This window comes from Alnus glutinosa, chromosome 6 (assembly GCF_958979055.1).
Source record: "Alnus glutinosa chromosome 6, dhAlnGlut1.1, whole genome shotgun sequence".
Taxonomy (NCBI): Eukaryota; Viridiplantae; Streptophyta; class Magnoliopsida; order Fagales; family Betulaceae; genus Alnus; species Alnus glutinosa.
Window position 1 is genome coordinate 29,027,602 of NC_084891.1, and position 71,269 is coordinate 29,098,870.

The window sequence follows — 71,269 nt, forward strand, 5'->3', positions numbered from 1 at the left end:
TAAATGTCTTAAGCAATCCCATTGATTCTTTGTCCATTCATGCGTCCGGACTATGCACTACCATAGCAAATTCATCTATTATCTGAGGACATGCAATGACAATTCTTCCCAGCATACTATATTACTGTTTGTGTAATTAAATCTAGAAACTGTCTCAGTACATTCAGTTTTCAATCTTTTGGCTAATTAATCTGAGTGTTTATATGTGCATTCATAAAGTTCTATTTTCTTGTAGGTGTGGAGAAATCTGGTAGAAATGCTGAAGGGGATTCATGGTGGGAAACATGGCAGGAAACTCTTCATCAAGATGAATGGAGGTCTTTATCATTATCTTCCTGTCCGTATAAAAAAAGTTTGCAAACTGAAAAATGTAGTCACTTTCCTGTTTGTGCCACTTTAATTGATATGACAAGTCAATAATTTTGGATTCTGGCATTGTAGCAATTTAGCAAGGATAGAGAGGAGCGCACAGAAACAAGCAAAATCTGGCACTGAAAATGCTGGATGGTATGAGAAGTGGTAAGCTAATGTATTTCAATGCACAATAATGGCATTTTGTGTGCATTGGTTATGCTTTTGAGCAACAATGAAGTGTTGTATATCCATAATATATTGATGATACATCCAATCTGAATACAGGTGGGAGAAATACGATGCTAAAGGCTGGACTGAGAAAGGGGCACATAAATATGGTAGACTGAATGAACAGTCCTGGTGGGAGAAGTGGGGAGAGCATTATGATGGAAGAGGATCTGTTCTCAAATGGTTTCTTTAATCATCCTTTGATTTTACTTTGAACTTAAATGTGCTTTGAGCAAATGGCTTCTTCTCTGGATGCTAGTGTATTTCGTATGTTCATTAGTTTGACTGTGCAAGTCAAAATTCAGATTTTGCCTGTGATCACGACATATGAGATATTTTTTTTTTTTGCTTTATTTATGATACTGAGTAACACATGAAAAAAAGAAAGAAAGAAAATTTGTTACGAGGTTCCAGAATTTCATATTTCAAAAAAAAAAATGTGGCATAGTTGATCGTGATAGATGTGGAGGCACCGTACATTTGTATAAAAATAATTTTCTCCCATTCAGTAATATATGAACTACGGGTATAAATGATATGAAGACCTTGTTTTGTGTAGAAATTTTAAGGGAGGATAATTGAAGATTGAAGTAGTATTTTCCATTGCTTTATTTGAAACTATGTGTTGGGAAGAATTGACAAATTACACAAAATTTTGGCTTTTTCTTTGTCTGGACATGTGTTTAATACATTTAGAGCCTCCTAGTTGACTCTCCCTCTCTCTCGTAAACCTCATCAGGACGGATAAATGGGCTGAGACTGAACTTGGCACCAAATGGGGAGACAAGTGGGAAGAGAAGTTCTTTGTTGGCATAGGTTCACGGCAAGGGGAGACATGGCATGCATCTCCCAGTGGTGACCGTATGTCTAATCCTTGTATTCTTTAGTGATAGTGTTTATTTTACATATAATATCTGCCTGGTAAAAATTTATCATTAAATGTTTTGGGCCATCCAACATATATATCCTTAGAAATTATTTTGGATTTTATTTTGAAGTAGAGTAATGTTACTTTTCACACCCATTTCACACCGGCTGATTTGACATGTTTTAAGTGGCTTCTCATGTCAGTCATTTAAAAAAAAATCGAAAGAAAAGCCATTTAAATCACACCATGTCAGCCGGTGTGAAGAGTAGTATTAGTCTTTGAAGTAACCAATATCCTTTTCTTTTGATTCCTTGAGATTTGTACAGGTTTCCTTTTTTGCTTGCAGTTTATATTATATAATATTTATTCCCAGTAACTTCTTAGGACCCACCAGAGGTACCCTGGAAATATCTTTGACAAAAAATGTCTAGTGGAAGGATTTTGACATATCTTTAGGCTTTCTGAAACTAAAACCCTTGCACTTTCTGGGAGAAAGACATGGGTGCTTAAATTTGAGTATTATTGATGAATTAACTGTTCACGCGAAGAAATATTTTGATAAAAAAAATTTAGTTCTACACGGAAATGCTCTCTAGGCACCATCTCTCCTGTGTGACTGTGCCAGTTTTCATGCCGATGCCTACACCAGAATACCTTTATTTATAGATGAAGAGAGCCAACTTGCAGAGTTATGTGTTGACATCCAACTTGGAGATGTGATAGGGTATTTATATTATTACTTATCAAAAAAAAATATAATACATATTGTTGACATTATTTTTGTTATTAAAATTTTGTGCAAAGTTTGACGGTTTTTTGATATAAAGGACTCATGAGTTGCATTGCTAGTCATTTATCTTAATGAGCCGGGCGTCATTGCTCATTTCTGTCTCTCTTTTCTATAGTTACGTCAATGAAATTCAAGTTATGAATTCTATTATTTTCTTCGTTTCTGTGGTGAATGTTTATGAACATGATTTGATAATATGCTCAACTGGTTGACCACCCTTAGAAAACATGACAAACTAAATGTCAGGATTCTTTCATGGTTTGAAGGCGGCCTCAATTACTGTTGCCTAGGATTTGTAAACAAGTCTTTTTCATGTCCAGTGATTGAGGTGTTCATGTTTGGTTTTACTTGTATAACTTAGGATTGTATGGTGTACATAAGAATTCATCATTTTTTCCCTCTTTTTCAGGTTGGTCGAGAACATGGGGGGAAGAACACTTTGGAAATGGGTATGGAGACATCTCACTCTTAAACCGCTTTATGAATGCAGCAAAGCTTCTCTCATGATAGCTAGCAGTTTTGCAATGATTTGTCTCTTTTTCTTTTTTTGAATATAACCGGCTTTAAATTATTCTCAAATTTAAATGCATCTGAATGTAATTGTTAAATCTTAGTTCTTTTACCTTTCATGCATTAGTGAAGTTGCATTTTAGAGTTGTAGGAAGTCCTTTGTCCATGGTTGTTTTCTGCGTGCCGTATTTGATACTAATACGGCTTTTTCCTGTGCCAGCAAAGTGCATAAATACGGGAAGAGCACAACAGGTGAAAGCTGGGATATTGTTGTGGACGAGGAAACCTATTATGAGTAAGAAGAATACTACTCTTCTTAACCATCAAAGTTGGCTGTTTATTCATTAGTGTAACGTTGAATAGAAATGCTATATACCACTCATTTATCCCACTTTGCTGATGCGACACTAACAAGCAGTTCTTAGATCGGCTATTGTTAAAAAAAATTATACATATATTTAAGGATTAATATTGCCACAAGCAAAATTGGATAAAAGTGAAATAAAAGTGTGGTTTCTAGTATGAGTCATGCTAGAAAACATACTTGACATGGCAGAGTAAATTAACTCATTATTTTTAACTAGAACTTATTCAAAGGTTGATTAGCAGTCTCGCATCAGCAGGGTGAGATAATGGTAGGATAAAAGTGTAATTTTTAGAGTAATGCTGCAAACTATACCTCCATCCCATTGAATTGATGTGGCAATACCCATTAGTCTTTAGATCATCTCTTGTTAAAATAAAGAACTGATAAGCACTACCACAGCAATCCAGTGGAATAAGGGTGTAGTATGTAGCATTACTCTTAATCTTATAGTAAGTTAAATGCGTGTAGTTGACAGAATATGGAGGATCTTAGTAGAAAAAAATGGCTTTATAATTTAAATTTGATGAACTCCAACTTTTGATGAAGGGCTGAACCACATTATAGTTGGGCGGATGTCGTGGGTGACTCGAGCCAGTTGCTTTCAATTAACCCTCGGGAGAGGCCACCTGGTATTTACCCAAATATAGACTTTGGGTCATCTCCACCACCTCCACCTGATGACTCATCAGAAGAATTGCCTCCTTCACAATGAAGAGCCGAATTTTGGGCTCAGACTTTAGGTAGGTGGTTAGATCGATTCCAGTCCATTTATATTGGCTGAAACTCTTGTAACAGAATATTGTGAGTTACACTTTTCAATTAATTCATTCTTTTGATTGTTATTGCTTCCGTGTCTTCCATTTCAGACCCTGATTACATTTTGGATATTATTTACTTTGTGATCAAGTCTTGGTAACAATAATACGTTGTGTTAAAAGTATCTGGCCACTGCTATGCTCCTTGAGCAGTCTCCCAAGACCCAAGTCTTCTTACTTGGTATTCTTACTCTCTTTCGCATTTTACTTTTAAGGACAGTTTTTCTCTTAATTGAATTGGAAAAATTCTTCTAATTTGGAATAGGATCTTCTTTATTTCACTTGAAATGGAGGGAAGTCATGATTTTATGTTGTATTAATGGTATAGATGATGCCATGTGATAATATGTTGGCACAACTATTTAAATCATTTATACTGTTAAAATACAATATCATTAAATTTGACAATGAAATGGCTCCGTGATATTTGTTCCTTGAATTCAGTTTATTAAACTAACATGTCTTTAAAGCCTGTAGTTTTCACATGATATATATTTTAACTTTACAGGCTGGGTTGGAGGAAACTAACAGCAACCGTCTGCAACCAATGACTTAAGCAAATGAGAACATGTTTAGTTAAATCATTTGTGGTAAATATAATATCGATTTGAACACTAGTTGAAAAAGGTTACTGCAAGAACATCAACATACACAAAACTAAATCATACGGTTGTCAAGTATATTGAACTGTAAACCATGATAATCTCATCCAAAAATACTCAAAACGTTATTTTTCAGTTAGTTTACAGCCGCCATCTATCACTATTGCTATCTTCTGACATGATTCTAACATAAATCAGTTGATTGCAAGAAATCAACAGCCTAGCAGGAGAGATGAAATTTCCGTCACCTAAAAAGATGTAAGACCAACATAGGAAAAAAGAAGAAAAAAAAGGCGTAAAATTACATCAGCTGTTTCTTTTTGGGTGCGAAAGACATGCGTAAACAACGATTTCTTGGTAAAAGCAAAGAGCAGTTCAATATTTGGGTCTTGGTTCCAGCACCCATTCGCCCGTCTCTCACATCTTCCTCATACCCCTACTTGCTGAGCTTAACTGCATATACACTGAAAGGTCACATACGTCTCCATATTCAACACTTGAGATCCATTCAACCCCACGACTTTCAATGTAGGGCGTTACTGAAGGTAAAATTTTATATAACAGCTCCTTGTCATGAACCCAACATTGTGGCGCTGTTCACAAAGGTGGGCTACCACTTTTCTCTTTTGCAATGGTTCTATATACAGGAAGACCCTACATTGATGCAAATTGTTGAAGAGGATGCAAGGAGGGCAGCAAAAATTTATGGAAGAATCGGTTACGAACAGCTTTGTTAGTCTGAAAGCATCTCTTCCAACTCGGGATCATCAGAGATTGCTCCATCATAATCCAAACCAGTTCCATTGAAGAGACCTCTCTCGAAGAGCTCATTCTGATCTTCACCATAGTCCTCAGACCATTCTGGCTCTTCGTCAACATTTTGATCATCAATTACAACATCTTTTCTAGTGGCATCATAACCCTTGCCAAATTTTCTAGGTCCTGAATCTTTCTTTGCCTTGGCCTCAGAAGCTTCACATATGCAAGTAGATGGGTTCTCGTGAAACTCACCCCTGCCTGGCCTCACTTCATTTGGCTCCCCCATGAAACCTCTCTGAAAAGTACGAACCCTAGAGGCAAATGCTTCCCAAGTCATGTTGCTTCTGCTTAAGAATAACCGATATAGTTTTTTGGCATTTGGACGAATGGTAGGTTTGTGTCCAAAATATCTCCTGCGAGAACGAAACACTTGCAAGTTAGCAGGTACATGAAACAAGAAATTAAACAGAAGGCCCCCGCTGGGGGCTTTTGGGGGGGGGGGGGGGGGGGGGGGTGTTGGGAGGATAAAAAGATATAAGCCATACCTTCGTCCAGCTAATATTTTAGCCATATTACCATTGTTGTTCGTAACAAATACATCACTTTCATCACAAACTATGAAGTCAAGTGCAGCCATGCGAGAAGAAAACGAAGAAAATGGTTCCAACTCCTCCTTTGTGGCTATAGTCTCTTTTGAATAGAAATTTGGGAACAGTGCTTTCAGGGGTGCTAATGTCTCTTCCCCTCCATATACTTCCCCAGACGCCACATAAATATGGACATCACTGCCATATCCCAGTGCTCTCAGCATCAGACCTACTTCTTCTGGTGTGAGTGGGCATTTTCCATGCCTCCTTTCCTTATCAGGATTGCTAATCTGCAAGTTAATCCAAAAAGTCTCAGACATGCCTCAAACTCTGGATCAGTGTAAAATCCATGTAGTAGGAGCATAACTCAAAGGAACCCCTTCAAAGCAGATGCGTGTGTGTGTGTGTATATATATTAACTGGTCTGAAACATGTGTGGGGAACTGTCATCTTTGTACCATCTTTTATCTTTAAAACACAGGCATAAGCAAGCACACATTTTCCTATGTTGGAAAGGCTGCTATCATATGCATAAGGCCTCAATCAAATTTTCAGGTTTTTCATTGTGTTTCTAAAACATGGAGGATTAGGTTTAGATTGGAGAAATTCTAGAGTAGAATAATTGACCCTCACATGTAAAGTTTTCCACCTCCTTCGTATTCCAGCCAGATCTTTCCTTTCCTTTTCTCCACCACCATAATAGCATCCCGAGAATGCAAGCATATCAGGTTCAAACCTGTAACAAGAAAGATTTGGTCGCATAAAAAACTCTTATAATGTAAAACAGATTGCTTGCCCATTATAATGCAAATTATGCAATGAAATTTGTTCTCCACAAAAAACAGACAAGGCCAATACGACCAATCCATAAACTAGGTGATAACCTGATTCTAGAATTCCACATCACTCCATATCATCACAATTCAAATCATACACTCATATGCCTATGGTGTTTTTATAATCCAATTTTAAAGGAAATTGAGGAGTAAACCTTAAAGTACATATTCGTCAATATTTTGCATATTTGTGCACATGTTTGTGTTACAATATGAATATATCTGCATGCAAACATATGTAGACGCACCTTTGTGTGTGAGTGTGTGTGTGTGCAAATGACAATCTACTTAATCAAGTGGTGACCATCAATGTGAAAGTTAGAACAAAGCTTCAAACCACGCTTGAACAATGGGGCTTAATAAAAATGATGCAAGAAATATATGAGAACAAGGCAAGATAACATTGATTTCAACAAATAGGCAAAGGTAAATCATTTCTCTAATTAAACCATTAGTGATTCAAAGATCAACTAGACTACCTCAGGTGCAATGCAATATAGTGCTTGCTTTTCCTCCTCATTCGATGGACCAATTTTTTACCCATATCAAGAATTGGATCAGTAAATCTTAAGGCATGGTAGTTAACTCTACATCTCAACTTTTGCAAATCTGTGTCCAACTTGTTCGCTAGTCTGTAATCAAACTTGGTAAGCTGAACAGCCTGTCACAGAATAAAGAACAGTGAGTGTCCTTTCCTGGAATAGTCAGATACATATTCAAGGTAGAATATAAGAGTCCACACCACACAAAAAGCAACAGTGGGAAAATGTCAAAGCAAGGATGTTTTCTGAGCATGTCCAAATTTATATGTATGTAAACACAACTTAAATGGTCTAATCGCAAAAGAAAACTTCACAAATTAAGAAATAAAACATTTCAATAATTGTGTAAATCAAAGAGATTAAGATGCAGTTTGATACATGCATATATGTGAAAAAAATATTACCAAGGCTGTTATTATTCTTTTTTAACCCTTTTTTTTTCTTTGGGTAAGGCATGCGGTATTTTACACATATATTCCTTAAAAAGAAAAATGGTATCCTTTTCATTTACTAAAACCCACAAAAAAAAAATGTCAATCCAAAAAAGTTGGAACCTCTAATTTAAACGGGCTAGTGAATTTTTGGATCCAGGGAGGGGGGAAAGATGAGGCTATCTGGTATCTCGAATTTCTATTAAGAAAAGCTTTGGTTAAGAATCGAATCAATTTTAAATAATAGATAAGCAAAAATACTTTGGGGTGTTATGCTCATGCATGTGATATTCAATGCTTTCCAAGTAATAAATATCAATCACATTGACCAATAACATTCAAAATTAAGAAAAACAAAAGTATAATTCTTCAAAAGAGGATAATAGACAAAATTAAGAAAAGCAAAAGCATAATTCTACAATTCAAAAGAGGATTTTCTAACAGAAAGGAGGGGGATAAAAATAAAGGCAATCAGAAGTGCTAGAGAAATGAAAACTTACATGCCTTTTCAAGAGAACAGGTAATACACGATTTTTATAACATCTTTCACTACACTTCCTTGGAACACGCATGGTGTACGGAGTCAACGTTTTCCCTCCCTTCCTTGGGGGATTCTTTATAATTTTAACGTCTTTTGACAGAAATGATATAAACCAATCAACATCAAAGATCTCTGAAAAGGTACTGCACAGACAATGTGACAAATTTGTTATCTTACTATGTAAGGATTTTTCGAGAATAAATGTTTACTCTTATTTATAATGTGGACAGCTAGATGTAATTACAAAATCCAAATTGCAAATAGAAGTAGCAGAGCAGATATAATCATTCCATTACTAACCTAGAATCTTTCCAGAAAGACTTTTGGTCCAGCTTTGGAACAACAAGAGTAGCATTTAATATACGGGCAGCAACAACGGCATCTGTAATCTGTCAAATGGTAGGTCTACTAAGCTTGGTAACAACAATAATCAAATTATTCAACTCGTAATCAAGAAGTGGCACAGAAACAAAACATTGGCTTGTTCGTTCTAATCACAACCTATATCATCACAAAGTATTTGATTTTTGACTAAGCAAACCAACCTGCTTCACTATAATCTTTTTTTTTTCCCCCGATAAGTGAATTTCAATCTCATTAGAAAAGTGTATAGGGCGCAAGCCTAGTACACATGAAGTATACAAGAGAAACCCATATTAAGGAGGAAAAAAAGAAAAAGAAAAGGAAAAAGTCCAAAAAATCAGAAAACTAGAAAAGAAAAACAAACGAATAAATTAAAACAAGAATGCTAATGACTAAAGTAAAACATTTGTGGCAATATAATTTGCACCAAGATGAGGCACAAAAAAAAAAAAGTCAGAAAGGCATAACCCAACATCGATTGCTTGATTTAACACCATCCAAAACACCTACTCTACATATTCAAATTGCATCTTGAAAAGGCAAATATTAGGTACTTTGGGACTGTTGTTTCAGCAGAAGCTCCACTGCCAATTAGGAATTTAGGGCTAGTGGAAGCACAACACATAGACAATAAAACAGAAACATCCACACAACACAACAAGATTCAACGTGGTTAGCCAATTCCATGCACAGGCTCAAATAAATGTCACAAACACAAATGAACTCAATTCCCTTTACACCCAACTCAAACTCTCAGTCTAAATTTGCAAATGTGACACTCTCACAATCTCAAAACCCCAATACGGTGCATTCACACTCAAACAATAAACAAACCCTTAACTCATATTCAATTAACACATACAAGCATCTTTCAGCCCCCAAATCTACCAAACTAGTTTTTCGAAGAAACCCACTTGGCATTATTTTAAGAGGCTTATTCTAAGCTCATCATTCCCCCACATGGGAAAGACCACCTTGGGCCGAAATCATTGAATCCCAAGTATAATTCATTACTCTTTTCTTAGCGAACTGGGATTACCACCCTTACATAGAAACTATTGCACACCCTTATGTCCCTACTTTTCAATGTAGAATTCATTGACTCCACCAATATTTATTTAATCGGATTTTTTTAGTTTCTCATATATCTATGTATCTCTCAAGTGTATAAAGTGACCCTTGCACTACTAATGCTTTAATATGATAAGACAGGGCAGAGGCATCTGTAGTGTTAAGAGAACCTCACTGGTAACAGGCAGTTGAAATCAGGTTTTCTAAAAATAGCTTGAGACCTGGTATTGGTGTCTCCATCAGCTGTGGCTGGAGCAGCAAAACATGTGAGGCACTCCCCTACTTCTTCAGTAAAACAGTAAATAGTATGCTATAGCCTATAGGCCTCTTCTGTATATATGTATCACAAATCTTCATTCATATAAGTCTGTTAAGTTTAAGCATTATTTGTTTGCTAAACAGCAAGTAATCTTTCGATAATTTCATTTTATTTTCCTGTGCTATTTAAGGCTCGCATGCTTGCTTACAGCAATAAATAACTCAAATAAATCTACATATGTTCAACTTTGCTGAGTACTAGTAAGTTTTCAGTTTTCATAGAAGTCTTTTTCCCTGCAAACATTCATTCCAACAGACAAAAATCATTACAAAATTTTTTGTTCAACTACTATAAAAGATACAAGTCCAGAAAATTACCCCAGTTCTTTGTTGATTCAAGCCTCCACTAGTTGCTATGGCCAAGTATCGATTGAGATGCGTTACAGCTTCAGCTTCTGAAATTTTTTAAAAAAGTAGTTTTATATCAAAATATCATAGTAGTAAATTGGCATTCTCCAAGACTCAATCGAAAAATAAAAATTACAAACAATACTAACTACTTAATAGCATGTTATGATTATATTAATCAGGTCAAAAACCCTAGCTATTAAAACCAAGAGAAGATTCCCAAATTGCACGAATTTTAACACATACAAAAATAAAAAAATAAAACAACCAAGTTATACGCACTTTGAAACTTGTTGCTGGCATTGCTACATCCATAGTAGAACTTGGAATTCCTGGAATTCCAGAGATCGCGACCCGATCTCCCCCCACCTCTCTAGTCCTCGAAATTCAAGAAACCACAGTGAGTAATGAACAAAGAGATCCAGGAAAACCTAAAAACAAAAATCTAAGAAAACAAGTCTCTCTCATAATCCAAAAACCCTAACCGGAACACGAAACGCCGAAACTCCAACCGCATCGTCCTCCCCAACCTTAAGCTGCACACAAATTCCTCACAAAATCAATCACAGGTTATTAATGTAGAAATGCAAATATAGAGAAAAATGCGCGCGCGCGCGCGCGCGCGTGTGTGAGAGAGAGAGAGAGAGAGAGTACGGGATGGCGGTGGCGGAGGTGATCGGAGTCGACGGGGGAAGGAGCGAGAAACGAGAGGAAAGCGAAGAGGATGAGAAGAGCGCCGGAGACGGCAGATATTAACGGCAAAATTCGCCGGAGCCAGTGGTAATAGTGGTGGCGCCGTCTCTGGACAGCCATTCTCTCCCGTGCTCACTGTTGCTTGTGATTGCTGAGGTGGAGCTCCGCGCTCAGCACCGCACTTTCTTTGCGCTGCGCTATAAATTGTAAAGGATCCTGATCGACTCTGATCCGATCAAAATGTGATTGTGAGATAGAGAGAGAGAGAGAGAGAGAGAGGAGTATCTCTCATTCTCTGTGCCGCGGCCCCAACAGTGCCCCTCCAGGCACTGGCATTTTTTGAAACCAAAGAAAGACACGGCGATAACGACAAAGAGTGGTTTCCGAAATGGGTAGCTTAGCTGTGACTGTGAGATGGACGTGTAGCTTTTGGGCAGAGAATTATGAGATGCCACGCACGGGCACGGCCCCGAAATAAATACATAGAAAAGTCACCTCCAAGCATTACCCAATCAATATATGTGTTGTGAGACACTACTGACTCTGCAGTGCTCCTCGTTCTTCCGAAGCTTTTCTGCCATGTGCGAAGCACGGAGTGTTTTTGGCTTTAATTGGATTATGTTCGTTTAATCTCAGCTCGGCTAAGAGGTTATTGGTAAATTTTATATAGGAGCTAAGCACTTAGATTATTAAGATAACTTTTGTAATATATGAATCAATTTGATATAACTTTAAACTATAAGGATTAATTCAGTAATTTAGTCAACAAACTTTTAAATTTGATTAGCCAGTAATTAACAATCTTATCAACATTCTATTAGACTCACAAAGACAAGTTAGATCCCTTACTTGCAATTCCAGCAACTTTATAGAGGGGTTGTAGCTCTCAGCATATAAACCTCACTTGTTATACTGTTTGAGACAGATAAACCCCAATTTCAACTTTATAGGACTGTACATAACATTATTCTTTTAAAAAAAGTATACGAATTAAAAAAAGCATGAACAAATAAATAGAGCCTATTAATGATATCCTACTTTCGTGTTCGTGGAAGTTGAGATAGCTAGTCATATAATTTTCAGTAGACAACCCTGGAAAAGTAACGAAAAAGTTTATCTTTTTTATGATAATTTGATAAAGTTATCCTTGTGTATTACTCAAGTAATAATGTTCATGTGCCACCTATGTACGCAAGGTATAGGTGGATGTGATCGTCATAAGTATCATTTTATTAATCACATGTTTTTTTTTTAAAAAAAAAAAAAATGTTCCACTAATTCTAAATTTTCACCATTTTGTCAAATCGATCAGAATATTACTTGTAAGAATCACATTATTATCAAATAAATATTTATATTATAATTTCATTAATTTTTTAATGGTGATGAGTGTCATATGACTACCAAGTCATTTTCATGTTCGAAAAAAAATTTAAAAAAAATACGTGTTTAGATTAATTAGTCACCTAACTTACATCGTACATATGTCAAGCTGAATGCTCTACGTCATCGATATGTCAGCTAAAACTTTTTTCCGAATTAACAAATGAAACTCAATTAAGGCCCCACGATGCTTTTTTCTTATAAATCAAGATATTGATATTGGCTTAGAGAAAAAGTAAAGTAAACAAATAAATATTAATATTAGACTTGTCAATTGATATTGTTGATAAAATAACCTTCCCGAGAGGGGGGTTCCGACCGAGCGGGAGGTGTCGGATACATCGCTGCCGATGAGACCTCCTTTTTAGGATGGTGAGGTCCCGACTGGGGGAGTCCGAGCAGGAGGTGTCGGGTGCTCCGTTAACCGACAAGTGGTAATAATGACGATACCGATAAAGGAGAGCGATTAGGTGGCTGAATCCCCGAAGATCTGGGATTTCCCGAAGTCTCATGCTTCGTCATTAAAGAGTCCACCTGCCCATCACTGACAAGAGTGTACTTAGGACCTGTTCACAAACAGGAAGTCACTGTTTCCTAAAAACCGGGATATTCCTACCTAACCTTGAGGGCAGCTGCCTATAAATAGCAAAATCCAGGTATTAAGTTTGGTTGGATACAAGTTCTGAACTCTCCCTCTCACTCTTGCTCTCTCACTAAAAATATACTTCATCTAATTTGGGCGTCGGAGGAGGACCGCTGGGGAAACCCACCGCGTGTCCTTTGTCTTTGCAGGTCAGTCGATCAAGTCCACCTGCGGCAGCTCCTGCTTCACCGGCTGGAATTAGCATCAACAGATATGAACTTGAAAGTATAATATAAGAATTAAAGTTTTTCTTTGAGTAAATGTGATAGACGGCCACAAAATATTAAGTTATTAAAATTTATCTAAAAACAACTGCAAGTATTCCCCGGCAAATATAAGGATTTTTATGTAATTTGGCAAAGAAAACTATGTTTAGTTCTGTTACTTATTCAATCCATATCTATTTGAAAATTTTTCTAGTCAAAATTCAAACTAATGCTGCCAGAAAATTGTATATGCATGTAAGTTATTTAAAAGGAAAAGTTTATCATACTTCTTTCAAATTATCATCGAATTGACAATGTCCTCTCAAACGTTCAATTGGGACAATGTTTTTCCAAACTATCAAAATATTAAAAATATACCTTCCAAGCTAACAAAAAGGCAAAAATGACCTTACACTTTATTCAATAAAACAGAAATACTCCTATAAAATAAAATAAAAAACTTTAAAAAAAGGAAAATCTTTTATTATTTTTTTAAACGAAATTTTTTAATTTTTTAAAAAGAAGAAGATTAATTTTAAAAAAAAAAATGAAAAACTTTTTAATTGTTCTTTTAATTTTTAATTTTGTCCACCATTGGTTTTTATGTATTTATTTATTTTTTTTCCTTTTGTTAGTTTTAGTGTTTTTTTTTAATTATTATTATTAATTTTATTTTACTAAGGGTATTTTCGTCATGGAGAACATTGACAATTTTTTATAGTTTGGGAGAGACATTGTTAATTGAGTGGCAGTTTGAAGGGGGTATGCAGACATTACCATTGCTTAAAAAAAGTGAAAATTTTTGTTCGCATGTCGAGTTCGAGTTGTATCGAGACATGAATATAAAATTATATACGTTAATCTTAATTAGACCTATTTAATTAAACGAGTCAAACTTTTTAACTCTAACCCATTAATTTCTTGTTGGGTTTATAGATTGTCTCAAAAGTCATGAGTCCTCCTTTAAACTAAGGAAAAATAGCATCATTGGTCTCTGTACTTAGCTTAAATTACAAATCACTTTCTCTAGTCTCAAAATCAATTCAAATATCCTTGTAATTGACTCAATTTACAAATCGCTCACTGTAATTAAATTCCGTTAAAAAATTTGACAGATTCCATTTAGGCGCCACGTGTCGATCATAATAAAAAAAAATAAAAAAATAAAAAATATACATAAATAAAACTTAAAAAAAAAAAATATATAGAAAAAGGGTGGCTGCCGGTTGGGCAGCCACCCCCAAAGGCATCTCAAAGGCCACCCCCCAACCCTAAGGGGAGGCGGTGTGCCACCCTATAGGTGGTCGGGGGTGGCCTGCGAAAGGCATCTAGGGGTGGCATGCACCCCCATGGGTTGGCTGCCACCTATTCTTTTCATTTTTTTTTTAAGTATTTTTTTTTAATATTTTTTATATTATGATCGACATATGTCGATATTTTATTGGCGTTGATGTGGCATATAACGGAATCTGTATAATGTTTTAACTAAATTTGATTATAGGGAGAGATTTGTAGATTAAGCCAACCATAAAGATCTCTAAATTAATTATGATACCAGAGACATCAATTTGTAATTTAAGTCTACTACATGGACCAATATTATAATTTTCTCTTAAATTAATTCAAACTAATGTGGGGTTTGAAAAGATTTTTTTAATGCTTTCACGAGAAAATATACAATCCATTGTTCATATTTAGGGTCCGTATGGGTTTGCGAATTCAAAAGGTGCGATTTAAAATAACGATTTTAAAATGTGCGATTTGAAAAAAGTGATTTTTAAAAACGCAGTTAAGCGTTTGGCAAAATCGCTATTTAGCATTTAAAATCGCAAATTTACCTTTTAAAATTATGCGTTTTCAAAAAAGTACCATCTTATATGGGATTTGAAAAAGCAGATTTTCTGCGTTTTCAAATCGCAATTTTTAAAAATGCAGTTCTCAAACGATCTATGTTATGCGATTTGGTTTAAAATCGCATTTATTGTCTTCAAAATCGTATATATGGTAAAAGAGAAGAATTGATTAAAATCTTTTATTAAATCATATATATGGTAAGATATTATTACCATATATATTTTAAAATTCAAAATTTTGCTACGTTAGTATTTATTACTCATAAAATTTGGCAAATATCAAAGTTATTAAATATTGACATGATAAAATATTATAGAAAGAAGAATAAAAAGGGAGGGGGCGGGGAAAGAAAAAAAAAAAAAGAAAAAAAGAGGAAAAATATTGGTGGCGGGTGATCAATTAATCAGACGGCTCAGAATCTTCTAAATCCGCACTTCCTGGAATACTGTACCTCTACGCGGTGCGGTTCTCAGTGACACGTGCAAAACCCTCATCTTTGGGCAGTGACAATTCCCGCACGAGAAAACCCTGTGCTTTCATCGACTTGACTTCACTCTCTCACACACACTTTCCCTGTCTCCGTGCTCTTTGTTAATGGCGACGATATAGAAGAATTAGGGTTTGAGTGAAATCTATCTGATTGCTCAAAATGTATTCGTTAATGGTGAAGCCCTCCTTTGTGCCTCAAGTTTCTCGTTCTTCTTCTTCTTTGTTGTCTGCGTCGTATTGCTCGACTCGTTCTTGTTCTTCGCTTAGCTTCCCGATAAGGACCAAGTACAGAGGAACGAAACGACTCGCTTTGAGAATTCACGCTTATGATTCTTCCAAGGACGACGCTTCCAATGCCTCGGGCGATTCCAAGCCTCCCAACGGCACTCTGGTCTCTCCATCCCCCTCTCTTGTTTGACATACATTTATACGTTCATTTATGGGTGGATTGTTTGTTTGTTTGTTTTTTAGTCTTTCTCAAAACTTCTTGTGAACATTTCTTTGAATGGGAAAGTTTCTGTTAATTTTAATAGCTTGGATTATGTTGGTCATTATGGTGATTACTAGTGAACGATTTTGTGTGGAAGAAATTGTAAGGAGGGTATGATGAAAAAATGGGTTACAATTGCGAAATTGGGGTTTAGTTACATTGATTGCAAGGCTGTGCATGTATATAAATATAATTTACGTGTATAGATAAGTAAATGACGTTAACCCAAAATTGCAATTTTTTTCAGTACTAGATCTAACTGAGCAAAAGAAGTTATGGGCTGTGCATATTATCATAGAGAGTGCCTCTAGAGAGGCTATGGGATGCTAGGAGTACGTGGAGTTGGAACTAGTGGATCATTGCCCTTTGTAGCTCGAGGTCACCGTTGGATTGTTGATTCCCGTCGTTATTGGCTTAGGCAATATATTTTTGAGAACCCATTTTATGGTGGTTCAAAATCGGGGCTAAATCGTGATGTCTTACAGTGCGAGACACTGAACCTGGAAGTGCTTAACACTAGGCTTCAAAATGCTATGCCTGAGTTTTATAATGTAGTGTAGGGAAATATAACTGACTCCAATACTTTTAATTTGCTTTCTGCAGTTATAGTTGACTGTATGCTTGTGTCCCTTTCTGAAATCTACAGCCAAAGACCAGGAGAGAAATTCTATTGGAGTATGTCAAAAATGTGCAGCCAGAATTTATGGAGTTGTTTGTGAAGAAAGCACCTCAACAGGTATCTTACCCATCCTTTGATGGTATATAATGCTGCTGCAGTGTTACTTGGAGGTTTTTATTTTCCATGGCCATGTGTTCCCAGTGGAAATGAATTATCTTTCATGCTCACCTTTCAGGTAGTTGATGCAATGCGTCAAACGGTGACAAATATGATTGGAACACTTCCACCACAATTTTTTGCAGTGACAGTCTCCACAGTACGTGTAATTATGTTTGGATATGTAAACCACTGCAAGCATTTCATAATATTGTGGACGGAAAATTCAGTTATAATTTTTAAGCTGGTTTGATTACTTCAGGAGTGTATTTTAGCAATATAATCCCAATACAGGCACTTCACATTTTCAATGTAACTTTTTATTGAGCATTTTCCGTTAGATCACTTGGTTTTTCTTTCAGGTTGCTGAAAACATTGCACAGCTAATGTACAGTGTCATGATGACTGGATATATGTTTAAGAATGCACAATACCGTTTGGAACTACAACAAAGCTTGGAGCAGGTTGCTCTTCCTGACGTGCAAGATAAAAAGGCAATTTCTTTTCCTCCTTTGTCTTGAGGAAACAAATTTGTAGTATTGCTGCTTTTGAAGAGGAACATCAAAATTGTTAGACAATTTGATCGCAAGTTCATTTTACTCTTTTATGGGGATTGTGAGAACCAAGGGAACGCTATGGGTTTGAACCTTGAAATCATGCGCTTCACTTTGCAGCACTCCACCATGACAGGATGCAATTCACCCATAGGACAGTGATAGAATGGTATAAAACAATACCATCCATCTGAGGCTTTAGTATGATGCACATAGTGTTAACAATAGACTCCCATGTGATCAGTCATATCTATGCGGAAGTGCTAGTAGACATTATTATAGGTCAGTTTATGAACTCCCCTGAATCCAGTTATTGGTTATATACTTTCTGTTTGTTCTCCACGGGGTTAAGTTGATACTGTTACGTATTGAGGAGACTACTTTTCCTAAATCATTAACCATGCACGGAATTCACCTCTTTGAATCTATCCCTCTTAATTTTTCCAGGTTTTAAACAGAAATATGCCTTTTCTTAATTGTTATTATTAGTGATTTATGCTGATAAAATTTATTAAACTGGTGCAAAACCCTGTTATGCGGGTGGGCTAGTTGTTTTTATGTGGAAGTATAGAATTCTTATTTTTCCTTTTACTAAATAATGCTCTAGGTTTCTTTTGAACAAGTACTAAGTTATATAGCTCTTGAGGTTCCATATGTTAACTCTACAAACTAATTTTTCCAGCTGACGTGTTTTTTATACAAGAGGGGCCTTATAATTGTTGATGGTCATATTGAATGAGAAGAGTGTGTTTGTAAAAGTCATACTACCTTAACCAAATCTGACGCCTGGAGAGATACATGCATTCAACCCACAACTCCAGTCCTCATAACATGACATCATGTGAGCTCTCATTTACACAATAAGTGGTTTTTCAGTTGCCCAGCTGTTTGAACATTGAGCATGGCTGGCCTTACAGCCAGCCCTTAAGTACTATTTGGTATTAGAGTGAGTTACTTCTGTAAGAATTGAGGACTGAACTACTCATTCTAACCAAAATCATCACATATATAAGGGGTTGTGCTGCGTTTTTGACATTCTAGTGATTCTTGTGGGAGATGCCTTGCTCTTATGGTTTATTATCTCCTGTAATAAAAATTTCTTTTGCTTTCATAGAGCGGGGTTTATTGAGTTTGTCTATTACTGCCTGAAATCTCATTGATGAGTTATATATAGTTGGCGAGTGTTCTAGATCTATATGTATGATTTATTTATGAAATATTATTATCATACATTTTATATCTGGCAACATGTTACATATATTTCCTCACATGTTAAATAGAACCTAGCTTCAGCTTTAGTTGGTACGTTATTTGACCTGATCCTACGGCTGTTACAGGATGTGCCAGATTATGCACCTGGTACACAGAAGAATGTGTCAGGTGAAGTTATTAGGTGGAATAATGTTTCTGGTCCTGAACGAATTGATGCAAAAAAGTACATAGAGTTACTTGAAGCTGAGATTGAGGAACTGAATCATCAAGTTGGTAGAAAATCAAATGGGCAAAATGAATTGTTGGAATATCTAAAATCTCTTGAGCCCCAAAATCTGAAGGTGAGAAAAACTGCTGCCCTCTTTTACGTAATATTACTGTTTATAATGTGTCACTGATCCTCCTTCGAACCTCTATTTACATGGCTTCAACATTTTGCAGGATTTGACAAGCAGTGCCGGAGAGGATGTTGTGCTTGCGATGAATACATTCATAAAGCGCCTTTTGGCTGTCTCAGATCCCAGCCAAATGAAGGTCTGGCTTTTATATTGTACTCCATGGCTGTTCTTTACCCGTCTATTTGATACAATATTTACACCTAGCTCGAACTTTAGCTCTCTGTTTGTTACAGTCTTTACAGCAAGGTTTAAATTCCAGTTGATCCCTCTTGTAAGCAATAAATTTGCCGAACTTCTCCAAGCTAGTGGTGTTGTGTTACAGCAAATTGGTAAAATTGGTTGAATATTTTTAATTAAGCTAGGTTCCCAGAACTGCTGAAAAAATCTTGCTTAATGGACTACTTTCTTTTACTCATCCTAACACTACTTTTAGTGTGATATTGTTTAGTTTTGAGAAGAGGATAGTTTGTTAAGTACTTGATCAGAAAATATATTGCAAAAGCACCTATTGACTGGTGACATCTATAAATTTTTTCCAGACAATTGCTAAGATTTTCTTAGAAATCAGGTAGTATTAATATTTGTGACTCTTACTTCTTGAATTGAGCATTTCAGTGATTCATGGTCTATGCAACAGTGGTACCTAGTTGCCAATGTAATATAAAGTCAAGATTAATTGGGTTTATCTCCATCATGAATTCAAAACTATTATTTATATTCATGATTTTTTTGGTCATATATATCTTTTGGCTTATTCAATTAGTCGTTTGATATAAGCATATAATTTTAAGTTCATTTTACTTTAATAGGCCTTCAAAGCAGAAGTATCTTACAAATATCTTGCATCCAATTTTCTGATTCTTGTGGGCGATGAACAGCTTTTTTTTTTTTTTTTTTCTTTTCATCATTTGAGATACTGACTGACATTCTTGAAATCTGTATTCATCATAACAGACAAATGTAACGGAGACGAGTGCGCCCGAACTTGCCAAGCTTCTTTATTGGCTGATGGTTGTTGGTTACAGCATTCGCAACATTGAAGTCCGTTTTGACATGGAACGAGTCCTTGGGACTCCCCCAAAGCTTGTGGAATTACCTCCAGGAGAAAATGTTTAAAGCACTGCAGTTTGAACTGCAGAGAACAGAAGTTATGGTGCTCTTGGAGCAGTGTTCTTTATACTGGAATACTATGTGAAAGAAGGGTCTTTTTAAAGTTTGGACAAAGCTGAAGGCTCAATCCATAGGTGATTCATGGTTGGGAAGGCAAAATTTTCACATGCCACCGTTGCCTCTCTCCAGTAGTCGAAATTATTGTTAATAGTGTCAAAGCTAAGGTATTATTTTTGGACACATTAGTTAATTTTTCTTCTGTATTTTGTCTCAAAGACGTGCAAATGCTCACAATAAATGATTTTATTTACCATCAAAAGAGCATGGAATTCTTGGATTGTTATAAGGATGATATTGTAGCTGTTTGCCGGGCTATATCTACCGGGAGATTTTAGGCCATGTTTATTGACTTTATTTTCTGTCTTTGTTTTTTTGTTACATTAACAAACAACAAAAGGCCGAAAAGACTCTTCAAAACACGAAAACTATTTTAATTTTTATATCACATTGGCACACATACTCGGAATCCTAGCCCCAGCCTGATCTCAAGGCAGAAAGCGGTTTCAAAATTGCCAAGAGTCAAATCTAGTCGGCTCGATTTAGCCCGGCACTTTAGTACTTGAACAAAAAAAAAAAAAAAAAAAGGGCCCGGCACTTTAGAACATCAGTCGGTCATTGGATTAAAAAGGGATACACTAAACCAAAAGGTTCCCTAGTCTTTTTGGTTCTTCTTTCATTGGATTGAACCGATATTTACAAAAATCAAACCAAACTTTTAAATAAAATAAATAAATTCTTAATAAACATTTCAAAATTTTACACCGTAAGAGAGCTCTCAAACGGGTTATTTCATTATCGCAGTTGTCAAATATACATTTTAAACTTTTTTATCTTGCAAGTCATAACTTTAGAAGAAAAAAAAGATACAAGAAAGATTAATGCTAGAAATTGCATTTTTCTCTCCCAACTATTCTTTAATGCATACAAGTCAATACAATCTTTGTATTATTATTTTTTAAACGACTAACCTAAGAATTGATTGAGTCTAACACATCAGCATTGTAAGATATTTGCAAGATAAAAATGAACTTTTTAGCAATACTACATAAAATGATATTGCGCCCCACCCGAAAAATGAGGCATTTACTGAGAATTTTACGATACAAACCCGCCAATGGACAAGAGAGTTCATATCAAATTGCCCTATTTTGCAGGGCTTAAAACACATCTCAGACATCTTATGGAGCTCTTCGAAAGTAAGCTGATGTGCGTTCAACAAGTTGCCAAGAGGCCTGTGAGTATCACCCACTGTGCAGTATGGCTTCAAACCTTGAGCCTGTCACTGATAAACCAAGCAGCTTTATCCTCTGCCAACTATCAAGACAATTGCATTGCCACTACCATATGACAAAATTAAGACCAGCTCACTTAGTTGATTCAAGAACATCTCATTCTGATGTTAATCAGGTAGCTCCTTTTCTGGTCTCATAATTTGTTACGAGTCTTCTAGCCCATGGACTTTGATCTGGTGACCAAGAAATTGAGAACCCAGCTATGGCACACCATCTTAAATTCATAAGTGCAACAGAAACGTTCTCAGAATCCTTGAACAATTGCAGTATCTGTGACTCTGCTTCTGAGTCTTCAGAAAGGATGAAATCGTCCTCAAATTCTGTATTTTCATGTTGAGTGCCATCTTCTCCACTCAACATACGGATACTCAAAACCTGCAATGCTTCCATAGCTGTGCTGTGAAAACCATGGTCCACATATGCAGAAAACACATGATGGCAGGTTGATGGATCGGGCTGGATATTCTCTTGGCGCATCCTCTCAACAATGAACTCAATTACATCAATCCTTCCCTGCCGCATGAAAGAAGAAAAACTGACGTTAACAATGTTTCTGACAACAAATAAAAATTCAACTGACCTGACATGCCCAAGAAATGATAGTCCGACTACATTTACCGTGATTTTATATAGGTCCAACATAAGGTACTAAGTTGTGAGTTTAATAGCAAGGTTGGAGATGTAGCCTAGCTATCACGGGTTTTGTAAAATGGCGACTCTTCAATTTATACTTCAGTTTGAAATGAAGCAAATATTGGTGGCCTATTTCAACATCCATTGGAAATTAATTGGCCCTTATATCTGCGAATTTTATATGAAAGCACAAATCCATCATTGCATGTATACCCATAGTACCATTGAGAATGGCACCAAATAAGTAGGTATGGCAATACAGGGTCTAGAGAGGCTAAATTTGGAAAATTGGATAAAGATGCATAAGATTTGGCATGAAGGAAAAAATTTGATGCAAATACCCTTCCATACACACCTTAGGTATTAACACTGATGTGGAACTTGAGGTTATAAAAATAGGAAGGGCTTGACACCAAATAAGTAGGTATGTTCACAAGAACATGGATGCATGCAAACTCGCAAGTGTAAATCATTGATGTTTACAGATCAGATACGATCAATTAAGATGAAAAAAGAGCAACCATCCAAAACTTCTTAGAAGAAAGTGTCACTAGGTCCACAAAGCAATACAAAACTTTCTTTTCTTATATATGAATGACAAGCAAAGCACGTATGAAATGTAAGCATTTTGCAACATAAAATTAGTTTTTACTGAAGACATGCAAAGACATACTTCAGTTCCAACGCCTAAAATGAAGAGAGATGGGAAGGGATAAAAGGACACATGAGATACAGTACCCTTACACATGCTTTTTGAAGAATGGTGTTAAATAAGAGTACATCAAGTTCAAGCCCCTCTGAGCATGCTTGATCCAAAAGATTCAACGCTCCATCAAAATTCTCATCTTCCAACAGAATCTGAAACAAATTAAGCTCAGCATTGAGTATATTGATGGTTCCAAAGCAACCACATATTGTGTTACCAATACCAAACCCGATGATCATTGAAAATCATTTAAGAGAAAAATCATCAAGCTTTTTTTTTTTTTTTTTTGGAACGTTTGATATGCGGAATAGACCCTTGAACCGGAATGGAAATTTCTATGGAATAGCCAAGCTTTTGTTTGGTTGCACGCTATTCCTCTAAAAAATGAGAGAAAAAAATATTCCTCCAGGAATAGACTGTGTTTTCCAAAGAATCTACATTATTATTTTTTTTTACAAAAACTTTTGAATGAATTTTATGGGTAGCCAGCCACCCTAACAGAACACCGTGGCTGGTCGGCCACCCATATAATTTTCAGTTTTTTTTTTTTTTTTAAATTTTTTTTTTAAAAATCTTGGATATTTTAAGAATTTTGGTTCAATTCTGGTGAGAGCATATGTTTTTTTGATAAGTAATAAGCTAATCTCATTAAAAGCGTTCTAGTGAGAGCATTATTATATGTGTTGTCACCAAACAAAAGAATAGGAATGGTCATTCCATTCCAACCTCTTATATTCCAGTAATACTCATTCATATTCCTAAAGGCATGTCTAGTCTTTCTTTAATCAAAATATCATTGCCAGCAGAAAATTTCTATCTTTTAAGATGGAAAGTTCAAATTTTCAATTTTACCTTTTAGATCAAGTAAATTATTGTTGTCTTTTTCGTTTCTGCGACAAAGGAAACATATTAAAAACCTAGACTGATGTTGACGCAGAAAAGAGAAAGACCAAATAAGGTTTGTTAGACGAACAGAATGATGTGGAGGACATTCAACATATTTTTGCCTAATCACCATATAGTGGAAATCATTTCAGATCATATAATTTAAGCTGGGGTTACTATCTACAATGGCAATTGGGCTCTGAAGGGATCCAGAATTACAATCATGACATAATGCCAAACGATTTGAATTAGACCGTAAAAGTTTCCAAGTTCTGTAATGACTAAAACGAGAAGTGTGCATAATTGGTAATTTGGTATGTTTTTTATAAGTATAATTGGTAATTTGGTATGTTAACATGCAACAGTACCATTGAATATGCTTCAGCTTGAAATGAAGTGCATTCATAATTTGTAGACTAACTAATTCGGTGTGAAGAATCAAATATTGATGTAGCACTTGTGGACAAAGATTTCGGAGCATAGAAAGCAGAAATAAGTTAAGACTACTTTGTAGTCAGCAGTACTTTGCACACATTACTCTTTCATGCTACATAGATATGAAGGGAGAAGTTTTTTTAGATGCATAATTCAGACTACATTCTGCAGGGACCAGAGAGTACAAAGATATACCTTTATGAGAGCCGTGTAAGTCAATGTCTGTGGATAAAACCCATCACGCACCATCATGGAAACCAGTGAGCAAGCAGATTTGAAACATCTTAAAATGCTACAACAATCGATCATTATATTATAAGTTGCAGCATCTGGGGGGCAGCCGTATGACTTCATATTTTTGAATATTTCTACTGCCGTGTGACTCTGCATGTCAACCAGAAATATAATACAGAAACACATAATAAATTAAACCCATGCCTCAAGGAAATAGAAACTAAATAATTACAGTGTGTGTGGGAGGTACTTACTTCCTTAGCCTCAACAAGTGAATGCAACACAGCATTATAAATAGGTGTTCCAAGATAAGTTTTATTTCGGCAGAAAAGGTTTTCTGCCACTTGTAAATACTGGATCAGCTCTCGTATCATTCCCTCTGCTCCAAGGGCTTTCAACTGAAGAGAAGAAAAATGGAATGAATGCCATAGCTTAAGTCCTAAGCAATGAAAAATAATGTCTACCATAATAGCTTCACGTCAGATGATTTTAGTGAAAAAAATAAGGAGCACTGCTGGTGGCACTCTGTTGATGGTAAGAGGCTGATGAAAGCAAAAAGGCAAGAGAACTGTATCATTTCCGTTGAAGCTAAATGAAAAACTATCTACCAGTAACCATGGGCCAGTGCATTTTCCCCCCAAAGTATAGCTTCAGACAGATTCAATTTATCAAGAAAACACCAGGACAAAAAAGTTCTCGACTTTTTATTTAATAAAGTTTTTCATTCCCAATCCAGGTCAATACAAATCAAAGAGTACATCCTAAATTGGAGGAAAAAACTCTAAATTGTGCCCTGCCACCATTTACATACGAGTAGTGCACACAAGTTCACTTACTTATCTCATTAAACAGATGGGTAAAAATTGTTGTAGGAGAATACACTAATTGAATTATCCAAAGTGAAAATCCAATTTTTACTTCTGACGGTCAACTCTGTTTCGGTCAGTTTCCAATTAAAAAGTACAAATAATGAGGCTAGTAGTTACCAAGTTCTTCATTGACAAATGACTGTGCTGAACACCATTTTTCGCCATGTCCATTTCAATAGCATTTATTCTCTTAGCAGCATCTACCTGCGACAGCATATTGCCCTCTTCGTATGGGGCATTCACGTTACCAAATAATGAAAACAACAGCTCATATGTCCTGATATCTGGCAGAATCTTCAAACGTTTCATTTTAGCCAATATCTGCACTGCACGTTCAGGTTGGTCCTGCAGATTTAATGCAACAAAATTTTGGATTGATGGGGAGAACAATAAAAACCAAACAGTATCTACTATCTAATGCTAGTGAACTTCAACTAAGTGATTGACACAAATCACCTTCATGGAGATGAATTTGTAGAGAATCAGTAGAAAGATCCTAATTGATGCTTCTATAGTGCTGCCCCAGCTAACATAAATGACTTACTCGATATGCCTATTAAACATAGATCCTACTATCAGTGCCAAATAAGCAATAACTTCTTTGAAAAAAAAAAAGAATAGAAGCATGATTTGCATAAAGTTTGGTACAGAATTTTATAACCAGAAACATAATTAAAGTACATTGGTTCCATTTAACTTGTCTTTATACTGTTAAATATTTTAGGAACTAGAGCTGAACACTCACTGGAGGGGATATTCCATCTCATAGTCTTGAAAAGTCATAAAATATTGAGAAAACAAAACAGTATGAGGAACATAGCTGTGGTGTAGAGCTTCACATATAACTCACCAATCTGTCACATGCAGCAAGAAAAGCATTATAAGGATGAGGATATGGGCACTCGGATATTTGATCCAGAAGAGATTCGGCTAAATCCAGTTCTAGCACTTTGCTGCAACCCATTGAAAGGGTAGCAAGAGTTGAATCATATGGCTTCAAATTCCTCTGTTTCATTACTTTTAACTGCAAAAGCATGACAAAAGGAAGAAAACATATCTATATAAAAGAAGTCCAAAGAGGACATTAAAGATATTCAGCGAGTTGGTAGAAAAGAAGTTCTGAAGACAACTGATGTAAAACTTACCACTTCCATGCCATCAATGTAACCTCTCTCAGAAACAATTGCTCTAACAAAACCATCATATGTATGGCTTGACGGTTGCAACCTGAGATTTTTCATCTAGACAGAAATGGGGCCTTACTTTAGTCCAAAATTAGAGGCTAATTTGATTATGAATCAAATGTAAGAAACTAAAAAGGAAAAATACAGAGTGAAGCTGTAATGAAGAATTGTTTTATTTTTTTGATAACCGGGGTATCTGCGGCTTTGCCTTGACTAGATCCCCGGGACACCGTGCAGCAATAATGAAGACTGAAAACAAATAACAAAATTATTTATGTAAAAGGGAATACAGTTTGACTCTTAGCTATCGGGAGAGACAAAAAGAACACAAAAGTTAAAGATATTAAAATCTAAAATTTCCGCCCACAATAACATAATTTTCAATAAAAACTATTTCCATGTTTAGTGATTTCTGCTGCAATAAAGATTTGTTCATCAGAAGAGAAGGTTTCAGACAGAATAAACCAATGACAAGCTTAAATAATCCGGTTATCCTACCTGTAGGATTAACTGCTCTGCCAACCCACAATTTCGAGCTTGTGCACATGCGTGTATCACATCACTGAACGACCACCTCAAAACCTTCATAACAGGCATGTTTTCATATTTATTAAGCACACCTAGTCCACCACTCTCCACTTCCCTATTTCCCATGCTAGGAGGAGTGCATTGCTCTATGTTACCAGGATACGTATCAATCTTCCTACAGTGTATGGAGGGAACAGAATGTTCATTTCCCTCCAAGTCAAATTTCCTTCCTAATCCATCATTTGAAAGTATAGGAATGTCCAATCTTGAAGAATACAGCTTTCCTTCAGCAGTTCTATTAACAAAAATGATTCTCCTGATGGCTAAAGACACCATATGTTGTAAAGTCTCATATGCAGATTTTAAGTCTCCCAACCTTGAAAAAGACCAAATAAACTTTCGCAGAGAAAATATGCTGAAACTGTAGTGTTTTACATACTCCCCCCAAATTTCATGAACGGCAGAGAGGTTTTGCTGCCAAACTGCAAGCTGAAACAAAGAAAACACGCAGGAAAGAATAATCACCATATAGACTCCACAACAAGTGTAGCTCTTATCTTCCTCCAATGTTTCACAGCATAGATAATGAAACAAAACTAGAGTAATATTCTACTAACCAAAATTGCAACCACCAATATTACTTTCTGGCACAAAAAAATACTGGATAGAAAAAATGCAGAGAGTGGTTGTAAGCACTGAAAACTTTTGCTATTAAAAATTATTCACTAACTGGCGTGTATAATCCATTGGGATCTGGTTTCTCATAAATTAAAACATTTATGTCAAGCATTATAACACCAATCATTTCAAGCCACAACCCCTTTAGACCATAACTAAAACTGCTTCCTATGAGAACATTCTTTAAATGTTACAAAATTAACAGTAAAAACATGAAAAAGGAAACAACAAAAGTTGTCAAGTGCTTACTATTGTGCTCAAGACACTGCTCTGAGAGAGAGAGAGTAAAGAATAACAAGAATCATACCAGCACCTACAATCCTTAAGTTCACACACCTTGAGCAGCTCTGAATATGTAACTTCATTCTTCCCCACCATTCTGTGCTCCATCAGATCCAAACATTGGTTGGCATGAACTATACTTCGCATTTTGGCACAGGCTCTCAGGAAACCATTGTACACAGATAAAATTGGATAGATGCCATGCCTTTCTCCAAGAAAATTTATCAAATTATATGCCTGAAAAAATACAAGACACAAAAATACTTGGTTCATTATAACTGCAGTTTACAAGTAGACTGCACTTACATCAATTAACAAGCAATCTAATGGCAGCATGTCTCCCAGTGACTTCTCCCCCCCCCCCCCGGTGCACAAAAACCTAGCCAGACCAGTTAATCAAGATAATCCATTTTTACAACTATCAGTCCAAGAAACAAAATTAAAAATTGATAACGTTGTGGGTATGACATCAAACTAATCAACTAATACTATAACCAGCATATATCATGAAAAAGAAAAAGAAAAAAGATAATCAAGATACCACTTAAGTATGTTTAATAGGCTTATACCTCCTCCAAGTAACCCCCTTTGCAGAGAGAGCGCATGATAAGAAAATAGCATATGTTGTTCAGGCCAATCTCTCTTTCCTCCATTAAACTCCAAGTTTCCATGACAAACTGCATGCCAAAATGAAGAGCCATAAATGTCACATATAAAAATTATTAACCTATTAAGTTCAGGACCAGAGTGTTCAACATAGTGAGCATTCTCATGCATGACAAAAGGTAGAGGATACCATCTTCACCTACCAAGAGTGAGGTAAATTCAATGGAAGCATGGTACAGTTACCCATCATTAGATGTGTTGACAGAGAGTTCTCCACTAAATCAAGTTATGCACATATCTGCTTAAATTGTGTATGCACGATTTGTTAGTTTTCTTTTCCTCCACTTTCTACAAACAGGGGTGGAGCTAGAATTCTCTCATTCTGGTGGCCAAAGTGGGGATATGAATGAACATAGGCGTGGAATTGGGGGAGCCAAGGAATGCGATGAGACGCAAATACCAATTACTTAATTTGATCATGCTGATAGGTGATCTGTCACAGATGTCCTACCTCCACACACAAACAACTGCTGTAATAAAATTCCGTGTCATTCTGCTTACCAGTGGATCAGGTGATCTAGCACAGTAGTTAAGAATATGAACAAAATCATTAGGTCTCAATGAGTGGTTTCCATGACCAAGATCTAAAAGCAGATTAGAAGCTTTGCTTCTCTCACCCAAGCGAAGTGCATCAACAATTTGCATCTGCGTGGATCTTGTAGTTGATTCTGTTCCATACACCAAAAATGCAAGACCTGCAGTTGGAATTCTACACTCTCAAGATTTATTTTAAAAAAATTGAACACAAAGTTGATTAATCACTTTTTCCTATGTACTATATCAGAACTTAAGATTATTGTACGCATTAATTCATATATGTAGAAAGGACACACTAACATCTGATTTGAAGGAGAATATGGACAAGAATAAAGCAGAATGATGAAACAGATTTACAAGCCAACCCCAATTAAAAGGAGCAAAGGCTTTGAGTTGGATATAGATGGTAGAAAACAACATTATATGACCCAAAAAGTTTAGATAGTAGAAAATTAAATTATAAGGCCCTATAAGTGAGAATTACACTTAAAGTAGCCATCAATTATGTTTCATGCACAAACAAATAATATGCTGACCACAAACAGAACGGTACTACCTCAATTTTTGAACTTGGATGCAGATTCAAATTCTTTTGGTTGTAAACAAAATCTTTAAAAAGCGTCGAGCCAATACAATACGTAAGTGTTGATATTTGGGCACAAATTATTTGGCACAAGTAAACAGCTTAAAATAACATATAAGAAATAAGTAAGTTGCAAATTGAAACTTTTATAGATTATTGTTACCCTTTGATGTTGAATGGGCTAGAGAAAATCCCAGATTTTCAGCAACATTTCTTCGTCCCTGTAACAGTAATGGCTGTTAAGCAGAAGAAAGAACGATCAACACTCCAAATCCCAGATGTTACTTGTGAATTGGTTTCCTTTGATCATAATGTGAGGACTCAAGCATAATTTATCTGAAAAAGGGTACATTTAATAATCCTTTCTTTTGGTTGCTCAGAGAAACCAAGGAAAAATGAAGTTTTGCCTCGAAAAGTTCTCCACAACTGAATTTGGAATCCAAGATTTAGAAGTTCTTTACTTTCCAAGATTTTCATAGCAACCGAACACTGAGCATTACCGATATAGATAACCATTCAAATGGAACTGAATCACTTAAATTCATAGCAAAGAAGCATACATGTTCGCGCGGTTTCGATTTGCACAACGATTCCGAAATTGACCTCAGAGGAACCCTCGCTCTGTGAAAGAAAGCAGCATGTGAAGAAGGTGATCTTGGGGCATGTACGGTTAATGCCAATGATTGACCTAAATGAATCACACTCACAGTGGTCTATGCATGTTTTCGGGGACTTCCTCAGTAGAGCTTGAAATCGTTGATGCAAAATCCTAGCAGTTCCGACTAGGGTTTACCTACGAGAGACATTTTCACGGGAAAAGGGATTTTCTCGGGAAAATCTGGAATGTTTTTTGGGTACTCGAACATGTAAAATTAAATTAAAATTACCTGGGCCTGAACTAAAAAACTGTAAAATCAAGTTTGGTCTTAGAACGAAGACGCTGTTTTGTTATTGGTGTGCGGTGATGATGGCATGTACGCGCATCCACCAGATCCTAGCCATTACGACCACATGGGCCAGAGGCAAACAGACCCATGACCTCGCCCTAGAAACATAATGCGGCCCAAAACGGCCCAAAAGAAACCTTTGATTATACTTTCACCTTTAAGAATTACCAGTTTTTTTTTTTTTTTTTTTTTTTTTTTTTTTTTTTCACGTGTCCACACAAGAGGGGAGGGAGGAATGTGGATTCGAACTAGTGACCTCCGCTTCATGAGGCGTGGCCCTCAGCCGATTGAACTACCCTTTGGAGACTTAAGAATTACTAGTTGGGCGTAGTTTCAACTTTCGGTTAAATAACTTTTGAGAAGTGATATATGCACTACAAGTATACAACATCAAGGCACAATAGGATGGGATCCACATGTGTGGACCCCCTTCAATGTGCCTTGGTGTTGTGCACTTGTAGTGCATTTGTTGTAATTCTAACATTTTCCATAACTTTTTGGTTGATGAGATTTGCGTTTTTATCTTCATTAATGTTATTTTTCATACATATTTTGCTCTTATTGACGTGATTTAAGTTACTCTCAATATCAGCCTCTTAAAACTAAAAAAAAAAAAAAAGGTTAGAGCTTTTCAAGAGTTTGGTTGATTGAGAAATTCAATCATGTTGTGCCATATCACTTTGTAAGTTTTATTTATTTATTTATTTATTTTTTATTTTATAAAATATTTTGTAAGCCTAGCATTTCTCAGAAGTAATTATGTCACAAACTAAAGCTCTGTAGCTTGTTACCCTTTGATGTTGTAAGGGCTCACATAATTTTTAGTCCCTGTAACAATAATGACGGTTAATGAGAAGAAAGAACGGTCAATGTTAAAGTATTGATTAATTATTTTAAGTTGATAGGAAGCATGGTGAAATATTATGATCTCATGTGTTTTAATATTGATTAAATGCAATCTTAACAATGTGTATATAAGTTTTTGTACACCCTAACCAAATCAGTCCCGTCAAGGGTTTACCTAAGAGAGACATATTCACTGAAAATGGATTTTCTCGGGAAAAATCTTGAAGTTTTGATACTTAGACATGTAAAATTGAAATTACCTAGGCCCGAATAAAAAATCGTAAAATCAAATTTGGTCTTGGAGCGAAGACGTTGTTTTGTTATTGGTGTGTGGTGATTGGTGATGATGGTATGCACGCGCGTCTACCAGATCCTTTCCCTAGGACCACATGGGCCAGACGTAAATTGGACCCGAGAAATTAGAGTAATTTTAAATGTCATACACATGTCCCTCTAATAACGATGTGGTTTTTAAAATCACTATTTAATTAAAATTCAATAATGATCAATCACAAGTCAATGGTGATTTTAAAGTCTACATGACTATTAGAGTGACATAAAAATAACTTCTAGCATTACTTGAAAAAATTAAAATTTGCAAATGGCTGACGAGAGCCCAACTGTCTCAAGATGGTTTATTCAATCCGTTGTATCCCTCTGGTCGAATTATATGTTGATTTAACAATTAAAAATAAAAATAAAAATTTTAACAGCTGTTCTGTAGAATTATTTAAAAAAATATGGAGGATCCTAATTAATAGTCTTATTTTCACACTAAATGATAAAGCTGTTTGTAAAATATATCTTCACCTTTGATAATTACCCATTTGGTATAATTTGATTTCGATTTTTCCTGTTAATGCAAGCCTTTAGTGAACATTTATTTACTCATAAACGGTATAAGCCATGGTGACATTTTCTTTTACCAAATAAATTCTGCCCCCCACCTTCCCCCACCCCACCCCCCTCCAAAAAAAAAAAAAAAACTCAAGAACGTGCCATGCACCTACTTCATAAAATCTGCCCATATATATATATTGGCAGATTTTATGAAGTAGGTGCACGGCACGTTCTTGTGATTTGTGTTTGTTGTTTTCCATTGATCGACGATCTTACTAATAAGAGCAAAACTATCAGGCAACCCGCCATCCAGCCAGTTGTTGATGAGTAATGTTACATATCACTCTTGTATCTTCTTTTTTTCCTCTCAAAATTGATGTCTCTTAAAATCACCATTGAATTTATGATAGACAATTATTAAATATTAATCCAATGGTGATTTTAAGATTCATATCAATTTTTTGGGAATACAAGGGGGACACAATGGTGATATGAAGCATTACTCGTTGTTGATAACCATGAGTTCATGGAGTAATGCTACATATCACCCTTGTGTCTCCATTTTGTCTCCTCAAAATTGATGTGCCTCTTAAAATCACTATTGGATCAAAATCCAATAGTTGTGTATCATAAATTCAATGGTAATTTTAAGAGCTACATTAATTTTGGGGGACAAAAGAATGACACAAGGGTAATATGTAGCATTACTCAAGTCCATGACAATAGTTTTATTGTGAGATGTCATGCTTGTTGATGACTTGGATATCCATCTTAATATAATTAACAGAATATGTGATTTTTTTTTTTTGAACAAATAGTATGTGCTATCATTAATTCTGCAAACAACCCAGAGGCTTACAACTTGAAAGTAAGGGACAAGACCCCCCAACTCTTTAAGGCAGAAAGATTTGACTTAATAAAACAGCTGCCTAAGCAAAAATACAAATTTTACAAGAATGACAATTGAGCATCTCTTACAATAACGCTCACTTTTTAAAGAAATAGGATTGATTTAGCAATTAGCCAACAAATATTTCCATAAAATTTGATCCAAACACAAGCAGGCTGTGACCGGAGAAAAACAAGATAATAACACAAACACAAAAAAGCAGAAACACCCAAAAACAAGTTGCCGGCAGTGTAGAAGGAGGCCAAAGATGCCAGACGGTGGCGTGTATAGGACACGCCCCATCACCAAAACCAAATGACGAAATCCGATGCTGTAGAACCGGTTGCTACCGCACACGGCCTGAAAGAGACGAAGCGTGGCCCTCACGCGCGCCAAGGAGCAGAGAGCTCCCAGGAGCGTAGGCACCACGTGCCGATCACCGAAGATCGACACGACGAAGCTTGCGGTGGTAGGGGTGGAAGACGGAGGGGAACGCGCTGGGGGGCGCGTGTCAATCAGAATTTGGCGGAGAAGTGTAGATCTGACTTCCAAAATCAACGAAAAAAATGTGAAAAAATTTGCCAAAAATCATCCCGTCGACAACACGTTGGATCGGCCACTCCCCCATAGAAGACATCTTGAGATGAACAATTCTGCCAAAACGAACGAAATAACAAAGAAAAACAAATAACAAGCCACCATAGCTCAAAAAGGCTAGGGGAGGGTCAACTACCGCCGGATCTAGCCAGGGGGAACAAAAGCTCCTTAACCCCTAAAGGTTTGGAGTATACTAACCCCACTAAACTAACTCAGGGGGAACAAAAAAATAACCTGACTCATGAGGAGTCAGAGGGAAATCACAACCGGGAGGGGGAGGCGTGAGGCCACCCCCTCCCGGTGAAAACCATGCTCACTGGGGAGGGGCTCCAGAGAGAATATGTGATTTTTATTTGCATTATTAAAAATAAATGTGAGAATTACATGCTCTGAAAACATCAATTTGATAGATTGAATTAAAAAAAAAAAAAAAAAAAAACTTTCAACTCAATTTAAAAGAAAACTATTAATAATTGCAAGTAGTTGGATTCAAATTTAAACTATTAATTGGGATTAGCAAGGGACATAAATTTTCTGGTAAGAAATTTATATAATCAGTCTCGAAAAGCGACGTGTTTAATTTAAGCCATACTTTTATAAAAACAAACTAAATATACAATCTTCTTATATACTCCTAGAAAGAAGCATTTTTGTTATTATTATGTGTTTTGTGAAAGAAAGAAAACATTTTTTTTTAACAAAAATAAAAATAAAAATAAAGACAGATTCAAATTTAAGGACAATGTGAAAAATTAAATAGATAAATGTTTTCATTTCTATAAATTCCTTTATATGAACTTGGATTAACCCCCACCCCCCCCCCCCCCCCCCCCCCCCCACCCAAAAAAAAAAAAAAAAAAACACTTCTTTTATTTTAGGATGGAGGGAGCATTTTTAGTTATTTGAAATTTATATCTCTAGAAGCTAGCTATATATGAAGCATACAGATATTACAATATAATTTAAAGAAAAAATATATGTCTAGTCCCTATCACCTACGATTTAATTAGTCATGTACCAAATCAATGCTTGAAGCATAAATTTTTTAAAAAGTCATTATAGTAAGCTTTGTAATCAAACCGATATTTCTAACAAATTTCATATAAATTCCATACATTTTTTGTAAGCAAATTTTTACAAAAAAAAAAAAAAAAAAGTTTTTTAAAGGATTATTTTAATCGTAACAAATGTATATGAAAGTGAGAGATGACTATAACATTTGCATAAAAATTGAGATATCAATAATTTATGAAGAGATCGAGATCATGACTTATAGTATTTGAATAAAATTAAGGAGATATTTAGATTATTAAAAGGATACTTAGAAATTAGACCCTCCAAACAGCTGTCTCACATATTGTTTGATGTTGTATTAAATCTGAGCAGTGGTATGATGGTATCTTATTGAACACATGGCAACATTAAGAAATCCAAAAGCTTTGAGTCTTTGACATCTTCGATGATTCGCAAATCGCCTTTTTCAAGTCGCAATATGAGCCACGAGGTTATGCATTATTACTGAATTCTCTCAACTCTTTTCTGTGAACCTTGAGAGTTGAGGCTATATATATATATATGTTACACGTTATTGTACGTAGAGCACAACTCCACTAAACACCTATTTACCAGATATTTGCGTTGCTAGCTTGTGGAAAGCTTGCTACTTTTTGGCGACAGTGAGCTGCCTACGTCTGCTTGAAAGAAATCTGAAATGGAGGTCCAAATTATTTCCAAAGAGTGCATCAAACCCTCTTCTCCAACACCCCCTAACCTGAAAACCTACAAACTCTCCCTCTTGGACCAGGCCGCTCCTTCCACCTATGTTCCCACGATCTTCTTCTATCCCATGAACCAAAGCATAAGCCATGATGTTGTTGATATTCTCTCTCAAAGATCACAACTGCTAAAGCAATCCCTATCAGAAACCCTAACTCGCTTTTACCCACTTGCTGGCAAAATCAAAGATTATCTCTCCATCGATTGTAATGACGAGGGGGTTTTTTATTTAGAAGCTTATGCAAACTGTCATCTTGTTGACTGCCTCAACCAGCTTAATCTCGGATCATTGCAAAAACTTCTTCCGCAAGAGATGAATTTTAAGGAGTTAACTGCGGGAGATCATGTAGCTATGATAAAAGTGACCAGCTTTGCATGCGGCGGTATTGCCATTGGTTTCCTTGTTTCCCACATGATCGCCGATGGAGCTTCCGTCGGTGTCTTTGTCAAAGGTTGGGCAGCCACTACTCGTAAGGCCTCTGAAGCTGTATGTCCTAATTTTGATGCCCCATCAATTTTCATACAAAACGATGCATACTCTAAAGAGGCAGTTTTGGCAACTGTTTCCAAGTACTCCTTCAAATCAGGCAGGTGTATTATAAGGAGAATCATGTTTGATGCCTCAGCCATTGCATCACTTAAAGCCAAAGCAAGCAGCTCAAGCGTGCAAAACCCATCAAGAGTTGAGGTTGTGACGGCACTGCTATGGAAGTGCATCATGACTGCCTTCAAGGCCACTTCCGGTATCCAAAGACCTGCCTTTATTACCCAAGCTGTGAATTTGCGCCGAAGGGCAGATCCACAATTCACAGAATCTTCCATGGGAAATATACTTTGGTCAATAGGCGCATTATGCACAGCTGAGGAGATAGATTTTGCTTACATGGTGAACAAGCTTAGAGAAGCAATAAGGAAAATCAATGCTGATTTTGTGAAAAACCTACAAGGTAATGCAGGGTTTTCCAAACTCTGGGAGATTGTGAAAGCAAGGAGTATTGGAGCTATCTCCAATATGGAATTTCCTTGTGGAGTGGATTTCATTGAGTTTACCAGTTGGTGTAACTTTGGTCTCTATGACATTGATTTTGGGTGGGGAAAGCCAATGTGGGTAAGCTTAGTTGGTTCAAACGACGATTTGGAAATCGTGTTCCGAAATTTAGTAATTCTAATGGATACAAGATCCGGCGATGGAATAGAAGCTTGGGTAGTGTTAGAAAAAGAAGACATGACTATGTTGGCACAAGACAAGGAGCTTCTTGCTTTCGCTTCTTTGGATCCTAGTCCCATAAAATAGAAAATGGACGCCACTTGTGTTGTGAGGATCGGATCATATATTAATTCTTCTGTGATGTAGGCTTGATGATCATGGCCCTTTTTTTTTTGTTTTCTTTTTTTCCTTTTTCTATTTACGCTTGATCGTGGTTATCAACAAATAAATTCAAGATTGTGTGCAATAATGGATGATATCATCCATACCATTCTCCTTGTAGAGCATGGTAGTCAATAATAAATGCAGAGTTTCACTTAAGGTGCTTCATTAATGCTTGTAAGTTTGTAAGAGCAATATTTTTTTATTTTTTATTTTTAACGAAAAATTTAAGTATTTTATTTATTAATGATCATGAGCATAAAGCTCTTATATCACAAAGCATAAAGTTTTGAAAATCATAGTATAATACCCCAATCCCACAACAGGTATATAGATCGAGCATATATTTCTCTATATAACATTTACATAAATATCTGCCAATAAGAATTCCCACAGGTTAACCAGAGCATCTATAATCTTTAATATGTTCCAGAAATCATTAATGTAGTCATCCAAGAATTCTATATTTACCTTATAAAATTATAAGACATTTAAGCCTATTACTTCAAAGTCCTTCAACAAATTAGTATAACAATTCACCATAATAATATCAATCACTTCTTAATGATCACACTATATATTAACATACCTGCAGTTAACAACATATAAATTCAATAACAATATATCATAATTAAACCACGTGAGGTTTTCCCAAACTAATGTTTCACCAAAAATACTTCACAAGATAAGAATCCCTTGCTAAACTCCAAGATTCTCAATTTTCTCCGGTATGGCTAACATCAAGAGTCTTTAATACCTCTGAAAAATTGTTATATAAAGAAATATATGCTTTATATACCTGTTGTGGGATCAGGTGTTACACATAGCCACATGTTATGACGTTACATAGTCATGGATACAAATAAAATTCTTACAATAAAGTGTTATTTATGACTTTTATCTTCTGCTAACCCATGTACAAAAATAGTTAAAGAGTAGATCTGCTCTGAGTACTAGATCTAATACAAGGGTAGCCAAATATCTTAAAAAAATTTATTTAAATCAGCCGTGAGAGAACCTCTCACATTGAACTATCCAGGCTGTGAGAAATAACCCCTCACACCTAACTAACATCCATCTCATAGATTACCTATGAGGGCATATCTAAAGAGAAGAAAACTTTATTAAAAGCAAAAATACAACCATGCAAGCAGCAGCGGCGACCATAGAAGAGATCGATGAACGACACATCACAGAGGTAGATGACATTGATGGATGCATAGTAGAAATGCCAAAATTTCTGATCTGGTCAAAGAACCCTAAACTCAAACAAAAAAAGAAAGAAAGAAAGAAAAGAAACCAGAATGGGAGGGGGAGAGTAAAAGCGGGGAGTAGAAAGAGAAAAGGAAAGGAGGAAGGAGCAGCAGATCTGTTTTATGAGGGGTATGAATGATATCATCCATACCATTCTCCTTGTAGAGCATGGCAGTAAAAAATAAATGCAAAGTTTCACTTCAGGTACTTCCTTAATGCTTGTAAGTTGTAATGGATTAGGATCCTCTCAAATTCTCTGCCCGAATTTGAGAGAATTTGGGCAGGTGATTGTGAGAGAGCACTTATGGAACCCACTTGAACAAATAAAAATTGGGTTATCCAACTACTTATCCGGTCAAATGGGTCCCATAAGTGCTCTCTCACAATCACCTGTCCGAATTCTCTTAAATTCGGACATAAAATTTGAGGAGATCCTGATCCAAGTTGTAAGAGCAATATTTTAGTATTAATGCGTCCCAAATGCAATTGTTTGCCCTACGACAAGATAATCATTAGTATCCTAATATTTTAAATTTCCTTGCCACCAATCCCTACGATGCTTTAGATTGCAATCTCAATGGTACTTTACCACGTGTAATTTTTGTTACTGCCACAAATTAATTAGCTAACGCTCTGTTTTACTCGTAACCATGAAATTGAATAGTTTTCTCTATGAAAAATATCATGTTAGTTAGTGGTAGTTCACAAAGTATTTTTTTATGCGGGTTAGTTTTATTAGTTTTTGGTTAGACTTATTTTGCTTAAAAAATTAAATTTTATGATTCTAACATCGTTTTGAGACAATGCGTGCCAGTTTTATTAGGTTTTTGTTAGACCCGTTTTACTTAAAAAAATCATATATTCTGATTTTGACATCAGATTGAGACAAACTTAGTGGCGTACATTGGAAAGCTTAGTCAGAGGGCTTATTTCATGAAAAGTTTGTAATTTCAAGGTTTATTAGGCAAAAGTTGTCGTTTTGTATTATTTGTACTGCAAAGTGTTTTTATCTCATTTTTTATTATTTTTTTAGGGTTTCGAATTAGGCTCTATATAAGCCTATTAGAATGGTTTTAGTCTTTAGCTTATGTATTTTTATCAGTTTATCAATATGAAACACTCAATGAGTGATTTTCTATCATTTTTGCAAGATTCCTTGATAGAATTTTGGCTTTAAAAAAGTTGTGATTTTATTGTTATTTATTATTACGAACACATTACGTCACCCTACATCAATTTATCACATCAATTAGTTAGCACATGTTACACAATTATAACATTTTCTTTCACATCAACCACGCCATCCAAGGTTATTGGGAGTGGTCGACCACCTTCTCTTGCCGAGAATGGGGTAGTCCACGTGGACTACCATGTCAATTTACTATGTAAATGACGATAGCCCAACCACACAAGGATAAATTAATCGATTAATGCTTGACCTCATATGTGTGTGTGTGTATATATATATATATCCAATTAAATTCGAGTGTTGGCCTATATATGTGGAATGCTCAGACGACATCTAAAGCTTCCTCTGGAAGCTTTCTTTGAGTTTTGACACTTCGTTATGCTCCATTATTTAGTAACTAGAAAAAATTGCAGCTCTACATGCACTTCAATAGCTTTCCTTCACAATTGTTGGATCAGTAACCAAAGGTTGGGAATGCTTGGGATCCAACTAACTTATTCAAAAATTATATAATATATATGTATAATATGTTAAAATTCAAAACAAATATAGAAATTGTAATACTAATCTATACATACTTATAATTAATATTGGAGTCCCTTTTATTTCTTGAAGGCTTTCAGCTGCTGATTGCAGGATTCTTCTGGATAGGATCTCAAGTCGAATTGATTCTTGGACCTCTAGGAAACTTTCCTTTGTAGGTCGCCTACAATTATTAAATTCTATCCTTTATGGCCTTCAGGTGTACTGGACTGGCATGTTTATTTTGCCTAGAAAAGTTATTAAGGACTTGACCACTAAGTTTAATAGCTTCTTGTGGAATGGGGAGGATGGGAACTTGGCTAGAGCCAAGGTTGCTTGGGGGGAGGTTTGCTTCCCCAAGAAAGAAGGTGGTTTGGGCTTGAAATGCCTTGATGTTTGGAACAGATCTTCCATGATTAGACATATATGGAATCTGTTTGCCAAATCTAGCTCCTTATGGGTTGCTTGGGTTAAAACTTATATGCTAAAAGGGCGGAGCTTCTGGCATATAAGTCTCCCCCAAAATTGCTCGTGGAGCTGGCTGGAGAAAGTTGGGTACTGGTAAACTAATTCATCTATGGCTTGACAATTGACATCATTTTGGCCCCTTATATGAGAAGTACGGGTTAGAATTGTATATGACTCACAGAGTAACTTGGAGGCTAAGGTGAATTCTGTCTTTAGAAATGGTGATCAATGGTGCTGAAAACCGGCTAGGTCAGATGACTTGGTTGATATTCAAAGCAGGCTTCCGAAAATCCAACTTGGTGATGAGGATAAGCCTGTGTGGACTATATCCTGAAAGGGTGTCTTTGTTAGTTCGAATACCTGGGATTTTATGAGGAAGATGAAGCAAGAAGTTAGGTGGTGGCCTATTGTTTGGTTTCCTCAAGCTATCCCTAAACAAGCTTTCATCTTATTTCTAGCTGTGCTTAACAGGCTTTCTACAGGAGAAAGGGTTGTGGCTTGGGGTGTTCAGGGTGATTATTAATGCTTGTTTGTAGGAATTGTATAGAGAGCCGTGACCACCTCTTCTTCCAGTGTAGTTTTAATTCCTGTATCTGGAAAACTTGTATGCTCCGTTGTTTTAAGCTCAATCCTCAACTGGACTGGCAAGGTGTGATGGAAGAAGCTTGATGTACTTGGGGAACAAAAAAATTTGCTTGTTGTACTTTGCTGGTTGATCTTAAGCTTTGTGGTGTATAATCTTTGGCAAGCAAGAAATGAGCTTAGATTTTAAGGTTGGCCAAAAACGGAGGAGCAAATTCTTAAAAGGATTTTTCTAGGAGATTTGTTCTCGGATTTTAGGGAAGTCAGGTTTATCAAGTCTAAGGCAAATATTAATCTCTGTCAAATGTGGAACATAACTGGTTCTGTTTTGGTTTGAATGTTCCTGTTTTCTATGTTGTTTTGTGACCTTGGTTTGTTTTTGTTTTCTAGCCAGGGCCTTGGCGTTTTGTTGGTCTGTTTAGACCGTTGATTGTATTTTGCAGTTATTTGGAATGAAAAGTGCTAATTCATAAAAACAAAAAACAAAAAAAAAAGAAGAAGAAGAAAAAGAAGAAGAATTACCTTTTGGGCCATCTTATAATTAAAAAGAAAAAGAAATAAAAGAAGAAGAAGAGGAAGAAGAAGTAAATCCAAATTAAGTACATGAATGGTTAGGATAAAAAATTGCATGGGTTATTGGAGTCTTTGGGCATAATTCATGTGAAATTTAGCTTGTGTGAAAAACAAACTTTAAAATCAAATTTGGTCTTGAAAGGAAATAAGTGGTTGATGTGATATAAATTGGCCTGGAAAGAATTTATATGACAAAGGGATAAAGTTTTGTTTTATAGTAAATTTTTATTTTATTTTAATAGTAATAAAAAATGATTAATGTGATATGAAAAATAAAAAAAGTTATAATGTTTTGAAGTTAATTTTTTTTTTTTTGAGAAGTGAAAATAAAGATAGGGATTATTGTGTTGGTTATCAAACATACCCGTTGTTTAGTTCTTGGTGCGCGGTGATGATGGCATGTATGCGCATGCATCTACCATATCCACTCCATAGAACCACATGGGCCTGATGTAAACGGACCCAAGAATTTAAAGATTTGCAAATGGCTGACGAGAGTCGAGAGCCCAACCACCTCAACATGGTTTATTCAAATAATGCAATGTCCTTCGTATGTATAGACGGCCAAAAATAAGTCAGCCCAATATAAAAGAGAGTTGGTCATATAAATTTTTTTGTAAGCATTACTTAATTATTTACTTTTCATTAAAATGTCTAAGTTGGATAGTTTTCTTTTAAAATGAGTTGAAGAAAAACAAAAATTAACGTAGTCGTAGGCAAAGTCCAAAAAAGGCTACATCCTGTTTTTTTATTTATTATTATTTCATTTAATAATGTTTACAATACAAAATATTCTTATTTACAGGAGATTTGAGATAGGTGAAAATAAAGATAAATATGCATAACAAATCAAAATGATTTAATTACCATTAAATCTAATTACAATCAATCCTATAAAGTAATTATCCTTTTATCTAGCATATATGGAGCTAGATAATATATTCTAACAATATTCACCAGATATTTAAAGTCGTTTTTAACAAACTAACAAGTGAGATTTCTCACGCCATTCATGTTGCTGCATGAACATTGACTTCCTTTTCTTTTTCTCTTTTTTTTTTTTTTTTTTTTTTTTTTTTTTGGCCTTTTTGTTTTAGGTAAGTATGAACATAGACTTTGAGATACATGATAGACTTTGAGATACATGTAATTAATTCACATTTGTTTCGATTCTAAAAGAGTGTCAATAACAAGAGAAGTTTTAAATAATTTTCTGTCTACCTTCATCCATAAAGTCAAAGTAAACGCAACAAAGTTGCTGAGTAGTTGCAAACCTTGCTGACATTTCAAAGGCAGAACGGTACGTTGTTTGGCGTTTCTGTCTGCAGATCATCCATGCATGTCGATTTCACATTCCAACGACTACCGTGTTCATGAAGATTTTGGGTGTTTACGGGTCAAACAAGAGAAGCATACAAAATTTGAAGGGAAAAGTACTAATATCGTTAGCGTGGTCTCCAAATCATCATGATCGATGGGAATGGTGGAGACCGGATCATGCCATTCATCCATACATTCAGCATGAAAGCAATGTTGGCATTCGGAAATAAGCTTTGGCGTCTTTTTCAGCCGGTACTCAGACAGGCACTATCATCAGGCTCTCACCGATAACGGTTTTCGATCAACAGGACTCTATAGTACGGGCCATTTAGAGTACAGTGATTTTTATATTATGTGTAAGAGTAAGCTACATAATATACTTTTAATTTATTTTATTGAGTTGATGTGATTTTTATTTTATTCGGCTGAAGTAATACTGTTTTCAAACCTTTGAATTTCTTTGAGCATGATTCAAAAGTTGATGTGTACTGTCACATCAGCCTCGCGAGATGAGATTCGGTATAATATATAGCATTAATTACAATGTGTGTTCTGTGTTCATTTTAAAAGATGACAATTGAAAACAATAAATTTAGGGTTAAATATTATTTAGCTCTATCAACTAACAATCATTTTTTTTATGAAGTACTACGAATTGACAAGTGTTATAATTTAGCATTTCAAACTGTCAATATGTTATTATTTAACCACATCCGTCAATTTTGACCGTTATGTTTGATGGAAAATCAAAATTGACAAAAATGTTTTGAAAGTGCTCCCATTTTTACTATTGAAAAAATCAAAATTACCCTTTATATTTATTAATTAGTAAAAAAAAATGAAAGAATACGAAGGGATTACTTTTTTTTTTAAAAACAAAAAAAAAAGAAGAAGTGTTTTTCTACTAATTAATAAATAAAAGAGACAATTCTTGTTTTCCAATTGTCAAAATATTGACATTTTCGGAACACATTAGTCGACTTTGATTTTTTATCCAACATAACGGTCAAAATTGACGAATGTGACTAAATAATAACATATTGATAGTTTAAAAGTCAAATCATGACACTTGTTAGTTCATTATAATTCATAAAAAATGACTGTTAATTGAAGGGCCTAAATAATATTTAACCCATAAATTTAAGAATATTTTGATCTAACACATTCGTCAATTTTGACCGTTATGTTGATGAAGGGGACATAAACAAATGTGTAATAATTCTTATGATGCACAACCCGTTTTCCATGAGTTTATTTAAGAATCTAATTATGATGCATGTACAACCCAAATAATTTTTAATATTTTCTACCTATAAATGTATACATTTGATATATAAAATTAGGGCCGGCAATTTTGACACGACACGACAACCCGACACGAACACGACACGAAATTAGCGGGTCTAGGTCTACATTAAACGGGTTTGGGTCTTAAATGGGTCTACCCGTTTATCTTAGTCTGGCGGGTCGGGTCGTGGGTCACCCGCCATAAACGATTAAACTTTTTTTTTTTTTCCCAAAAAAAAAAGGGGAATGGGAAATTCCGAAATTGGGATTCGGCCTTCGCCCTTTGAAAATGATCTATTTTGGAAGAAATCAAAACACAAAAGTGACAAAACCGGAAATTCGGAAAAGTGAAAACCTACTTCTTTCTTTTGTGGTTTTCCCTTCAACCTCGCCGCGCCGCCCGTTCTCTTATTCTTCAATTTTCTTTTTCTTCAGCTCCCGAGCTCCGCTCCGCCGCCCCTTCTTCTTCCTCCCGCAAGGCCCAATCGGAAACCGGACCCGCTCGACGCTCTCTCTCTCTCAGTCTCTGCTCTCCGCTCGGTGCTCACTGCCCACTGCCGACATCTCTGCTCTCCGCCTCTCCCCGTCTCTCTGCCGCTCTCTCTCCTCTCTCTTCCGCGGCTCCGCCGATGTCGCATCCAGTACGGCCAGGTCCGCCGGTATGTTAATAATTGATTTTCATTTTTAATTTTTTATAGCATCATTATTGTGGAATTTGTGGGTATTAAAATCTAATCCTAATAAAGTTTTCGTATTAGAGATTATGTATGCATGAATCCCGATTTTTCTGGGAAATAATTTATTTTTCTTCTTAATTGGTTTGGTTTGATTGGTTGTACTTAATCATTGAGAAGTACACTGTTCAACAATAATAAGAGTTGATTGAAGAGTCGTTGTTTTGTTTTCATATGCGGCATGCTTGCATTGATCATCGACCTCCACCTTGCCATATCTTGGTGTTCTATTCAGTAATTTTTTTAGTGTTTTTTCAACTTTTTTTGGGTTCTTCATTGATGGATCATGTTCACATAAGGCTTATAAGTTATAAGCTCAGCTTTGTTTGCTTTTTACTTTTCTTTTTTCATTTTTTTTTTTCCAGCTTTGTTTATTTGTTTGGGTCAAAACGGGTCGGGTCGGGTCGGGTCGACCCGATTCGACCCATTATGTTAAACGTGTTTCACGGGTCGTGTCGGGTGACTCGTGAAACTATCGTGTTTGTGTCGTGTCTGGAGCCCTACCCATTAACATAAACGGGTCGTGTTTGGGTCTAGCGTAAACGGGTCACGGGTCTTAACGGGTCGTGTCGGGTACCCGTTTTGCCAGCCCTATATAAAATACTACCATATATGGCTTATCACCTGTGCATGTGCCCATAAATATCAAATGTAAAAATGATTTACATTTTTCCCATTATTTATAAAAATAAAAAATAAAAAAAATGCTAGTCTTTAGTTGCAAAGGGCTATCCTGTTTACACATGTTTTAATCTTTGGATCTTGAAGTAATGCTATATACTATATATTTTCATCACACTTACATAATCGAGTAATGCTACATGTTATACTATATTCCTCTTGTGTCCCTTCAAAATTAATGTGGCTGTAGAAATTACTATTGGATATGTAATGATTTTAAAAGTCATACCGACTAGTTTTAGGAGGACATGCACAATGAGAACATGCATGTTGGTGGCATTTAGAATTAATTATTCCACCCCTATCTTATATATTGGACTGATTGACACTGCCATATTAACCTAATAAGATGAGAGTGGAAAATGAACATAGTATATATAGCATTATTCTTGAGCTAGGCCACCCCTTTTTTTTCTCTTTTTTTTTTTTTTTTAAAATAATTTTATTTATTTAATAATTTTATATTTTTTTATTTAAATGGACGCGTGTCGCCATCTTATTGGTTTGATGTGACATTTAACAGAATCTGTCAAAAATTTTAACGGAATTTGACTCCAGAGATCGATTTGTAATTATAGTTTACCACAAGGACCTCCCATGAACTTTTTAAACCACAGGGAATGATTTGTAATTATGGCATACCTCAGAGACCAAATGTGCAATTATCCCTTATTATTTTCACCTATCACAAAAATTTCTGAATTATTTTTTATACTAAATGAAACAATTTGTAAACTAAGTCAACTATATGAACTAATTTTATATTTCATCTTTGTGCTCATATATGTTTTGGCTTTAAATTCCCATTTTTAATTACAATAATGCCATAGAGAAGCATTTTTTCGTGATGATATCTGGAAGAAATGCTTCTTCTAAGCATTAGCCGGAATTTAAATCCAAAACTCACACTGTTAAAACCAAAACTCATGTTGTCTACCCACATTTTGTTGTTCAGTGAAATTTCCGTGACTTCACTCCGTTATACAGTTGAACAACTTTTTTTTTTTTCTTTCTTTTTCTTCTCTCTCTCTTTGCTTGTGGGAAACATCTCCTTTTTATGCTAATGTGAAACCCGAAACTGAAACATCTTTGAGAAACACAGGCTCTCAAATTTTCTGTGCATCTGGGCCATGAGCTTCTATTCTTTCAAAACTTAGATTTTTTTTGTAACAGTTCTCTTGAATTGATATTGAAAAACAATGAAAGAAAATGGAAAATAGAAGAAACTAAGGAAGAAAAGAATGACATTATAATTACAGGTTCACATTCAATGGCAATCACTCAGCTCATCAATGATCTTCACTCCTCTTTTGCACTCAAGGATCTCGGCTGACTTAGTTTTTTCCTTGGTGTTGAAGCTACATGGCATCAAGATGGTCTTCATCTTTCACAACAAAGGTACATCAATGATCTTCTCACAAAGACTAATATGTTGCTTGCAAAGTCGATTTCTACTCCTTTGTCCGCTTCCACCATACTTAGTAGATTTGAAGGTTCAACTATCACAGATCCAACCTTATACCGAGCACAGAGCTCCCTTCAATATCTATCTCTTACTCGACCTGATATTGCGTTTGCCGCCAATAAGGTCTCTCACTTTATGCAAGATCCTAGGGAATCACATTGGTTGGTAGTGAAGCGCATCTTGCGTTACTTAAAGTATACAATCTCCTATTATTTCTGCATCTAAAAGAATTCTTCCAAGTAACTCATAGCTTACTCAGATTCAGATTGGGCAAGTTGTCTAGATAATAGAAGATCCACCTCCGGTTATTGTGTTTTACTTGGTAAGAATATTCTGTCATGGAGCTCAAAGAAGCAACCAACCGTTTCTCGCTCAAGTACTGAATCCGAGTATAAAGCAGTGGCCAATGCAGCAGCTGAATTAGCATGGATTCAGTCTTTACTCAGTGAACTTGGTGTTACTTCTCCACATCGAAAAGTTCTACATTGTGACAACATTGGCGCCACATATCTCACGTCTAATCCTCTTTGTCATGCACGAACAAAGCATATAGAGAATGATTATCATTTTGTTAGAGATATGATTGCTAAGAAACTTCTTGATGTTTGCTTCATCTCTGGGAAAGATCAACTGGTTGTTGTTCTCACCAAGCCTCTTCCTACTATCCGGTTCGGGATGCTACGGTCCAACCTCAACGTGCATCCTCCCACGTCGAGTTTGAGGGGGCGTATTGGATCAGAATCCTATTCGGCTAAAGATAGTGCTATAGACTTGAATAAGGATTCTTCTAAAGCTTTAGAGTTAAACAAAGACTCTTCTAGTTAGACTTCTATTTAGATTAACTCTAGACTAGTTGTGAATGTAATCTATTAGGACACTAGAGTTATATGTTCAGATTAGATAGATAGTTTGTTTTATGTAAAACACATCTAGCTATTATCTAGATGTCTCGGATTCTTCTATAAATACAACTACTGCCATACATGTTACGTAAGTAAAATTACAAAACAGTCTCTATAAACTGGTTAAGGATTTTCAGAGAAGGGCAAGTTTATTAAGTCTAAGGAAAATATTAATCTCTGTCAAATGTGGAACATAACTGGTTATGTTCTGGTTTGAATGTTCCTGTTTTCTTTGTTGTTTTGTGCCCTTGGTTTGTTTTTGTTTTCTAGCTAGGGCCTTGGCGTTTCGTTGGTCTATTTAGACTGTTGATTGTATTTTGCAGTTGTTTGGATTGAAAAGTGCTTATTCATAAATAATAATAATAATAATAAAAATTATATATACATATATCCAATTACCTTTTGGGCCATCTTATAATATTAAAAAAAAAAAAAGAAAAAAAAGAAAGAAAGAAGAAGATGAAGAAGAAGAATTACCTTTTGGGCCATCTTATAATTAAAAAATTGCATGGGTTATTGGAGTCTTCGAGCATAAACCATGTGAAATTTAGCTTTGGTGGAACACAAACTTTAAAATCGAATTTGGTTTTGAAAGGAAATAAGTGATTGATGTGATATAAAATAGATTTGAAAGAATTTCTATGATAAAGTGAAAAAGTTTTGTTTTATAGTAAATTTTTATTTTATTTTGATAGTAATAAAAAATAATTAATGTGATATTAAAAGTAAAAAATGTTATAATGTTTTGAAGTTTTTTTTTTTTTTTTTTTTGGGAGAAGTGAAAATAAAGAAATCGATTATTGTGTTGGTTATCAAACATACCCGTTGTTTAGTTCTTGGTGCGTGGTGATGATGGCATGTATGCGCATGCATCTACCATATCCACTCCATAGAACCACATGGGCCTGATGTAAACAGACCCAAGAATTTAAAGATTTGCAAATGGCTGACGAGAGTCGAGAGCCCAACCACCTCAACATGGTTTATTCAATTAATGTGATGTCCTTCATATGTATAGACGGCCAAAAATAAGTCAGCCCAATATAAAAGAGAGTCGGTCATATAAATTTTTATGTAAGCATTACTTAATTATTTACTTTTCATTACAATGTCTAATTAAGTTGGAAAGTTTTCTTTTAAAATGAGTTTAAGAAAAAAAAATTAACCTAGTCGTAGGCAAAGTCCAAAAAGGCTACATCCTGTTTTATTTATTTATTATTATTTCATTTAATAATGTTTACAATACAAAATATTTTTATTTACAGAAAATTTGAGATAGGTGAAAATAAAGATAAATATGCATAACAAATCAAAATGATTTAATTACCATTAAATCTAATTACAATCAATCCTAGAAAGTAATTATCCTTTTACCTAGCATATATGGAACTATATAAAATATTCTAACACTATTCACCAGATATTTAAAGTCGTTTTTAACAAATTAACAACTCGTTTTTAAAGTCGTTTGTTTTTTTTTTTTTTTTTTTTTTTTTTTTGGCCTTTTTGTTTTAGGTAAGTATGAACATAGACTTTGAGATACATGATAGACTTTGAGATACATGTAATTAATTCACATTTGTTTCGATTCTAAAAGAGTGTCAATAACAAGAGAAGTTTTAAATAATTTTCTGTCTATCTTTATATATATATATATATATATATATATATATATATATATATATATATATATATATATATATATATATATATATATATATATATATATATATATATCTACTCTGAAAGTCAAAAGTCATAGTAAACGCAACAAAGTTGCTGAGTAGTTGCAAACCTTGCTGACATTTCAAAGGCAGAACGGTACGTTGTTTGGCGTTTCTGTCTGCAGATCATCCATGCACGTCGATTTCACATTCCAACGACTACCGTGTTCATGAAGATTTTGGGTGTTTACCGGTCAAACAAGAGAAGCATACAAAATTTGAAGGGAAAAGTACTAATATCGTTAGCGTGGTCTCCAAATCATCATGATCGATGGGAATGGTGGAGACCGGATCATGCCATTCATCCATACATTCAGCATGAAAGCAATGTTGGCATTCGGAAATAAGCTTTGGCGTCTTTTTCAGCCGGTACTCAGACAGGTACTATCATCAGGCTCTCACCGATAACGGTTTTCGATCGACAGGACTCTATAGTACGGGCCATTTAGAGTACAATGATTTTTATATGGAAAATGTTACTTGCACTACAAGCCCACAACATGGACACAACAACTCCTCATATGAGGGTGGGTTCCAGTGTGTGGGGTCCACCCTCATGTGAGGGGTTGTTGTGCCCATGTTATGGGCTTATAGTGTAACAATCAAATCTCTTTTTATATTATGTGTAAGAGTAAGCTACATAATAAACTTTTAATTTATTTTATTGAGTTGATGTGATTTTTATCTTATTCAGCTGAAGTAATACTGTTTACAAACCTTTGAATTTCTTTGAGCATGATTCAAAAGTTGATGTGTACTGTCACATCAGCCTCGCGAAATGAGACCCGGTATAACTACTCGAACATAACTTTTTTTTTTAATTTTATCTCATATTTTTTAAACTACTCGAACATAATTTTAAAAAACAAATTCTCGTAATATTCACAATTTTAAATATTTTTAAAAACATCCCACACCAAACGAGCCATTAAATAATGAATTTTGAATTCCAAAATCGTTGACCTTGACGATTAGCAAATGGATGACTAGTGTTAATTGAATGCTTACGTTCCCAAAATATATGAATTCTGAACTCTTGCCTGTGAACCTCGACCTCGAGGCTATATATATTACACGTACGATCATTGCTCAGCACAACTCCACTCAGCACCTATTTACTACATACTTGCGCTGCTTGTGAAAATCATCCTTTTGTTGGCTTTCGATCCATATCTGCTTGAAGGAAAGATGAAAATGGAGATCGAAATTATTTCCAAAGAGTGCATCAAGCCCTCTTCTCCAACACCCCCTAACCTGAAAACCTACAAGCTATCCCTCTTGGACCAGGTCCATTCATCCATCTATATTCCTGTGATCCTCTTCTATCCCATGAACCAAAGCATAAGCCATGATGTTGTTGATATTGTCTCTCAAAGATCACAGCTGCTAAAGCAATCCCTATCAGAAACCCTAACTCGCTTTTACCCACTTGCCGGCAAAGTCAAAGATGATCTCTCCATCGATTGTAATGACGAGGGGGTTTTATATTTAGAAGCTTATGCAAACTGTCACCTTGTTGACTACCTCAACCAGCCTAATCTCGCATCATTGCAACAATTTTTACCGCAACAGATGACTTTTACAGATCCAGTTGCGGGAGATTATGTAGCTATGGTAAAAGTGACCAGCTTTGCATGCGGCGGTTTTGCCATTGGTATCCTTGTTTGCCACATGGTCGCTGATGGAACTGCCTTCAGTGCATTTCTCAATGGATGGGCAGTCACTGCTCGTAAGGGCTCTATAGCTGTATGTCCTAATTTTGATGCCCCATCAATTTTCGTGCAAAGCGATGCATTCTCTAAAGAAGCAGCTATGACTACGTTTGCCAAGGCCTTCAAATCAGGCAGGTGTATTGTAAGGAGAATTGTGTTTGATGCCTCAGCCGTTGCGTCACTTAAAGCCAAAGCAACCAGCCCAAGCGTGCAAAAACCAACAAGAGTTGAGGTTGTGTCGGCACTCCTATGGAAATGCTTCACGACTGCTTTCAAGGCCACTTCTGGCATTCAAAAGGCAACCTATATGACCCATTCAGTGAATTTCCGCCGAAGAGCAGATCCACAATTCACAGACTCTTCCATGGGAAATTTATTTTGGGGAGCAGGCGCATTATGCATGCCTGAGGAGATAGATTTCCCTTACATGGTGAGCAAGCTTAGAGAAGCCATAATGAAAATTGATGCCGATTTAGTAAAAAGCCTACAAGGTGATGGAGGGCTTTCCAAAGTTTGTGAGCTTATGAAAGCAACGACCGACACACTCGCAAGAGTAGAATCTTCTTATGGAATGGATTTCATTGCGGTTACCAGTTGGTGTAACTTTGGTATGTATGACATTGATTTCGGGTGGGGAAAGCCGATGTGGGTAAGCAGTGTTGGTTTAAGCGGCGATTCGGAGACAGTGTTCCCAACATCGATAATTCTAATGGATACAAAATCCCGCAATGGAGTAGAAGCATGGGTTACGTTAGAAGAAGAAGATATGACTATGCTAGTACAAGACAAAGAACTTCTTGCTTTTGCTTCATTGGATCCTAGTCCCATAAAATAAAAAGTGGTATTTCTCACCTATGGCAATGAATTAATATCATTGTCCTGTGAAGTCGGCTTGATCATGCAGCCGGCCGGCCCTTCTGTTTTGTTTGTTTGTTTTTTCTAGATTTGTCTGGATCGATCATGGTTTTTTTTTTTTTTTTTTTATTATTATTATTTTTTTTTAGAACAAATAGCATGTGCTATTATAACAACTAGATGTCCAAAGGCTACAACGAAAAATGAAGGACATACCCTCACACTCTTAAATCAGAAGGATCGTTATTATCAACAAATAAATGCAAGGTTTTTTTCAATGCACCATATCGTCCATACTATTTACCTTTTCAGAGCACGGTAGTATTAATGTGTCCAAAAATGCATTTGACTGCATGCCCTACAGTAAATTTCTCTTTCTATTTTATAGGTAGCACAACCCAATCCGATCGCTCAAAATTTGTGTATAATCGGAACTTACTGTGGAATTTTACTACTAAAGAGCAGAACACAAGCCTCAAGACTCAAGACAAATTTTGTGAGCCCGACACAAGCCTAGGATAGTGTGGTTAGTGGTGATAGAGTAAACGGATGCCGTTAATAACTGCTAACCGCCTACTCTTATATATAATATAACAAAACGATATCGTTTTGGTAGGGTTTCATACTAAAACACAAAAATATGTTCAAAATAATCCCAAAACCGTCTAAATCAAGCTCTAAAAAGAGGCCAACAAAAGGATAAAAAATAAAATAAAAATATGTCCAAAAGGCCCTTACTGGACAGGCGTTACCGCGGTGTAGTTTGTGCATAAATAACCGCTAATCGGTAGTTACTCAAAATCACTAACTATCTACGGCGGTGCGGTTCGCGTTTAGTAGTTAAAGGCAATAACCACTAACCATTAGAGCATGTACAACCCTAACTTGTACTCCTGCTATACATATTATTGATTTTAAATTTGTATTTTTTTTTTTTTTGTTGTTGTTGTAGTAAATGGTGTACTTAGTAAGGTAGCGTCCAAGAGATAAAAGATGATCACAACTAATGCCAATTTATTGTAACACCACTCCCTTGTAAGTTGTAATCTTTTCTTCTTATCAATTTTTTTTTTTTAAAAAAAGCCCTTATTGTAACACATATATCATCAATTTAAGTTATATTCTTTGAATGAAAGATTTGAAATTATTAAATATCTCTCTTAGATATTTAATATTTAATGTTGTTGTGTCATCTAGCTATCTAAATTATTAGTCTACGGCCCCGCGTGTTGGGAATATGATTCTCTTTATTTTAAATAAAATTGATATTATATATTTTTTAGTTAGATTTTAAAGTTAGTACATCTAATGGGGTATATTAAGTCAAAATTAACACGTATTTTAAAAATGTGAAATAATATGCACCGTTAAATGCACTAACTTTAAATCTTGATCAATGCTATAAATTTCATTTCAAATGGGGAAGGTCCTTGTTCGTTTGTTAACCCTTTTCTTTTTTCCTTTTTCTTTTTTACCAAAAAAATTAAAAAAATTAACAAATCACTTTCACCAAAAAACACTCACAAAAAACTCAAAATTCTTTTCAGATTTAAGTCATATCAAAACACATTTTTCAACCAAAAGACCAAAAAAAAAAAAAAAAAAAAAAAAACACTTCTTAAAAAGGTTTATCCAACACATCCATGCTATTTTTGAATGTCATGTTTGAATTTCTATAGTCTATAGCATACCTATATTGTCAATGGTCGGGATTTGAAAGTTGCATTGTTAGGTCCTACTGGGCTATTAACCTTAGAGCATTACTAGTGAGCTCTTTAAAATTTCTTTAAATTTGAGGAGAAAAGCCCACATTTTGTATTTTGGAGAGCCACTTTTCTAATGAACCAAACATCAAACTTTTTACATCATTATCTACTTTAATTAATTATTATTATCTTTTTAATTCGAGTAATGTTTCTTGCACAACTCTAACAACTTTTTTTTAATATCAATCATTGAATATTTAGGGCCCACATGTAGGGGGAGTGATCCTTACTCTCACATTGCACAACAATGACATAACATCAAGGCACAATAGAGTGGTGTCCATGTGTGAGTCCCACTCCATTGTGCCTTGGTGTTGTGTCATTGCTGTGTAGTGTGAGCGTTTTAATCATTTCTCCACATGTAGGAAAACAAATTTAATGGTTGATTATAACGAAAATTAGTTAGAGTTGTGTAAAAGTTGTGTAATAATCATTACTCTTTTAATTGAGTAATACTACATATCATCCCTTTATCCTCCTTTTGTCCTCCTAAAATTGATGTGGCTCTTAAAATCACCATTGGATCAAAATTCTCCTCGCATGTTTTTCACTTTTTTGCTTTCCCTTTTGAGGGAAATTAATTAGCGTCAAAACGAAATAATATTAAAAAACCAAATGACTTTCATTTTTCGGCTCTTGATAGTTGGGGAGGGAATCTGAAAAATACTAAAATTGAGAAAGAGGTACATTGCAAATTTTAATAATTGGGTAGACATTGATGCAATCTTTAGTTTGAAAGAACATTACAAATTGGATGTTAGTTTGATAGGATATAAATGTTTTTTTCTGAGTAATTTACACATCACCCTATTATCTCTCGTCACCCCAAAACTTATGTGGTGTTGTCCGTCATACATTTGGTGCATGTAAATTGATCGAGTTTTTAGTTCACCATTTTTTCTTAAAAGCTCAAGCAATAAGCAAGTAAGAAAAGGTAAATTTAATCATTTAATAAATACTTTAAAACATGAACGGAGTGAAGGGGGGTCGAGAGGGGTCATATGCCCCCCTCACCTCCCAAAAATTCCCCTTACTCATACGGTAAATTTTTTTTAGGATGCCTTATTGCCCCCTCTCAATCATTCATGAAGGGGCAGTTATTTTTCAAGAGAACAGGATTCACGACTCGTGGACGTGAAATTTTTTTATTTTTTTTTATTATTATTTTTTTTTCTGTTCAACAATTTATAATTAAGTCACCCCAAAACGCACCGTTTAAGTAATTAAAAACACGCTGTTTTACTAATGTTGAGAAACACTGTTTAACGCGTAAAACTTTGACAAAAACAAGGCTGAAAAGAATGAAATAAAGGGCACACTTTTAACTTCTTTTTTTCTTTTTTTAAATGAAATTTGTGCCAACTTTAAACCTAACAAACACCCTTTGTTTCTCCCAAAAAAAAAAAAAAACAAAAAAAAAAAAAACAAACAAACACCCTTTGTAATTTGTGAAACTATGTCTGAACTCTGAAGTGCTATACAATACAGTTTATACTACACCAACAAATTTATACGAACTCATGAACTTTGACTTTAATACCATGTTAAATTACTACTTTTCTTAAAATTTTAAACTAATAACTCGTTTAATAAATACTTTAATATAGTCAACCTAACCAAAAAATTTATATAATATTCAATCACGAAATTGTATGGAAACCACGATATTCTAATGGGAGCAGAATCCTCTCCATTTGAAATGGAGAGGCTCCTTATAAAAGAATGACATAGTCATCTTTTTACATTTTTATGAAATGCAAAAAGATAATTATGTTCCTATTTTATAACTAAATGGTTAGAAATATGGAGGGGATCCAAATTCATTCTTAACGGGGGACCACGCCAATCGAATGGAAAAAATTCCAACATCTGTTAGTGCAGACTTTTAGTGGCCAATCATAAAGGCATTAGTTAATAGGTCTATTAAAGCGGCGTTCGTTAACTATTAGCACAAGCATGCTTTCGTTGACTTTGACGATTGGCACATGACTATTGATAAGTGTTTCGTTTTTTATTTTTTTTTACTTGCTAAAATTTATTAATCATCTTAAAAAGTTACAATTAGCGATAAGAATTAATAATCAATAACCGTATCGCTTGTACAAGCCTATCTAATAGCTTTCCTTTTATTTCACAAAAATTCAAAATTTGTGTTGTCACTAAAGTTAACTTTTTAGGGGTTGTTAAGCGGTCTATAAAGATGACGTTTTCTAACAGTCTATAAAGGCGGCGTTCGTTAACGGATCCACCTAGGCGTAAGTTGGTCTTGAAATATTAAATAGTTGTATGAATAAAGGATATGATAGCTGAGTCATCTGAAACTATAATTATTTATTTATTTTATTTATTTTGTTTGCGTTTATCTTGTGTATATATAAAAATTTGTAGATAATGTCAACAAAAACACGTCTCAATGGAAAATTCAACATTTGCACTTTTCTTTAAAACACATTAATTGCCGTAAGTTTTGTTCTCAAATCAATTTTTCTATCAAATTTCATAATTTGTGTTTTGAGAGAGTCCTTACAAAATTAATTCTATTCTTTAATTAAAAACTACGAAAATGTCACATCATTAAAACAAAAACAAAAATAATCTAAAAACAGAAAAAAAAAAAAAAAAAAACCAAAAAAAAAGAAAAAAAGAAAAAGGAAAAGAAGGATAAGTGATGGCTCACAGCCACCTGGGCCTCTTTTATGGTGGTGGATTGCGACCTTGAGCCACCTCCTCTGACAAGGGGTGGCCATGACGTGAAAGACGAGTCACCTTGTAAAATTATGAAAACTTTAAGATTAAATTTGATTTTTCTAATAAATAATAAATTTATATTTACAATATTTAAATGACAACTAACCGAATATGCATATTGAAGCACAGGGCATGGATTGCATTTCTCTTATGAAAAAGTTGTAAGCAAAATTTTTACCCAAAAAATTTCTTGAAAAGATATTTTTAATTGCAACCATAATTTTTTTTTTTTTTGACATGTTCATACAAAAAGAGAAGAGATTCAAACTAGTGACCTCTATTTCATGAAGCATGATCCCCAACCAATGAAGTTTTTCTTGGAACAATCATAACCCTAATTAATCCCATAAAACATTTGCATAACATTAAGGAGATATCAATAATTTATGAAAGAGAGAAACTTGCTTACGTTGCAGACATGTTTTTGTTGACTTTGACAATTAGCATGCACATGCATGACTGCTTAATAGTTTATGAATAGAGATGACTTATAAGTATTTGCTTACATTACGTTACCAATGGTTTAATTAGTATTTACTACTCGCGATGACTTTAGAAATTTCTTAGGGCATATTTACGTGATAATTATTTTTCAAATACTTTTAAAATATAGTATTTTAGAATTTAAAATCTACACAGATTTTATTTAACTTTTTTTTTTAATTTTATCTCATATTTTTTAAACTACTCGAACATAATTTTAAAAAATAAATTCTCATAATATTCACAATTTTAAATATTTTTAAAAACATCCCACACCAAACGAGCCATTAAATAATGAATTTTGAATTCCAAAATCGTTGACCTTGACGATTAGCAAATGGATGACTGGTGTTAATTGAATGCTTGCGTTCCCAAAATATATGAATTCTGAACTCTTGCCTGTGAACCTCGACCTCGAGGCTATATATATTACACGTACGATCATTGCTCAGCACAACTCCACTCAGCACCTATTTACTACATACTTGCGCTGCTTGTGAAAATCATCCTTAATTTTGTTGGCTTTCGATCCATATCTGCTTGAAGGAAAGATGAAAATGGAGATCGAAATTATTTCCAAAGAGTGCATCAAGCCCTCTTCTCCAACACCCCCTAACCTGAAAACCTACAAGCTATCCCTCTTGGACCAGGTCCATTCATCCATCTATATTCCTGTGATCCTCTTCTATCCCATGAACCAAAGCATAAGCCATGATGTTGTTGACATTGTCTCTCAAAGATCACAGCTGTTAAAGCAATCCCTATCAGAAACCCTAACTCGCTTTTACCCACTTGCTGGCAAAGTCAAAGATGATCTCTCCATCGATTGTAATGACGAGGGGGTTTTATATTTAGAAGCTTATGCAAACTGTCACCTTGTTGACTACCTCAACCAGCCTAATCTCGCATCATTGCAACAATTTTTACCGCAACAGATGACTTTTACAGATCCAGTTGCGGGAGATTATGTAGCTATGACAAAAGTGACCAGCTTTGCATGCGGCGGTTTTGCCATTGGTATCCTTGTTTGCCACATGGTCGCTGATGGAACTGCCTTCAGTGCATTTCTCAATGGTTGGGCAGCCACTGCTCGTAAGGCCTCTGAAGCTGTATGTCCTAATTTTGATGCCCCATCAATTTTCGTGCAAAGCGATGCATTCTCTAAAGAAGCAGCTATGACTACGTTTGCCAAGGCCTACAAATCAGGCAGGTGTATTTTAAGTTTTTTACCAGACTAACCTGTTTTTGCTTAGCACAACTTAAGCTCTTTAATGCAATTTCAAATTGACTATAAATAATATTCAACTTTATAAGTAATTTTAAGAAGCACTTTCCTTTTAACTGTTGGTTAGATACCGAGAGGACCAAAGCACTTCCCTTTGTGGTAGTGGTGGAACTTGTGGTTTATAGGGTGAATGTGACTCAAGATCTTCTTGACCTGTCATGGCTACAAGGAGACCAATCAGACCAACATATAGTTCTTTTTGCTTCTATGATTTTAATGCAAAGGAGATGCTTGAATTTATACTTTATACTTGCCTAGGTCTACCAAATGGGTGATTGTGATTGTACATGACACTTGAAGAAGGTGTAAATTAATGTTACTTTTGCTGTGCCAAAGAATAAATGTCTAGAATTGTGTCATTGTTGGATATTTTTGTCCCAATTTTAGGATATTTTGTAATTGTGTTATTATCTTAGGTGTCTTACATAATTTCAGTATAATTTTAATTATGTATATATAAGTTTTTGTGTATCATTTTATTGCAAGTCAGTTTTCAAGGGTGAATTATACCTGAAATTTATATTATTTGATATTAGAGTCAAGCACCATGTCGTGAGTTCAAGTCATGGAGAGGGCGAACTGAGAAATAAAGTGAATCGCAAAAAATGATAAATTAGAAAATGTGGTCGTATGTTATGATTTTAAGCATCTCACATGACTTAAATGCAAGATTAATCATTTGTATATAAGCATTTGAACACATTTTTCTTGCAAGTCGATTTTCAAAAATAAATTACTATTTTCAATATTCATCACGCATGAGATTTGTCATTGAAAAAAGGATAGCATTTCATTACTATTGTTCAGCACTCAACTGCAAGGTAAAATGGTGCCTCAAGGGGTAGTTCAATTGGCTGGGTATTATGTCTCATGAAATATAGGTTACTAGTTTAAATCCCCCCCTCTCTCTCTCTCTCGCGTGGACATGTAAAAAAAAAAAGGAGAGGGTAAAATGGTGCCCAACAAAGATGACCGTTTCATGATTAAAGCTCTTAAGCAGGACATGTTACAGTATGATTGATGTTAATGCGGTACATTAACGTATTTGGTCAACATTTTTAACGGTAATTATTTTTTTTTAGGAAGTATCTTTTTCTTTCTCATTGTATTCTATGGGCTTTAGATATTTTCTTTAAATTGTGCTCTAAGCATCCTGTAATTTATTCATGAACAACTTTTACTAAGAACAAGAAGGGTAACTAACATAGTTATTTAGGGAAGTGTTATTTTTATATGTCACTTACAAATTGATGTAACGTTCTCGATAGGTAGCTCAATTGATTAGAGACTACAGCTCATAAAACGGAAGTTATTAGTTTGAATCTTCTCTTCTTCTTGTGTGGATATGTAAAATTTTTTAATGGTCTTGTTTTGAAATTCGCTTCATTTATTGCTTTTGAACCCGTCTTGGTGGAATCATGATGGAGTTTTTTTTTTTTTTTAATGTACCCTGCCCCCATTAAAAGTTCCTAATTTTCTTTTTACTTAGAAAAAAAAAAAAAAAAAAGGTTCCTCATTCTTTTTTTCTCACATTTTCTTCAGCCCCCAATTCAGAACCAGAAGAAATTAATTCACACAAAATTTAACAAGACAGAGATCGTTTGTGTGAGTGACCCGTGTGGTAAGTAAATGAATTTCAGTTAAGTTATGGACGAAAATTGATTTTAAAGGGTAAATTATTATTTTTACCTATCACAAAAATTTATGAATTATTTTTTATACTACAAAAAATAATTTGTAAACTAAGTCAAATATATGAAACAATTTTACATTTTTTCCAATTTTAAATTTCCTTGCTATCAATCCAGACGGCTTGCAATTATCCTTACATTGCAATCTCATTAAGGACCCTGGCCTTTTGGCCACTTGTAATGTTTCTTCCTCCCCATATTGCCGCAAATTAATTAGTTAAGGCTTTCTTTTAAATGGGTCTGACTTTTTTAATTAAATGATTTTGATTAGAATTGATCTATATAATTTTATACTCATGTTTCGACACAACTCGAACCCGACATAATGTCTGACAAATTTTGATGTCATGACCTGTGAGCCCGACACAAGCCTAATACAAAAATTAATGATTTATAAATGAAATGTTTGACCCGTTTAATTAAATTGGTCGGGTTAGGGTCGACCTATATAGTCTTATACACATACCTTGAAATGATTTAAACTAAACATGCGAACAAGAATTGTCACCTTCACGCATGGGTGGATGGTTGGCTTTTCTCAACTAACTGCCTAAGATAGTGTGGTTAGTGGTGATAAAATAAGCGGATGCGATTAATAACTACTAACCGTCTACCCTTGTATATAATAGAGAAAAACAATATCGTTTTGGTAAGGTTTCATACTAAAACACAAAAACATGTTCAAAATAATCCAAAAACCGTCTAAATCAAGCTCTAAGAAGAGGCCAAAAAAAGGTTAAAAAAATAAAAATTTGTCCCAAAAGCCCTTATCCCGCAGGCGTTACTGCAGTGCAGTTTGGGCATAAATAACTACTAATCAGTAGTTACTCAAAATCATTAACTATTTAAGGCAGTAAGGTTCGCATTTAGTAGTTAAAGACAATAACTACAAACTATTACTACATATACAACCCTAATTAGTACTACTGCTATACACATCATTGATTTTAGGAGAAACTTCAGAAAAGGGTATCGAACTATAGACCATTTTGACGGAAGGATACTAAACTTAAAAAACAGTCGAACCCGATAATTCAATAACCATAAACCCTCACTTTAGGGTATTCCGTCTGGTTTAGGCGTTAAAACCATACGGAATTGCAATCACGTGACATACACGTGACTTACTTAAACCACACTACTCGTTTTGCCCATCTGCTAAATAAAAACGACGTCGTTTTCACATTGTCTCTTCACTTTATCAACTCAAGCAGACAAACTTCTCTTAGGCACACACTAGCCATGGCTGCCCTATAAACCGAGCCCACCGCCAAAAGCAGTGACAACGAGTCGCCCATCGAGGAGATCCATCCAACGATGTCCAGCTACGACGACCCAAGCCTCCCCATGCGAACCTTCTGGACTTGGTTCTTGGGCCTACTCTCGTGCGGGTGCGCTCTTCTCCTTTCTCAACACCTTCTTCTAGTATCGTACCGAGCCGCTCGTCATCTCCATGATCTCAGTCTAGGTCGGGACCCTCCCATTGCCAGAGCACCACAAGGCTTGGTTCTTGGAATGATAGATTTCAAAGATTTTGAAAATTTTATGAAGAACAACTTTAGCTGAAAAAACAGAGCATCAGGGAGAGCTCGACGTGGGTCTCCAGCCACTCCTCCAACGTGTTCGTCGATTCCGCTAGGATTGAGAAAGTCGTTGACAGTATTGGCCCTATCCCGAAAGTGGAATGGGATTTCGAAGGGATTCACTACTTTGACAATGGTCAGCCCACGGTTCAATACCTGTTTGTTCTGGATACTTTGAATTTTTGCTTTTGGCCTGATAAGGATTTAAGTTATGATCATTTAGCATTCGGGCTAAAGGCAACTTTACAGAATGACAAATCCCTGTTTAGTTGCTGGTTTGTTGTTTTGGTTATTTTCAAAGCTTGTACTCTCTCTGTTTCGATGGAACTTTGTACAGTTTTCTGATTTATATAGTTTCACTTTTACTTATTCATCGAAAAAAAAAAAAAAAAAAAATCACCGGTCCTCAATTACGTGAGTTGTTGAGATGGCCTAGACCACTTCCTTTGGAGGATGAAGAGTGGAAGATGTCTCATTGGAAGGCTCATGCCTAAGAGGTGCATGCAAAAGGAAGTCTTTCGACTACTGATGTCGCGGTTGTGGAAGACTGTGGGCAATGTGGTGTTCAAAGAGCTTCATGAAAATCTCTGGCTTATTGAATTTTCCACAGAGTCCGACAAGCACCGAGTTAAAGATGGATGACCATGGTTGTTCAACGGCAGTTTCCTCGTGCATAAGGAGATTGAAGACAGCATTCCACCAACACAAATGGACTTTACACATTCTCCATTCTGGGTCCAAGTGCACGACATGCCTTTTGTGTACAAGAATATTGGGGCAACCTTAGGAGCGGTGGGGGACGTGGACGTAACGGGAGATGGAGTTGGGTGGGGTCGTTGCCTGGACATTAGGGTCCACCTGGACTTGACAAAACCATTGAATAGGGGACGCACACTCAACCTCAATGGGAAATCTGTTTGGGTGACCTTCAAATACGAGAAGTTACCCCAATTTTGTTATACGTGTGGACGAATCTTCCATGCACAACAGAGTTGCACCGGCAGAGGAGGAGTCTGGTTAAATAATGATGCACCAGCCAAGCAATGGGGGATTTGGTTGAGAGCCGATGATCTTCGGTACAAGAAGAGTGGACCAATGTGGGCAGACTCGAGGCCAATCAGAAGCAAAAATGGTGGGAAGGCTTCCTCTAAAGATATTCTAAATACAACCCACGTTCTTCATACACATTCTTCAGCCACGTGCATGCCAAAGTGCTTGCCAAACATACACGTGTTCTATAAGGGTCATCACCATCGGCATGTGCAAGATCCGCTTTCCACGTCTCCCTTCTCTTGGCTCTTCTTCGGCCTTCACCTTGCTGCAAGCCTCATGAGATCAAACACCTTCCAGGCCATTCTCCACACCTGTCTGCATATTCTTGTAAGTGTTTCAATCATAGTGTCCACTTGTATGTTTATCCCAGGGAAACAAGGCACAACTAGTAGATCTCATGTTTACAGGGCAGGCCGCACGTATGGGTCCTGGCTTCGTTTTCGCATGTAGCCAGTGGATTTTCTCACCCTTTCTTCATCAACTTAATAACTGGGACGTCGCCGATGTTCTGTCGGAGACCGGACTTGGATGAGACAGATGGTGGAGATCAAACGACGTCGACGTGGGAGGTTGAAGGTGGCATGGTTTATGGTTTTTGTTTTCAATTTTTTTATTTTTTTTTAGAGAAAGAGCTGAGGGGCAAAACGGGTAGTGTGGCTTAAGTAAGTCACGTGATTGCGATTCCGTCTGGTTTTAACGCCTAAACCAGACGGAATACTCTAAAGTGAGGGTTTAGGATAATTGAATACTCGGGTTCGACAAATTTTGAAGTTTAGTATCTTTTCGTCAAAACGGCCTATAGTTCGATACCCTTTTGTGAAGTTTCCCCTTGATTTTAAGTTTTTTTTTTTTTTAGTAGTAATAGTAGTAAGAGTAATGATTCACTGCCATTTAAATATACAACTTTTCACCATCTTGCCTATGTGGCAATGTGGTCTCTCACCTTAATTTATTTTTAAAAAATAAAAAAATTCAAAAAGTAGTGGGAGACCACCTTGCCACATAGACAATGTGGTGAAAAGTTGTATCTTTAGGTGGCAGTAAATCATTATTCTAGTAGTAAATGGTGTACTTACTAGTTACTAAGGTAGCGCCCAAGAAATAAAAGACGATCGCAACCAATGTCAATTTTTAACACCACTCCCTTGTAAGTTGTAATCTTTTCCTCTTATCAATCAAAATTATATATATATATATGAGTAATGATTCACTACCACCTAAATATACAACTTTCCACCACCTTGTCTATGTGGGAAGGTGGTCCCCCACTTTAATTTATTTTTAAAAAATAAAAAAACTTAAAAAGTAGTGGGGGACTACCTTGCCACATAGGCAAGGTGGTGAAAAATTGTATATTTAAGTGGAATTGAATCATTATTCTATATATATATATATATATAAGCCTCTTAAAAAGGTTTATGATGTTTATCCAACACATCCATGGTATTTTTGAATGTCATATTTGAATTTCTGTCGTTATAGTATACCTATATTGTCAAATGTCAAAGATCATGGATTTGAAATTTGCATTGGTAGGTCCTACTGGGCTATTCACCTAATTAGGGTACGACTAGTTTACTTTTCAAAGTTTCTCTGAGTTTGAAGAGAAGGTTCCACATTTTTATTTAAAAAATTTTGTGGAGCCATTTTTCAAAGGAACCAAACGTCAAACTCTTTACATCTTTATCTACTTTAATTAATTATTATTATTATTATTTTAATTCTCATAGCATGTTTTTCACTTTGGAAGGAAATTAATTAGCGCCAAAACGAAATAATATTAAAAAACGAACTAGCTTTTATTTTTCAGCTCTTGATACTTGGGGAGGGAATCTGACAAATACTAAAATTGAGAAAGACATACATTGCAAATTTTAATAATTGGGTGGACATTGATGCAATCTTTAGTTTGAAAGGACATTACAAATTGAATGTTAATTTGATAAGATATAAATGCTTTTTCTTGAGTAATTTACACATCACCCTATTATCTTCCATTACTCCAAAACTTAAAATAAAGAGAATTATTGGGATCAAAGTTTGAATTCAAAACTTTTAATTTTAATACTACGTTAAATCATAATTTTTTTTTAATGTTTAAATTAATAAAAAAATGAAATTTTCATCCTTTAATAAATATTTTAATAGAATCAACCTAACCAAAAGATTTATATAATATTCAATCACGAAATTCTATACGGGAACCACGACATTCTACTGGGGACCACACCAATCGGAAAATTCAAAATTCAAACATCTGTTAGCTGACTTTCAGTGGCCTTATCATAAAGGCGTTCGTTAACAGGTCTATAAAGGCGGCGTTCGTTAACGGGTTTATATTTTATAAAGGCCTTCGTCACATATAGGGCTCGTTTGTCGATGAACAATTCGTTACAGTATTATTTATGTACTTTTTTTTGTCATTTTTTTATATTTTTCACTACTAATCAACATCCAAATATTTCTACTTTTTTTTCACTTTTTTATATCATATCAATAATTTTTTATTATTATTCAAATAAAAAAATTCATTATAATACAAAATTTTTTCACTTTTTTATACAAATTCATTTTATTTTATATCACATCATCACTTTTTACTAATTTTAAAAATTAACAACCCATTACTCTATTCTGTTCTATTCTATACATGTTTTTGTCAAACAAGCCCATAAATTCCACTTTTCATATTGTTCGTTGTTGAAGGGCGAAACCGGATATCTATATAAAAAAAAAAAAGAAGGTTGAAACCGGATTAATCCAAAAAGATGTACGGTGATAGTGATGTGTAAAAATCATCTTTCAATAATTTATGATGATAGAGAGAGTAATTGCTTAAGCTACGGATATGGTTTCGTTGACTTTGACTATCAGCACATGACTATTGACAAGTATTTTCTTCTTCTTTTTTTTTTTTTAAAAAAAAAATTATGATAGTATTTCCATGCTTACAAGTAATTAGTAGTTACGTTACGTTACCACGTATTAGATCTTGAATTCTCAACTCTTTTCTGTGAACCACGAGGCTATATATATTACAACGTGATTATAGTTCGGCACAACTCCACTCAGCACCTAGTTACTACATACTTGCGCTGCTTGTGAAAATCATCCATTTGTTTGCTTTCCATATATATCTGCTTGAAGGAAAGATGAAAATGCAGGTCGAAATTATTTCCAAAGAGTGCATCAAACCATCTTCTCCAACACCCCCCAACCTGAAAACTTACAAGCTCTCCCTCTTGGACCAGGTCCATTTATCCATCTATATTCCTGTGATCCTCTTCTATCCCATAAACCAAAGCATAAGCCATCATATTGTTGATATTGTCTCTCAAAGATCACAGCTGCTAAAGCAATCCCTATCAGAAACCCTAACTCGTTTTTACCCACTTGCTGGCAAAGTCAAAGATGATCTCTCCATCGATTGTAATGACGAAGGGGTTTTATATTTAGAAGCTTATGCAAACTGTCATCTTCGTGATTGCCTCAACCAACCTAATCTGGCATCATTGCAACAACTTTTTCCACAACCGATGACTTTTACAGATCCAGTTGCGGGAGATTATGTAGCTATGATAAAAGTAACCAGCTTTGCATGCGGCGGTATTGCCATTGGTGTCTTTGTTTGCCACATGGTCGCCGATGGTACTGCCTTCAGTGCATTTCTCAATGGTTGGGCAGCCACTGCTCGTAAGGCCTCTGAACTTGTATGTCCTAATTTTGATGCCCCATCAATTTTCATACAAAACGATGCATTCTCTAAAGAAGCAGCTATGACGACTTTTTCCAAGGCCTACAAACTAGGCAGGTGTATTGTAAGGAGATTTGTGTTTGATGCCCCAGCCATTGCATCACTTAAAGCCAAAGCAACCAGCTCAAGTGTGCAAAACCCAACAAGAGTTGAGGTTGTGTCGGCACTCCTATGGAAATGTATCATGGCTGCTTCCAAGGCCACTTCTGGTATTCAAAAGCCAACCTATATGACCCATTCAGTGAATTTCCGCCGAAGAGCTGATCCACAATTCACAGACTCTTCCATGGGAAATTTATTTTGGGGAGCAGGCGCATTATGCATGGCTGAGGAGATAGATTTACCTTACATGGTGAGCAAGCTTAGAGAAGCCATAATGAAAATCGATGCTGATTTGGTAAAAAGCCTACAAGGTGATGGAGGGCTTTCCAAAGTTTGTGAGCTTATGAAAGCAACGAATGAAGCGCTCTCAAAAATAGAATCTTCTTATGGAATGAATTTCATTGCGGTAACCAGTTGGGTTAACTTTGGTATCTATAACATTGATTTCGGGTGGGGAAAACCGATTTGGGCAAGCGGTGTTGGTTCAAGCGGCGATTCGGAGACCGTGTTCCCAACAGCAATAATTCTAATGGATACAAAATCCGGCGATGGAGTAGAAGCTTGGGTTGCGTTAGAAAAAGAAGATATGACTATCTTGGCACAAGACAATGAACTTCTTGCTTTCGCTTCTTTGGATCCTAGTCCCATAGAATAGAAAATGGTTTTTCTCCCCGGTGAAGATCATTCTAGCCCTTGTGACGTAGGAAGGATCATGGCACTTTTTTTTTTTTTTTTTTTTAAGTTTGGCTTGATCATGGTTACGAACAAATAAATGGAAGATTTTGCTTAATGGAACATATATATCATCCACACCATTCTCCTTGTTAGAGATTAATGGTAGTAAAAAATAATTAATGCAGTTCATGAGTTTTACTCCAGGTGCTTGTAATGAAGAGCAATTATGTGTCCCAAAGTGCAATTGACTGCACTATGATAAAATATACATATTTTATTATATTTTTATTTTTCATACAATTACGTGACAGTTCCCTATCGTTGAATCACATCACCCGCACATGTAGCTGTAACCCTATCTAGCTTCCTTGCCCGCCTTGCCATCATTAGGGCTTTGGCTAATGTCCGAGTTTCACGTGGGACCGATCATGAGACTCATCACGTGAAATTTAATCATATTTCTTGATTCCTGAGCAATTATTGCGTAAGAATCATGTCTCAATGGCTTTTCTAATATGTGGGTTTGGTCACTCCTCTTTAAGAGAAATGACATTTTGTCTTTGATACTTTCAAAGATACAATACATGGCCATGCATTCTGAATTCCAAATCCATTGACTTCAAGTTCTTGTTTGAAAAGATATATTCATAGTGAAGTTGTTAATTTTAAAATTAATAAAAAAGATAACATAAAATAAAATAAAATTTTTTTGTATAAACTAAAAAGTGAAAAAATTTTATATTGTACTAATTTTTTTATTTAAATAGTAATAAAAAATTATTGATGTGATATAAAAAGTAAAAAAATAAGAATATTTTGATGTTGATAGATATTAAAAAATATGAAAAAGTGAACAAAAAAAAAAATCGTGAACAGTAGAATGCACTACTGTGTATTGTCCCCGTTCTTGCCAAACAACCCCCAAGTCTTCAATGCATGATCGGCGCTCATGACTTTTTCTAAGAATAGGATATCTCCATTTCAAATGAAATGAATAGTTAAAATGAAGAGGAGACGGGTTTTTTTTTTTTTGGGGCGTCAAAGACTTTTTTGAGAAAAAATATATTTTATCCCTTTCTTGAACTTGCAATGCTTGTATTTTTTTTTTTTTTTCCTGCTTCTAGGGGTGTAAATGAGCCGAGCTCGAGCGAGCTAAAACCAAGTTCGAGCTCATTCATTACGAGCTCAAGTTCATTCATCACGAGCCTGAGCCGATCTCGAGCTCATTCATCGCGAACTCGAGCCGAGTTTGAGCGGTAACAATTAAGCTCAAGTCAGCTAAATGAACTCGATCAAGCCGAGCTCGAGCTCATGACGAGTTCTAAAAATTAAGTTCGATTCGGCTGAGTTTGTTGTAAGTTATATAGTTTATTTAACATAAAAATAAAAATATATATTGTTTATATGTTATATAATGTAATATTAATTTTTAAATGAGCTCACCACTTTTTGGTATGTTAAATAAACTATATAACTTACAATTAAAAAAAATAAATAAATGATGTAATAATTATTAAATATCTAATGATAATACTTTTAACATATAATAAAATGATTACATGTCATATGACACAATGTTATATTATTATATGATCATATATTCCTTTAATCCTATTATATTACATGAATAATATGATTAAGTATTTGAATTGTCATCATATCATATATATGACTAACAACTAAATATTGATACTATTCATTTTTACTATTTTTTATACATATAACCAATTAATATATATTGACTAATGACCACTGTTATTTGTTATTTAATTTATACTTACATTAGTATATTGTTTATTAATATACTATATTATAAAAATAAGTTATATATTAACAAATTAATATAATATATATATATACGAGTCAAGCCTTAATAAACGAGTCGATCCCTATACGAGCGGGTTCACGAGTTTTAACCGAGTCGAGCCGAGTTTATACTATTTTGTATCGTTTAATAATCGATCCTATTTTTGTGTTCACGAACGATTCATTTAATAATCGATTCAAGCACGAGTCAAGCTTAAATCGAGCCGATCCCGAATAAACTCACGAGTGGTGCAACTCGTTTACACCCTGCAGCTTCAAATGTTCAAAAGTTGGCAACATCTTTTTACTAAGTTTTTAAAACTGTTAATGAAATCCATCTGTTAATAATTATTGTATTTTCGGATGAAAGAAGGCCTATGTGCACCGCACATGAATTTTTAGGGAATGAAAAGTTTAAAATACTGTCATTTTTTCTTTAAAAAAAAAATGAAATTGAAAGAAAAAAGAAAAAAGAAAAAAAGGGTGGGTAGGCCACCTCAACCCCATAATCACAATGCCTTGAAAACTATAATCAGGTCCAATAACTATTGTTCTTGCTTCGGTTTTTTTTTTTTTTTTTTTTTTTTTTGTATATATATATATATATATATAATCTTCTCTACGTGTACTCCATTTTTCATGGCATTAATTATTTTTAAGAGGCCTACGCATTTTAGGGTTGGTTTTTAAGCACTTAAAGAAATGTAGCGGCGTATTGCATGCTCTGTTTGTTTCGGCGTAAAATGATTTTAAGATTTTTCGGTGTTTGGTAAGGACGAAAATAATAGTCAACCGAAAAATTATTTTTGTTTGACAAAAAATGCTTAGTAGATTTCGGAAAATGATTTACGCTTTTTAAAAGCGTAAATTCATTTTCCAAAGACGCATTCAATCCATTTTAAACAACACAGTCAACCTTCACGTTCAAACAATCGATCATTACCGAAATCTTGCCGATACCAAAATTCACCAACATCCGATTAATGTTGCTGGAATCCGGTCATCTTCATTGAAATCCGGTCAACTTAGATTCTGGCGACCAAATTGGTCGTATTCCGACCGGTTGGCCAGAATAGTAACCGGAATTCGGCAAAAGTGGTCAAAATCCTGTCGATCAGTGACGGAATCTTGTCACCGGTGATTTTTATATTATTTTACATTAATATTTATATGTTTTGAATAGAATTTGATTTTTATAGGTTAATATGATTGAATAAAAATATAAAAAATATTTGTGATTTTCCGTACGCACCAAATACCGAAAAGTGTTTTTCGACGAAAAATATTTTCCAGAAAATGACTTTCCTGAAATTATTTTACGATGAAAATCATTTTACATCGAAACAAACAAATCAGTAGTTGCATTCACATATGTGTTTTTTTTATTTTTGTCAAGACAAGCAGTGCCCTTCCCTTGCCTTTTGATTTTGAAATTTTGACAATTCTACGTGGGTTTATAAGGGTTGCTCAAATAACTGTAATTTTTTTTTTTTTTTTTCACGAGGCCAATTAGAACACATGGGCATTAATTCTGTCTTACAGATTTTTATCATGGCTAGGTGAGGGAGTTGAGTGCCCCCCCTCTTGAACCCATTGCCTTGCGGTTGGCCCAAACCACTTTCAAAGAGTTTAGGGGTGGTCAGTTACTATCACGACCCTAACAATGGCTGTGGTGCGGCAGCACGGGTGTGTGCCTTGCACCCTTGCTGACCGCTGAGCCATGGCATGAGGAAGGCATGCCATGGGAGCAAGTTGGATGTTGCTAAGTTTATGGAGGGCACATGGACCAGCTACTTGCTGGATGGTTGGCTGAGTCTCGACCTTGAGAAGATGGCTCAGTGTTGTTGCTTGGAGAAGGCTCAGGATGCTGCAGGGAGTTCGTTGGTTTGACCCATGCTTGTGCATGGCTGATGCTGATGAGGCCCAAGAGCTGTTGTAGGGCGCAGGATATGTTGGTGAGGGCTTGTGAGTGGACTGGGCGTGGTCCAAGCCCATAGTTGCTTGCTGACCTGATGCTGTTGCTAGATGCTACTGAGAGGGGCCACATGGTGCCTAGAATGTCCCTGAGTACGCTGCTTAGTG

General features: G+C 35.4%; 8 protein-coding genes across 18 annotated transcripts in view; 6 read left to right on the forward strand and 2 right to left on the reverse strand.

Annotated features, from left to right (window-relative positions):
• LOC133871957 (protein EARLY STARVATION 1, chloroplastic) overlaps window positions 1-3,959 on the forward strand; it is a 7,237-nt gene extending 3,278 nt beyond the window's left edge. Inside the window, exons 5-11 of the mRNA XM_062309436.1 lie at window positions 236-317; window positions 442-519; window positions 640-765; window positions 1,322-1,443; window positions 2,650-2,689; window positions 2,971-3,045; window positions 3,664-3,959. Coding sequence (XP_062165420.1) covers window positions 236-317; window positions 442-519; window positions 640-765; window positions 1,322-1,443; window positions 2,650-2,689; window positions 2,971-3,045; window positions 3,664-3,829 — 689 coding nt within the window. The 3' untranslated portion in view covers window positions 3,830-3,959. The remainder of the gene's footprint in view (window positions 1-235; window positions 318-441; window positions 520-639; window positions 766-1,321; window positions 1,444-2,649; window positions 2,690-2,970; window positions 3,046-3,663) is intronic.
• A 631-nt stretch (window positions 3,960-4,590) lies between these two features.
• LOC133871956 (O-fucosyltransferase 16) lies at window positions 4,591-11,483 on the reverse strand. Its single transcript, XM_062309435.1, has 10 exons — window positions 10,985-11,483; window positions 10,816-10,866; window positions 10,613-10,703; window positions 10,301-10,377; window positions 8,531-8,619; window positions 8,190-8,373; window positions 7,196-7,377; window positions 6,514-6,616; window positions 5,839-6,170; window positions 4,591-5,706 (listed from the first exon to the last, which is right to left on the reverse strand). Exons 1-10 carry the CDS (start codon window positions 11,141-11,143, stop codon window positions 5,268-5,270), a joined length of 1,707 nt encoding a protein of 568 aa, XP_062165419.1. The 5' UTR covers window positions 11,144-11,483; the 3' UTR covers window positions 4,591-5,267.
• Window positions 11,484-15,561: 4,078 nt separating this feature from the next.
• On the forward strand, window positions 15,562-20,456 carry LOC133872057 (uncharacterized). 2 transcript variants are annotated; one of them, XM_062309563.1, is made up of 7 exons: window positions 15,562-15,989; window positions 16,735-16,824; window positions 16,943-17,023; window positions 17,226-17,357; window positions 18,755-18,970; window positions 19,071-19,163; window positions 19,982-20,456. In XM_062309563.1, the coding sequence occupies exons 1-7, from the start codon at window positions 15,759-15,761 to the stop codon at window positions 20,141-20,143; spliced, it is 1,005 nt and encodes a 334-aa protein (XP_062165547.1). In that variant the 5' UTR covers window positions 15,562-15,758; the 3' UTR covers window positions 20,144-20,456. The 2 variants fall into 2 exon arrangements, with proteins under 2 accessions (XP_062165547.1, XP_062165548.1); XM_062309564.1 differs by having other exon boundaries at window positions 15,564-15,989; window positions 16,692-16,824.
• Window positions 20,457-21,072: 616 nt separating this feature from the next.
• LOC133871118 (pentatricopeptide repeat-containing protein At1g76280) lies at window positions 21,073-30,617 on the reverse strand. 10 transcript variants are annotated; one of them, XM_062308485.1, is made up of 14 exons: window positions 30,417-30,617; window positions 30,270-30,330; window positions 29,873-29,945; window positions 29,091-29,284; window positions 28,493-28,600; window positions 27,978-28,160; window positions 26,934-27,452; window positions 26,397-26,492; window positions 26,102-26,275; window positions 25,369-25,596; window positions 24,637-24,780; window positions 24,344-24,532; window positions 22,861-22,980; window positions 21,073-22,002 (listed from the first exon to the last, which is right to left on the reverse strand). In XM_062308485.1, the coding sequence occupies exons 1-14, from the start codon at window positions 30,428-30,430 to the stop codon at window positions 21,601-21,603; spliced, it is 2,505 nt and encodes an 834-aa protein (XP_062164469.1). In that variant the 5' UTR covers window positions 30,431-30,617; the 3' UTR covers window positions 21,073-21,600. The 10 variants fall into 10 exon arrangements, with proteins under 10 accessions (XP_062164469.1, XP_062164471.1, XP_062164470.1 ...); XM_062308487.1 differs by having other exon boundaries at window positions 29,873-29,930; window positions 30,417-30,616; XM_062308486.1 differs by having other exon boundaries at window positions 22,867-22,980; window positions 30,417-30,616.
• Window positions 30,618-35,539: 4,922 nt separating this feature from the next.
• On the forward strand, window positions 35,540-36,898 carry LOC133871696 (stemmadenine O-acetyltransferase-like). Its single transcript, XM_062309115.1, has one exon. It carries the CDS (start codon window positions 35,540-35,542, stop codon window positions 36,896-36,898), a length of 1,359 nt encoding a protein of 452 aa, XP_062165099.1.
• Window positions 36,899-50,784: 13,886 nt separating this feature from the next.
• LOC133870962 (stemmadenine O-acetyltransferase-like) lies at window positions 50,785-52,360 on the forward strand. The gene has a single exon (XM_062308272.1). It carries the CDS (start codon window positions 50,863-50,865, stop codon window positions 52,219-52,221), a length of 1,359 nt encoding a protein of 452 aa, XP_062164256.1. The 5' UTR covers window positions 50,785-50,862; the 3' UTR covers window positions 52,222-52,360.
• Window positions 52,361-57,795: 5,435 nt separating this feature from the next.
• On the forward strand, window positions 57,796-58,781 carry LOC133871697 (stemmadenine O-acetyltransferase-like). Its single transcript, XM_062309117.1, has 2 exons — window positions 57,796-58,444; window positions 58,591-58,781. Exons 1-2 carry the CDS (start codon window positions 57,796-57,798, stop codon window positions 58,779-58,781), a joined length of 840 nt encoding a protein of 279 aa, XP_062165101.1.
• A 7,142-nt stretch (window positions 58,782-65,923) lies between these two features.
• On the forward strand, window positions 65,924-67,512 carry LOC133871166 (stemmadenine O-acetyltransferase-like). Its single transcript, XM_062308550.1, has one exon. It carries the CDS (start codon window positions 66,003-66,005, stop codon window positions 67,359-67,361), a length of 1,359 nt encoding a protein of 452 aa, XP_062164534.1. The 5' UTR covers window positions 65,924-66,002; the 3' UTR covers window positions 67,362-67,512.
• The last annotated feature ends 3,757 nt before the right edge of the window (window positions 67,513-71,269 follow it).

Coding starts and splice junctions, on each gene's coding strand:
- LOC133871956 (XM_062309435.1), bottom strand. CDS start 11,143: ATGGCTGTCCAGAGACGGCGCCACCACTATTACCACTGGCTCCGGCGA. Junction 10,867..10,984: donor ACCTCCGCCACCGCCATCCC/GTACTCTCTCTC, acceptor ATTTGTGTGCAG/CTTAAGGTTGGGGAGGACGA. Junction 7,378..8,189: donor CTGTTCTCTTGAAAAGGCAT/GTAAGTTTTCAT, acceptor ATTCTGTGACAG/GCTGTTCAGCTTACCAAGTT.
- LOC133872057 (XM_062309563.1), top strand. CDS start 15,759: ATGTATTCGTTAATGGTGAAGCCCTCCTTTGTGCCTCAAGTTTCTCGT. Junction 17,358..18,754: donor CTGACGTGCAAGATAAAAAG/GCAATTTCTTTT, acceptor CGGCTGTTACAG/GATGTGCCAGATTATGCACC. Junction 18,971..19,070: donor TTGAGCCCCAAAATCTGAAG/GTGAGAAAAACT, acceptor AACATTTTGCAG/GATTTGACAAGCAGTGCCGG.
- LOC133871118 (XM_062308485.1), bottom strand. Junction 22,981..24,343: donor CTTACACGGCTCTCATAAAG/GTATATCTTTGT, acceptor AATTTGTTTCAG/ATTCTGTTGGAAGATGAGAA. Junction 22,003..22,860: donor TTCAAAAAGCATGTGTAAGG/GTACTGTATCTC, acceptor TTCATGCGGCAG/GGAAGGATTGATGTAATTGA.
- LOC133871696 (XM_062309115.1), top strand. CDS start 35,540: ATGGAGGTCCAAATTATTTCCAAAGAGTGCATCAAACCCTCTTCTCCA.
- LOC133870962 (XM_062308272.1), top strand. CDS start 50,863: ATGAAAATGGAGATCGAAATTATTTCCAAAGAGTGCATCAAGCCCTCT.
- LOC133871697 (XM_062309117.1), top strand. CDS start 57,796: ATGGAGATCGAAATTATTTCCAAAGAGTGCATCAAGCCCTCTTCTCCA. Junction 58,445..58,590: donor TGCCAAGGCCTACAAATCAG/GCAGGTGTATTT, acceptor ACTGTTGGTTAG/ATACCGAGAGGACCAAAGCA.
- LOC133871166 (XM_062308550.1), top strand. CDS start 66,003: ATGAAAATGCAGGTCGAAATTATTTCCAAAGAGTGCATCAAACCATCT.